The 63006-nt window shown below is 36.6% G+C and overlaps 1 protein-coding gene across 5 annotated transcripts; it reads left to right on the top strand.

Moving 5' to 3' along the window:
- Positions 1–8621: 8621 nt before the first annotated feature.
- On the top strand, positions 8622–62521 carry LOC111750867 (killer cell lectin-like receptor subfamily F member 1). Of its 5 annotated transcripts, XM_023549097.2 has the most exons (6): positions 28465–37152; positions 39293–39424; positions 44826–44980; positions 45945–46057; positions 48307–48459; positions 50245–62521. In XM_023549097.2, exons 1-5 carry the CDS (start codon positions 37014–37016, stop codon positions 48446–48448), a joined length of 681 nt encoding a protein of 226 aa, XP_023404865.2. In that variant the 5' UTR covers positions 28465–37013; the 3' UTR covers positions 48449–48459; positions 50245–62521. The 5 variants fall into 5 exon arrangements, with proteins under 5 accessions (XP_064140715.1, XP_023404865.2, XP_023404864.2 ...); XM_064284645.1 differs by lacking the exon at positions 28465–37152 and adding an exon at positions 8622–10433 and having other exon boundaries at positions 48307–62521; XM_023549096.2 differs by having other exon boundaries at positions 28466–37152; positions 48307–62521.
- The last annotated feature ends 485 nt before the right edge of the window (positions 62522–63006 follow it).

Here is a 63006-nt window from a genome sequence, read left to right as displayed (position 1 = left end):
GTGCCGTTCTTCTCTGGTTCTGGAGGTGTGAGTAGGCTGTGTGGCTGGGTCCTTCTTCCTGGGGAAACTGCAGCCGAATGCTAGTACCAGCCTGCCACAGCCACTCCAGGGATTTGTGCCTGAGGGCTCCCTGTGGTTCAGGTCCAGTAACTCCTCTCCACTTCTGAACTGCCTCTTCCTTCTGCTGCTCCTCAGTTCGTTTTCTAACCTTGCCTTTGTTGTTTAGGGCTCCTAGCTTGGTAAAAATATACTAGTTTCACTTGTTTGTTCGGGTCTTTGTTTTAAGGGGGCTTGCCGGAAGCGTCTGTCTATTCCACCATCTTGGTCCCGCCTCTCCACAAATAAAATTTTATTGTGATAATTCAAAAATGATTGCAGCAGTATATAGACAGGGAACTACCAGAAATTTCAAGCTGGATTCAGAAGAGGATGTGGAAGGAGGGATATAATTGCTGATATCAGATGGATCTTGGCTGAAAGCAGAGAATACCAAAAAGATGTTTACCTGTGTTTTATTGACTATGCAAAGGCATTCGACTTTGTGAATCATAACAAGTTATGGATAACGTTGCAAAGAATGAGAATTCCAGAACCTTAATTGTGCTCATGTGGACCGGTATATATACCAAGAGGCAGTCATTCAAACAGGACAAGGGGATACTACATGATCTAAAATCATGAAAGATGTGCATCAGGGTTTATCTTTCTACCATGCTAATTCAATCTGTATGCTGAGGAAATAATACCAGAAGCTGGACTATATGAAGAAGAATGCAGCAACAGAATTGGAAGAAAACTCATTATCAACGTGCAATATGCAAATGATAAAACCTTGCTTGCGAAAGTGAAAAGGTCCTGAAGCACTTTGATGAAAATCAACGACTGTGGACTTCAATATGGATTACACGTCAACATAAAGAAAACAAAAATCCAGAAAAATGGACCAATAAGCAACATCATGATAGATGGAGAAAAGATTGAAGTTGTCAAAGGATTGTATTTCACTTGGATCCACAATCAGCACCCATGGAAGCGGCAGTCAAAAAGTCAAACAATGTATTGTATTGGGCCAATCTGCTGCAAAATATGCCTTTAAGGCGTTAAAAAGCAAAAATATCACTTTGAGAGCTGAGGTGCACCTGTTCTAAGCCATGGAATTTTCAATCACCTCATATGCATGGGAAAACTGGGCAATGAATAAGGAAGACTGAAGATTTGATGTCTTTGAATTACGGTGTTGGCGAAGAATATTGAATATAGCATAGACTGCTAGAACAATGAAGAAATCTGTCTTGGAAAAAGTACAGCTGCTAGAATGCTTCTTAGAAGCAAGGATGGAGAGATTATGCCTCATGTACTTTGGACATGTTGTTAGGAGGGACCAGTCCCTGGAGAAAGACATTATGCTTGGTAAATAGAAGATCAGTGAAAAAGAGAAAGATCATCCATGAGATGAACTGACCCAGTGGCTACAACGATGGGGTCAAACATAGCAACAATTCTGAGGATGGCACAAGACTGGGCAGTGTTTTGTTCTGTTGTACATAGAGTCACTACAGGTTGGCATCGTTTTGACAGCACCTAACAACAACAACAAGGGAATTTTTTAACCTTAAATGCATATATTAGTAAAGAAAAAAGGATGAAAATCTGTGAACAAAGTGTCTGTCTCAAAAAGCAAGATGAAGAACAGAAAACTAAAGCACCAAAAATAGGAAAGGAGATTTTAAACATAAGATCAGGAATTAAGGAAATATAAAAAGACTTATACTAGAGAGAAACAGCCAAACCAAAGACTGATTCTTCGAAAAGATGAATGAAATGCAAAAACCACTAATCTACTAAAGCTAAATATAAACATACCTTAATGACACAGAATTTCCACTCTTAGGCATACACTTAAGAGGAATATGCACATATGTTCTCCAAAAGACTTGTACATGCATGTACATAGCAGCTTTATTCATAACAGCCAGAAAGTAGAAACAATCCCAGTGTCCATTAATAGTAATGAATCAATAAATCTACTCAACAATTAAAATGAACAAACTACTAATACTCAAAAAAAAATGTGGATAAATCTCACAGATGTTGTGTCGAGGGAAATAATCCAGACTCAAAAGATAATGTATTGTATAATTACATTTATATAAAGTTCAAGAAAGACAAAAGTAATTCATGATGTTAGATGTCAAGATAGTGATTCTATTTGGGGGATAATGACTATGACAGGGTGTGAATATGATTTGTAGGGTACTGGTATTGTTTTATCTCTTGATCTGGATACTTGTTACAATGTGGGCTAAGCTTTTGAAAGTTTAGGCAGGTAAATGGGATAAGTATTGCTTAATCCAATCGACTCTGAGTTAATTTAGGCCTGAGTTGCGGTTTTGTAAGCCTCTATCTACTGGTTTTTATTATCTACTTGTGCACTTATGATTTGAGCACATATTTTTATGTTACATTTTCATAAAAAGTGTCCTTACAAAATGTTCTAAAAGAGAAAGAGATAAATCTGACAAGATGCTGCTGCTGGTGAAGAGTCTCCTGGATCCTGGAATATTCCAGAAGGAGTACATTTTCCAGCCAGAGGTTATACAGGGAACGCACAGTGTTCACGTCCATTTTTAATAGCATTGTGTCCTGTAGCATCAACTTCCTGAAATATCTGGAAATGTTTCAGTTTTTAATTGGGATTTTAGCCATATTAGCAACTGCACCAGCACAAAATCTCCAATTTCCAGCGCAGAGGAGAAAGATTTATCTTTGATTCCTTCTCGCAACAAGGGCCATGTTTAGGCGAGGAGGATAGAGAATGAGAAATGCAGCTGTAGAGGAAGTTGAGCCTGTTCATCTATATTCTTAGTTTAACCATTACTTTTTTTCTATAAGAGTCATTTCCTGACCCCTTAGGCTAAATTAAAGAGGCCTGGAGGCGAAATGATTAAGCCCATGGCTGCTAAGTTCAGGGGTTCAAATCCACCAGCTGCTGCAAGGAAGAAAGAGTGGCAGTCTGCTTTTGTAGTGATTACAGCCTTGGAAACTCTATGAGGCAGTTCTACTCTGTCCTTCAGGGCTGCTATGAATCAGAATCAACATGAGAAAAGTGGCTTTGGTTTTGGTTAGACTAGATCAGATTGCTCAATTTCTGTGTTTTCATAACTGCGTCTTAAAAATGTGTATTATACGTCAATAATAAAACGAGAGCTCTCAGGCATTCTCAGACCTAACATACCGTTCAGAAACTAGGTAAAGACAATGTGTGTACTTCTTTTGAAAGGGAAATATTTTTAAATGAGAGTAAACTTTTGGGAACGGATTTTGAATGAAATTTCTATTGTTTTTTCTAGCCTAACATTCACTTCCTCTGAGAGCCACCTCCTTCCATTCAAAAAATTCTTTTTTTTTTTAATTTTATTGTGTTTTAGGTGAAAGTTTATAGCACAAATTAGTTTTTCATTCAAAAATTAATACACGAATTATTTTGTGACATTGGTCGCAATCACTGCAATGTGTTGGCACTTTCCTCCCTTCCACCCCGGGTTCCCCGTGTCAATTTGTCCAGGTTTCCTGTCCCTTCCTGCTTTTTTGTTTTGCCTCTGGGCAGGAGTTGCCTATTTGGTCTTGTATACTTGATTGAACTAAGAGGCACATTCCTCACGTGTGTTACTGTTTGTTTTACAGGACTGTTTAATCTTTGGCTGAAAAGTGGGCTTTGGGAGTGTCTTCAGTTCTGAGTTAGCAGGGTGTTCTGGGGTCATTGTCTTGGAAGTTCCTCCAGTCTCTGTCAGACCAGTAAGTCTGGTCTTTTTTTGTGAATTTGAATTTTGTTCTACAATTTTTCTTTGACTCTGTCCTGGACCCTCTATTGTGATCCCTGTCAGAGGGGTTGGAGGTGGTAGCAAGGTATCATCTATTTCTTCTGGGCTCAGTCTGGTGGATACTGTGATTCATGTTGTCTTTTAGTCCTTTGGGTTAATGTTTTCCTTGTGTCTCTGATTTTCTTAATTTTTTTTGCTCTGGACAGGATGGGACCAAGAGATGTATCTTAGATGGCCGCTTGCAAGCTTTTAAGACCCCAGATGCTACTCACCAAAGTAGGATGCGGAACAGTTTCTTTATGAATTGTGTTATGCCAGCTGACCTTCCCAGACCATGGTCCCCCCTGCTTAGCCCCCGCAACTTGGTCCCTCAAGGTGTTTGAATGTGTCCAGAAAGCTCCCATGACTTTGTCTTGATCAAGTTGTGTGGACTTCCCATATATTGTGTGTTGTCTTTCCCTTCACCAGAGTTGAGACTTGTCTATCTAGTTAGTGATTTCCCCTCTCCATCCCTTCCCTCCCTCGTAACCATCAAAGTTTGTTTTTTTCTGTGTGTAAACCATTCCTTGGGTTTTTATTGTAGTGGCCTCATACCATATTTGTCCTTTTACGATTAACTTATTTCACTCAGCATAATGCCCTCCAGATTCGCCCATGTTGTATGATGATTTGCGGATTCATCATTGTTCTTTACTGTTTTGTAGTGTTCCATTTTGTGTATGTATCCTAATTTGTACATCCATTCATCTGGTAATGAGCAAGTACGTCGTTTCCATCTTTTTGCCATTGTGAATAGTGCTTCAATTAACATAGGTGTACATACATCTATTCCTGTGACAGCTCTTATTCCTCTAGGGTATATTCTTAAGAGTGGGATTGCTGGATCATATGGTATTTCTGAGATGTTTCAACAGATGCAGCGCTGGAGGTGCTCACTCGTCTGTGCCAAGAAATATGGAAGACAGCTTCCTGGCCAATTGACTGGAAGAGATCCATATTTATGCCTATTCCCAAGAAAGGTGATCCAACCGAATATGGAAATTATAGAACAATATCATTAATATCACACTCAAGCAAAATTTTGCTGAAGATCAGTCAAAAACGGCTGCAGCAGTATATCAACAGGGAACTGCCAGAAATTCAGGCTGGTTTCAGAAGAGGATGTGGAACCAGGGATATCATTGCTGATGTCAGGTGGATCCTGGCTGAAAGCAGAGACTACCAGAAGGATGTTTACCTGTGTTTTATTGACTATGCAAAGGCATTCGATTGTGTGGATCATAACAAACTATGGATAACATTGCAAAGAATGGGAATTCCAGAACACTTAATTGTGCCCATGAGGAACCTGTACATAGATCAAGAGGCAGTTGTTCAGGTAGAACAAGGGGGTACTGATTGACTTAAAGTCAGGAAGGGTGTGCATTAGGGTTGTATTCTTTCACCATACCTATTCAATCTGTATGCTGAGCAAATAATCTGAGAAGCTGGATTATATGAAGAAGAACAGGGCATCAGGATTGGAGGAAGACTCATTAACAATCTGTGTTATGCAGTTGACACAAACTTGCTTGCTGAAAGCGAAAGGACTTGAAGCACTTACTAATGAAGATCAAAGACCACAGCCTTCAGTACGGATTGCACCTCAATATAAAGAAAATAAAAATCCTCACAACTGGACCAAGGAGCAACATCATGATAAATGGAGAAAAGATTGAAGTTGTCAAGGATTTCATTTTACTTGGATTCACAATCAACAGCCATGGAAGCAGCAGTCAAGAAATCAAAAGACACACTACCTTGGGCAAATCTGCTGCAAAGGACCTGTTTAAAGTCTTGAAGAGCAAAGATGTCACCTTGAAGACTAAGGTGCACCTGACCCAAGCCGTGATATTTTCAACCCCATCATATGCATGTGAAAGCTGGACAATGAATAAGGAAGACCAAAGAAGAATGGATGCTTTTGGAATGTGGCGTTGGTGAAGAATATACCATGGACTGCCAAAAGAATGAAGAAATCTGTCTCAGAAGAAGAACAACCAGAACATTCCTTAGAAGCAAGGATGGCGAGGCTGTGTTTTACATACTTTGGACATGTTGTCAGAAGGGATCAGTCCCTGGAGAAGGACATCATGCTAGGCAAAGTACAGCGTCAGTGGAAAAGAGCAAGACCCTCATCAAGGTGGACTGACACAGTGGCTGCAACAATGAGCTGAAGCATAATAACGATTGTGAGGATGATGCAGGACTAGGTAGTGTTTCGTTCTGTTGTGCATAGGGTCGCTATGAGTCAAAACTGACTCGATAGCACCTAACAACAACAACAACATGGTATTTCTATTTCTAGTTTTTTAAGAAGGTGCCATATTGTTTTCTATAGTGCTTGTGCCATTTTACATTCTTACCAGCAGAGTGTAAGAGTTCCAGTCTCCCTGCAGTCTCTGCTACATTTATTATTTTCTGTTTTTTTGATTAGTACCAGTATTGACAGGGTGAGATGGAATCTCATTGTAGTTTTGATTTGCATTTCTCTGTTGGCTAATGATCAAGAGCATTTCCTCCTGTGTCTGCTAGCCACCTGGATATCTTCTTTGCTGAAGTTTCTGTTCATATCCTTTGCCCATTTATTAATTGGGGAGTTTGTCTTTTTGTTGTTGAGGTGTTGCAGTATTTAGTAGATTTTATATATTAGACCCTTGTCAGATATTTTGTAGCCAAAAAATTCTTTCCCAGTCTATAGATTCTCTTCTTACTCTTTTGTTGAGGTCTTTTGATGAGCATAAATGTTTTATTTTTAGGAGCTCCCAGTTATCAAGTTTATCTTCTAGTTTTTGTGCATTGTTAGGTATGGTTTGTATTGTATTTTTGCCATATATTAAGGCCCCTAGCATTTTCCCTTGTTTTTTAGGTCTATAATATTTATCATTTTAGGCTTTATATTTCGGTCTTTGATCCATTTTGAGTTGGTTTTTCTGCATGGTATGAGGTATAGATCCTGTTTCATTTTTACTACAGATGGACATCCAATTATCCAGCACCGTTTGTTAAAGAGACTGTCTTTCCCCTCCTTAATGGACTTTGTCCCTTTGTCAAATATTAGCTGCCCGTAGGTGGATGATTTATGTCTGGCTTCTCAATTCTGTTCTATTTGTCTATTTGTCTATTTTACCAGCACCAGGCTGTTTTGACTACCGTGGCTGTATAGTAGGTTCTAACCTCAGGTGGTGTGAGGCCTCCCACTTTGTTCTTCTTCAGTAATGCTTTACTTCTCTGCGACCTCTTTCCTTTCCATACAAAGTTGGTGATTAGCTTCTTCATCTTGTTAAAGAATGCTGTTGGAATTTGGATTGGAATTACATTATATCTGTAGATTGATTTGGGTAGCAACTTAGGCTGGGTTCTCTAGAGATACAAAACCAGTAAAACGTACAAATATATAGAGAGAGATGTATATCAAGGAAATGGCTCATGTGGTTGTAGAGGCTGGAAAATCCCAAGTCTGTGGGTGAGGCTGGAGGCTTCTCCTGACTTAGGTAGCTGCAGGGACTGGAGAACCCACGATCAGCAGGTCAGACAGCAGACCTCTGTCTCACAGGCAGAGGAAAACGATGAATCCCAAGACTGGCAGGCAAGACAGCAGGTAAGCTGCTAGCTCAAGTCCCAAGAACTGGAGGTAAGACATACAGAAGCCAGCTGCAGGATCCTCGTGGGTGAGCAAAAGCCTATGAGTCTTATCAGAAAGTCCTACTTTATTGAATGCAGGCCACACTGGTAAGGAAACTTCCTTTCAACTGATTGGCTACCTACAGCAGATCCCAACATGGAGGTGATTGCATTGTATCAGATATCATCATGGAAGTGATTACATCATTATATGACTGTCAAATTGCATCATAACTGCCAAACCACTGAAAATCATGGCCCAGCTAAGTTGACACACAACTTAACCATCACAAGTAGTGTTGACATTTGCACAATGTTGAGTCTCCCTATGCAGGAGCATGGTGTGTTTTTCCATTTATTTAGATCTCTTTTGGTTTCCTGCAGTAGTGTTTTGTGTAGGTCTTTTATGCCCCTATTGAGATTTATTCCTAAGTATTTTATCTTTTGGGAGACTATTGCAAATGGTGTTGAGGAATTGATCTGATTTTTTATTTTATGTTGATCTTGTATCCTACTTTGCTGTACAATTCTGTTATTTCCAGTAGCTTTCCTGTGAATTCTTTGGGGGTTTTCTATGTATAGGATTACATCATCTGCGAATATGGGTAGTTTTACCTCTTCTTCACCAATTTGGATGCACTTTATTTCTTTTTCTTACCTTATTGCTCTAGCTAGGACTTTCAGCAAGAAGTTGAACAACAGTGGTGGTAAAGGGCATCCTTGTCTGGTTCCTGTTCTCAAGGGAAATGCTTTCATTCTGTCTCTATTAAGAATAATGTTGGCTGTTGATTTTGTATAAATACCCTTTATTATGTCAAGGAATTTCCCTTCTACTTCTATTTTGCTGAAGGTTTTTATCAGGAATGGTTGTTGGACTTCATCAAATGTCTTTTCTGTGTCAATTGAGATGATCATTTGATTCTTTTTTTTTTAATGTGGCAAATTATGTTGATTGATTTTCTAATGTTGAATCATCCTTGCATACCTGGTATGAATCCTGTTTGGTCACAATGTATGATTCTTTTGATATGCTGTTGAATTTTATTGGCTAGAATTTTGTTGAGAATTTTTGTGTCTATATTCATGAGGGATACTGGTCTGTAGTTTTTTTTTTTTTTTTTTTTTTTTTGTGATTTCTTTACCAGCCTTTGGTATTAGGGTTATGCTGGCTTCATAGAATGAATTTGGGAGTATTCCTTTCTTTTCTATGCTCTGAAATAGTTTGAGTAGTACCAGTATGAGCTCTTGTTTGAATGTTTGGTAGAATTCTTCAGTGAGGTTGTTTGGACCAGGGCTTTCTGTGCTGTTGTTGTTGTCAGGGTTTTTTTTTTTTTTTTTTTCTAATTACCCCTTCAATCTGTTCTTTTGCTATGGGTCTGTTTAGTTTCTCTACCTCAGTTTGTGTTAGTTTAGGTAGGTAGTGTGTTTCTGGAAATTTGTCCATTTCCTCTAGGCTTTCAAATTTGTTGGAATACAATTGTTTATAGTATTCTGTTTTGATCCTTTTTATTTCAGTTGTTCCTATTGTGATATCACCCATCTTATGTCTTATTCAGTTATTTGCTTCCTCTCTTGCTTTTTTTTTTTCTGTCAATTCATCCAGTGGTTTGTTATTTTGTTGATCCTTTCAAAGAACCAACTTCTGGTTGATTCTTTCTATTGTTTTCCTGTTCTCTATTTCATTTGTTTCTGCTCTAATCTTTATTATTTCCTTTCTTCTGGTGACTGCGGACTCCTTTTGCTGTTCTCTTTCAATTTGTTTGAGATATAGTGTTGACGTTTGATTTTAGCCCTTTCTCTTTTTTTGATGTGTGTGTTTATTGCTATAAGTTGTCTTCTAAGTACTGCTTTTGTTGTGTCCCAAAGGTTTTGGTAAGATGTGTTTTCGTTCTCATTTGATTCTATTAAATTTTTGATTCCAGTCTTCATTTCTTCTATTACTCAGTGGTTTTTAAGCAAGGTGTTGTTCAGTTTCCATGTATTTGATTTGTTTCCCTTCCTATTCCTGTTATTGATCTCTACTTTTACGGCATTGTGATTAGAAAAAAATGCTTTGTATTATTTTGATGTTTTGGATTTTGTTGAGGTTTATTTTGTGGTCTAAAATGTAATCTTTTCTGGAGAATGTTCCATGTGTATTGGAAAAGAATGTATACTTTGCTGATCTTGGGTGAAGTATTCTGTATTTGCCTGTGAGGTAAAGTTGGTTGGTTGTGGTGTTTGTATCTTCTGTATACTTACTGAGTTTCTTTTTAGATGTTGTCCTTCACCACAAGTAGTGTGCTGAAGTCTGTTACTATTATTTTGGAACTGCCTATTTCTCTTTTTAATGCTTTTAGAATTTGTTTTATGTACTTTGGAGCCCCGTCATTGGGTGGGTATATATTTACTATGGTTATGTCCTCCTTGTGTATTGACCCTTTAATCATTATATAGTGTTCTTCCTTATCCCTTATGGTATGTTTTGCTTTAAAGTCTATTTTATCAGAGATTACTATTGACACTCCTTCAAATTCTTATTTGTGTAGCTTAAGTTAGCCAGAATCAGTTTATGTGGCAACCACAGTGCCATTGCTGAAGTAGATTCAATTTATTTTCTCTAAATTCTTACATGAGTCCTTGGGAGACACTAGTGGTTAAGAGCAAAAAACAGTCTTTTTTGTTTTTTTGGCAGGATGTAGTGTTCTTGAAAGAATTTATGCTTCAAAGTGCCTCTCTTTTACTATTGGTCACATTCTATTTAAAAGGTCGAGGCTTTCAGTTATTGAGAATGTGTTAATCTGCTGTGTTGTCAGTTCTTGTTCTTGTCTTTATTTTTAATCTTTTTGCCAAATCATTTGACAAATTAGAGACTGTGGTTTAGATTACTAATTGAAACTAGAGGCAAAATGCATGATATCAAAAATATGGAGAAAGACTTTGTACCAACTGAAATGTTGGCAAACCCAGGTAAGAAGGTGGACTGATGGAGTGAGTAGGGGAATTGGAGTGGGTGGGTGATGGTAGTCATGGGCTCCAGACTCTGTATAAGGGAAATGGTTAACATGTAAAGAGTTTTCAAAGATAAGGAGTGCTAGAGACCATAAATTCATTTATAATTTGTGTAAAATATACAGATACTTAAATACCCCATCCTAAAAACTAAGGAAACTGAAATCATTAGAGAAAGGCATAAGAGAATGGGATCAGGTTAATTTTTTATTGAGAATAAAAATGATTATTTAAGTGAAAGGAACCATAAAATTTGTCATATAGATGAAAGATATTATTAAATACAGTAGAAAACCTGTCATAGATGTTCCCAGGGGGGAAAACATTAAAATAGTAAAGTAATTGAAAGACATTTACAAATCAAAAAAATTAAACAGAGGTCCAAGTAAAAACTTAGTAGGGCATTCAAATGGGATTATGTTACACTGAATGAACTGTAAAAAGAAATATATATGTTATATTTATGTAGTATATATTATATAAATATATAATGTAAATACATAAATATATATACACATATGCACACATACATATATATGTGTATAAATATATACATATGTATGTGTATATATTTGAAGCTGTATATTTTAAAAACACTTGTATTGAGGCCTTATATGATGATTTAGTAAGTGAAAAAAATCATTTTGTCCTAGTTGGGGAAAATGGAGATGCCATAGTTCAAGACTTATTAGTTTTTTTTTTTTTTAATGATAAGTAGTAATCAATTTAGAAAGAAATAGTTTCAAAATAAAGAAAAGCTGACCTCTTTGGTTAAATGGCTATTTCTTTATTCATGTGGTATTTTGAGCATTTTTGAAACAGCTGTTTTTAAGTACTTGTCAGATTTTTCCAAAATTTGTGTCATTTGAACTTTGTCTTCTATTGATTGTCTTTTCCCACGCAAGTTGAAATTCTCATGGTTCTTCCTATAACCGGTAATTTTGTATTATATTCTCGACATTTTGATTAATATTTTGTTACAAGACTCTGGATCTTGTTTACATTTATGAAGTATATTGATATATGTATATATGTGCGTATATATAAAACCCCAACCCAGTGCTGTCAAGTCAATTCCGACTCATAGCGACCCTACAAGACAGAGTAGAACTGCCCCATAGAATTTCCAAGAAGCACCTGGTGGATTCGAACCGCCGACCCTTTGGTTAGCAGCCGTAGCACTTAAGCACTATGCCACCAGGGTTTCCATATGTGTGTGTGTATATATATATATAAAAACCCGCTGCTGTCGAGTTGATTCCGACTCATAGCAACCTATAGGACAGAGTAGAACTGCCCCACAGAGTTTCCAAGGAGCACCTGGTGGATTCAAACTGCCGACCTTTTGGTTAGCAGCCGTGGCACTTAACCGCTAAGCCACCAGGGTTTCCATACATATATACACACACACACACACACACACACACACATATGCACAGGCTTTCTGTGGGCTATGGTTTCAATGTCAGTTCAGTTTTCAAAGCCTTTATAGTGCTGTTTGGATTTTTTCTTGCCTATGCCCCAGTTATTTATGCCCCAGTTAGTAGTCAGTCTAGTATCTTAGCAGTGATCTGTTTGTTAGATCGGTTCTCAAAATCTTTGGTTTGCTAATTAGGATCAGATTTGTGTATGCAGGATGAGGTTTGGGGAAGTCCAGAAGTTTATGAAAATTTTAAGTATTCTATCTTAATCTCTGGACTGCCGTAATAAAATACCACAAATTGGGTGGCTTTAAAGAACAGTAATTTATTTACTCACAGTTCTGGAGGCTAGAAGTCCAAATCGGGATATTTACCAAGTGGATTTCTTCTGAGGATTTTCAGAAAGGAACTATTTCATGCCTCTTTCCTAGGTTCTAGTGGCTACCAGCAATCCTCGGCTTTCCTTTGCTACTTGTAGATATATCTTCACATGATGTTTTCCTCTTGTGTGAGATTTTCTGTGTCTGTTCTCTTCCTCTATAAAACGCCACTCAGAAGGGATTAACGCCAGAATCCACTCTACTCTGGTATGACTTAACTGATAATACCTCAAAGAAAGACCTTATTTCCCCAAACAAGGTCACATTCACAGGTATGTGGTTAGGACTTCAACATGTCTTTTGGGGAGACACAGTCAATACCTGAAGTTAGGACTTCAACATACCTTTTGGGGAGACACAGTCCGTTTTCAAAGTTTCTCTTTCGTTACCACATCCCCAGTACTTTCAGGTTCTCAGAGGTTACCCTTTTCCATCCTCCAGCCAGAAACTTGGGGCTCTAGTTATCTTGCTTTGTCATACACTTCTGCAATTGTGGCTGCATCTGGGGGCCCAAATGGCAAGAGGAAAGAGAGAGAGAAAGATAAAAATAGCAAGGGGATTGGCTTCACCCTCTTGAATCCTCAGCTGCACTGCATGTACAGGAAGGTTCACCTCGCCCAGTATTTTGGCTATCATGTGCTCCTATAGCTGTCACTGACACTGCCATCTTGTGATTGCCTGGGGAGTTGGGGCACAGGAGAATGGAGAAAAAAAGAGACAGAGAGCAAGAGAGTGAGAGAGAACAGGGTATTTCCATAATCTCTCCTTGTGTTAGGATTTTCTCTGGTGCATATCAGACCAGAGCTATGATACAACTCAGGAAACTGGATGCAGTTTGTCAATCAGGAAGGCTTCCAATAAGGACAGCTTCTCTCTGGCATGGTAGCAGCCCCTTCTGGGCTGTACAAGAGCCCTTCTTGGCTGTGCAGTGCTCTCTCCCCCCACTGGCTGTGCACACCCAATCTTGGCTGTGCTCACCTCCTCATGCCGGTGCACATTCCCTTTTGGCTATGTATGCCTCTCTCCCTTCAGCTTCCCTGCCTTCAGCCTTTCCACTGCGTAAGCAGGTTGTAACTAGTGTAACAGTTTGCTCAGCTGCTACTGCCCTACCAACTACTTTCTGACATCACCGCAGGCTTTGCTGCAGAGGGACTGCTCTGCTGCAGGCCCCTCTCCAGCCTTTTGGCCTTTTGCTGTCTTCAGTGTTACAGCTCTTGACTCGTATTACAGCTCTTTTAGGAGTTTCCTCCTTCTCTCTCTTTCCAACTCTGTGGGTTTGGATGTCCATATGTTACAAGCAAACACCTTATAATTTCAAGGCATAGCCCTCTCTTCAGGAGGATGTACCAACCAATCCTCTCCATGGAATGCAAGTCACTCAATCCTATTGGGTAGATTTTCCAGCCACTATTAAAATCAGCCAATTCCTGCAAGATACATAAAATAGACCAACCATAGGGCAGACTGGGCCCAACCAATCATTTTTGGAAGAACTATAAGCCCAGGGTCAGAAAGGCCATATATAAGAGAGACCCATTTCACATCAAGAGGGAATGTTGGAGAAAATTAGGCCTCTTTACCCAAGAACTTGTCTAGAACATGTGTGAACTGCTGGCAAGAAGAGGGTTCAGAGGATGTCTACAACTTTGGTTTTAATAACATAAAATATTTTGAGTTTTAACATAAATACAGAAAATCATGCAAAACAAATCTATATTTTAATGAATTATTCTAAATGCCCTTGTAGCCATTATCTTAGTCAGAAGAAAGATTCTTGCCATCTATCTCAGAAACCCTTCAAATATTCTTTCCCATTCACTATCTCCTCCTCCCAAGAAAAACACTAATTTGACATTTATGATCATTGCTTTCTCAATTCAGTTTTGTGCTAAAAAAAAGATTTTCATAAGTCTCTTTTAATCTGTGTATTACCACTTGATCTCAATTTTTAAAGTTTCTTTTAATTTTTTTGGAGAATAGAGATCATTTTTCTGTAGGGTTCCATCAGTCTGAATTTTGTTGGTTTCATTTCTCCAGTTTAATTTGACATGATTCTCTTCTCTCTATATTATCTGAAAATTGGTAGGTATATCTGGAGGTTTAATCAGATTCATATTTAATTTTTTTCTTTTTTTTGCCAAGGCTACTTCATGGGTTGTGTGTGTTCAAGATCAATTTTAACTTCTGTCAAAGGTTAGAATCTGGACATAGAATAGTAAATTTATAAAATAATAGGAATGAAAAAGTTGGAAACAAAGAAAAAGAATGCTAGTTGGAAAATACGGCCTTGGTGATGGAAATGAAAATATGGCCTTGGTGATGGAAATGATGCCAGAGATCACATGATAGAATTTTGCAAGACCCATGACTTTTTCATTGCAAATACCTTTTTTCACCAAAATAAACAGCAACTAAACATGTGAACTTCACTAGATAAAATACACAAGAATCAAATTGAATACATCTGTGGAAATAGACAAGAGAAAAGCTCAATATCATCAGTCAGAAAAAGACCAAAGGCCGACTGTGGAACAGACTAGCAATTGCTCGTACACAAGTTCAAGACGAAGCTGAAGAAAATTAGAAAAAGCCCAGAAGAGCCAAAGTATGACCTTGAGTATATTCAACAATTTACAGACTGTCTCAAGAATAGATTTGACACATTGAACACTAATGACCTAAGACCAGATGAGTTGTGGAAAGACATCAAGAACATCATACATGAAGAAAGCAATAATAATAATAATAAAAAAAATAGAAAGCAATAGGTCATTAAAAAGACAGGAGAGAAAGAAAAGACCAAAGTTGATGTCAGAAGAGACTCTGACACTTGCTCTTGAATGTAGAGCAGCTAAAGTGAAAGGAAGAAATGATGAAGTAAAAGAGCTTAACAGCAGACTTCCAAGGGTGGCTGGAGAAGACAAAGTATTATAAAGACGTGTAAATACCTAGAGTTTGAAAACTAAAAAGGAAGAACATGTTCGGCATTTCTCAAGATGGAAGAACTGAAGAAGAAATTCAAGTTTCAAGTTACAATATTGAAGGATTCTACAGGGAAAATATTAAAGATGCAGGAAGCATCAAAAGAAGATGGAAAGAATGCACAGAGTCACTGTACCAAAAAGAATTGGTTGATGTTCAACCCGAGGAGGTAGCATATAATCAAGAACCAATGATACTGAAGGAAGAATTCCAAGCTGCACTGAAGACATTGGCAAAAAAACAAAGCTTCAGGAATTGACGGAATACCAATTGAGATGTTCCAACAAAACAATGCAACACTAGAAGTGCTCACTCTTCTATACCAAGAAATTTGGAAGACAGCTACTCGGTCAACTGACTGGAAGAGATCCATATTTGTGCCTATTCCAAAGAAAGGTGATTCAATAGAATGCAGAAATTATTGAACAATATCATTAATATCAAACACAAGTAAAATTTTGCTGAAGATAATTCAAAAGCAGTTGCAGCAGTACATCAACAGGAACTGCCAGGAATTCAGTCTGGATTCAGAAGAGGACGTGGAACAAGGAATGTCACTGATAATATCAAATGGATCCTGGCTGAAAGCAGAGGATACCAGAGAGATTTTTACCTGTGTTTTATTGACTATGCTAAGGCATTCAACTGTGAGGATCATAATAAATTATGGATAACATTATGAAGAATGAGAATTCCAGAACACTTAATCGTGCTCATGTGGAACCTGTACGTAGACCAAAAAGTAAAAGACATGGATGATTGATTGAAAAACTCAAATATTCATCCACTGGGAGTGCTAGAAGGGCACAATAAAGAAAATAGCGAAGAGGTACTGATTCAAGAATTTACAAGGTGGGTTTAAAGCTGTCATTTGCCTTAAACCAGGGGTTTCTTTGACCAGTATGGATGACACCATATTAGGAGAATGGGGGATATTTTTTTTATGATCTTCAGGAGACTATTTAGGAAAAGAAAAAAGGAAAGAAAAAGGAAAACAAACAAACAAAAAAAAACACGTGCACCTAATGGTTGGTCTGAGTTGCTGCTGTAAAACTATTATTGTGTGCAAACTGAAACATGGTGAAATCATGACTTCTATGTGCAGAAAGTAGAAATGATAGAATGTTAATTCACCAGCTTCATCTTATGAAATGTGGGTTCTCAAAAGAAATATAGCTCCTATAGCTTTACCTGTTTCAAAACACATGCAGTTTTATTTTTGTGTTTTATTGCAATGGCAGAAAAAGATTGAAGCTCTAGCAAAGTTCTTGAGCAATACCTGGAGAACTCTGAGATGTTGCCTCATTAACATTTGTAAACAGCACACATCCCCAAAAGATTAAAAAACAAACAAAAGAAAAAGCAGTTCAAATCACATTTAAATTGAGAATGGATTTTCAATACTATGTAAATTGGTATGCCTGGAATATCTGTGTCACCACTGAGTTTAGGTGCCGTGGAAGACTAAACCCGTTGCTATCCAGTTGATTACAACTCATGGTGACTGCATGTATTATAGAGTATAACTGTTCCATAAGGTTTTCTTTGCTGAAATTATTTTGGAAGCAGGTCACCAGTCTTTCTTCTGAGGTGCTGCTGGCTAGGTTCAAACCCAGGGACTTTATGGAAGGCTAGATGTTCTTTGTCCTTCAAGTCGTAATTAAAATATATTCTTCTCAGAAAGGCATTCTTCCTAATTTAGACCAGTCACTCTCTCCCTATGCCAGGTATCATTTAATGAGTCTCAGCTCCACTCCACCCTTTCATTACTTGCTGTGTGTTAATGGGCTGGACAATTTAAGCATTTTTTCTTTGCAGTGAGCCAATGTTAAACTTAAGAGGGCACTGGAGGGACATTGCAGGAGGAAGGATCTCCTCCTGGTTCTGATGTTTTTGTTTTGTTTTCTCTTTTTGCTCCTGCTACACTACTAGCAAACAATGAAATTAACAAGCAAATTGGCACTAAACCATCAATATACCTGTGGTAACAATCAGAAACAAAAGCAAAACTATTCTGAGTGACACTTCCACAATGTAGTGGAAAATTCACACTGAAGCTTGAGCTCATATTAGAAAACTAAAGAGCACCATCTGGGGAATTAAGTGATGGAACAAATAATGGGTGGGGTTAGAATCAAAAGAACCCAAGATAATGTAACAACCCAAATAGTAGCTTAAGAAGCAAAGAAAATCACAAAGAAAGAACAAGACTGTGGAGAAAAAAGGCAGATTTAAAAAATAAGCAAGCACGACTGTTAGAAACAAAAAGCATTAATTTGTTAATGAATTAGAAAAACAACTAATTAAACACAACTGAAGGGAAAATCAACTTACTGGAACTTAAAGCTGAGTATATAAAGGAATAAAAAGTTACATAAATAATAAAAAGACCTCGATGATAGAATGAGAAGATTCAAGAAAATGTCTAGAAAGAAGTCCAGAAGAAATCAATAAAAACAAGAGAGAGGCAATGTTTGAGGTGTCAGTGGCCAATAATTTTCCAGAATTCTTAAGAATGGCTAATGAAAATGTAAATTTGCTACAATTAGAAGAATAATCGATCAATATCTAATAAAGTTGAAGATACTGTTTGCCAGCAATCTCACTTCTTGTTTTTTACTGGAAAGAAACTCTTAGCCAGGAAAATAAGCATTTGTGCAGGAATGTATCTTGCAGTATTGTTTGTAAAAGGTGAAAAATAGAAATCTATTAACTGTACCGCTCACATATGCTGATACATTGTGAATATGCATTTAAATGCTACACAATTATTAAAACATTGGATTAATTACACCTTATTTCAGGAAAAAGACCTTGTTAATTCTGTTGAAAACAAAGTATGTAATAAATAAGTAATGGCACAAATTCTTAATTTTTATCGGGTTCTGTTGAAACAATGTGTTCAGAATAAAGCTAAAAAAAAAGCAAACCTGTTGCCATGGAATTGATTCCGATTCATAGTGACCCTATAGAATAGAGTAGAACTGCCCCATAGGATTTCCAAGGAGTGACTAGTGGATTCTAACTGCTGACCTTTTGGTTAGCAGCTGAGCTCCTAATCACTGTGCCGCCAGGCTCCAGAATAAAGCTAATACGTACTATGCTGAGGAGTCTCCCATTCAGACACTAATTCAAAATCAGTTAAGTGATTGTTATACACAACTGTAATGGGCTTGATTATTTGATTAGTTCACAGATTGTAGTTGATTAGAAGCATTGTTGTTGTTTTATGTCATCAAGTTGGTTCTGCCTCATGGCGACTGTCTTAATTATCTAGTGCTGCTACAACAGAAATACCACAAATGGATGACTTTAACAACTAGAAATCTATTCTTTCACAGCCTAGGGGGTCAGAAATCCAATTCAGGGTTGCAGCTCTACGAAACGTTTTCTCCCTCTGTTGGCTTTGGAGGAAGGTCCTTGTCTCCTTTCAACATCTGTGGGCCTGGCATTCCTTGGAGATCTCCACGTGTCTTGGCATCAATCTTCCCCTGGGTGTAGGAGGTTCTCAGAGCAGGAACCTCTTCCACTATTTCTTTCTTGATGGTATGAGGTTCCCATGTCCCTCTGCTTGCTTCTGTCTCCTTTTATCTCTTGTAAGATAAAAGGTGACACAGGCCACATCCCATAGGAACTCCCGTTACATTGAACCAGGGTTGTGACTTGAGCAAGTGTGTTGTATCCCACCCTAAGCCTCTTTAGTATAACCTAATCTTGCCTCATTCACCACAGGAAGAAACTAGGATTCACAACACACATGACAATTACATAAGATCACAAAATAGAGGACAACCATACAATACTGGGAATCATGGCCTAGCCAAGTCAGCACATATATTTGGGGGATGCAGTTCAATTCATGACAGCAACCCCATGTATAACAGAAAGAAACATTGTCAGTCCTGAGCCATCTCATCTCCATGATCTTTGATGTCCTTGAGTCCATTACTGTGGCCATTGTGTCAATTCATTTCATCGGCGATTTCTCTTGTTTTTTGATGATCCTCTACTTTACCAAACATGTTTTCCTTTTCTAGTGATTGGTCTTTCCTGATGATGTGTCCAACATAAGTAAGTTGAAGCCTCATCATCCTCTCTTTTAAGGAGGTTTCTGGCTACATTTCCTTCAATACTGATTTGTTCATTCTTTTGGGAGTCCATGGTATATTCAATATTCTTTGCCAACACCACAGTTAGGGATGAAAATACGCAGAGACGAGAAGTAAGAGACTGAGCAGCAAGGGATAACAGCTAGGAGATAAAAACAAGGAGTAAAAAGCAGATGTGTTTACACAAAAAGCTTGCCACTTTGAGTTCCTTAATTTTGAAGTGCCTAGTCCTATTATTTCTCCATTTTTCTTGAAATCTTCATTATATCACCTTGTTGCCGTCAAGTTAGACAGAGTAGAACTGCCCCACTGAGTCTCCACGGAGAGCCTGGTGGATTCGAACTGCTGAACTTTTGGTTAGCAGCCGTAGTACTTAACCACTACATCACCAGAGTTTCCCATTATATCATATTATGGTTTAAAAGTCCATGTTCCAAATGAGTTATGAACACAATTTTCATTTTGTTCCATATGACCTGTTTAAGAAACTAGGTTTAAGAAAGTAGGCTGAGGAGAATGAAATAATGTGTGGAGCCAATAATCATAATAGTGACGAAAGATAAAGGTGTAAAAGTCATAGTGGTTACCCCGACAGTTCGAACACAAAAGCATGTTAGGAAGGTGAACTTCAGAACTGGGAGGCTATATTCATACTTACATACCCTAAATTGTAGTGATTTTCTTAGAGCAATGTCTATAAATTAAACCTGAGTTTATTTCTTTTATATTCATTTAAATTCATATTTACATTCTTCAGAATAAACATCTTTAGTTGACAGGGCAGCACAAATGTTCTTGTTAGCTGTCCCTATGGTTTAAACCTATAAAATGACAAAGAAGAAATAGATTTAGGGTTGGAGTCCCTCTGTTTCTGATAGGCTTTTGACTATGATATTTCCCTTCCTTTCTTTAATGTCATTCTTTTTTTTTTCTTTTTAATATGATTTATATTTTGAATAATTTTACATTTACTGAAAAATTATGAAGATAGAATGGAAAGTTCCCATATATTTTGCACCCAATTTCTCCTATTATTAACATCTTACATTAGCATGGTGCATTGTTATAATTCATGAACCAATATTGACACATTTGGACTAAATAAAGTCTATACTTTACTCAGATTTTCTTAGTTTTCACCTAGTGTTCTTTTTCTGTCCCAGGATTCTATTCAGGATACCACATTACATTTAGTTATCATATCCCCTTACATTGGCTATGACAGTTTGTCACTCCTTTGTTTTGAAGCATAGATTTTTCCAGAGGTATAGATATACAGGAAAATTATACAAATCAGAATAAGAACACACTTTACCACTTGCTTCGGTAGTTTTAGGCTTCACATGATCATGTTTCAGACTGTCCAAGTTCTTGGTTACATTTCCTTGAATTTCACTTATGAAGAATGTCTTAACAAATAAAGAACTAGTAGTGACAAAGTTAAAGATAAACAAATTCTAAGTGCCCAGTGTATTGGTCGTGGGTCATTTACAAAATGAAATTTAAGTATTTTATACACAAGCCACAAACACACACACATACATATACACTCAGTTTCTGGACATTTTCATTAGAGAGTTGGTAATTGTGATAGTTAATGTTATATGTCAACCTGGCTAGGCCATGATTCTGTCTTATGTAATTATCCTCCATTTTGTGACATAATGTTTCACCTCCATAATGTGATCTGGTGTGATCAGCCAATCAGTTGTAAGGGTAGTTCCCCCGGTGGTATGGTCCATATATATATACGGACACTCCGGAAAATCTTGCTTGCTTGCTCTGGATTCTGTTTCCAGCTCGTCATCATCTGATCTCTTGTTCTTGGGACTTGAGCCAGCAGCCTATCTCTTGACCTGCTGAGTTTGGAATTCACCAGCTTGGCAGACCTGTGAGCCAGTAGCCTGCTGTCTGACCTGCTAATTCTGGGTTCATCAAGCCTTAAAGCCAAGTAAGTCAGGAGAAACCTCCAGCCAATACCTGACCCACAGACTTTAGGACTTACCAGCCTCCATAATGTGGGCCATTTCCTTGAGATAGATCTCTCTCTCACTCTCTCTAGATATGCATATATACACCTCACAGGTTTTGCTCTTCTAGAGAACCCAGCCTAAGACAATAACTTTCAGAATAGTTATCTCTAATGGAGAAAATACTGAAGCTGCTAAGGATTTCAATTTACTTGGATCCATAATCAATGCAAATGGAAGCAGCAGTCAAAAAATCAAAGGACGTATTGCACTGGGCAAATCTACTGCAACAGATCTCTTTAAAATGTTAAAAAGCAAAGACGTCACTTTGAGGACTAAGGTGTGCCTGACTCAGGCCATGGTATTTTCAGTCACCTCATGTGCATGTGGAAAGTGGGCAATGAATAAGGAAAATGGAAGAAGAATTGATGTTTTTGATTTCTGGTGTTGGTGGAGAATATTGAATATACCATGGACTTCCAGACGAACAAACAAACCTGTCTTGGAAGAAGTACAGCCAGAAAGTTCCTGAGAAGCGAGGTTTGTGAGACTTCATCTACATTGTACATATTATCAGTAGGGCTCAGTCCCTGGAGAAGGATGTCATGCTTGGTAAAATAGAGGGTCAGCAAAAAAGAGGAAGACCCTCAATGAAATGGATTGACACAGTGGCTGCCACAATGGGCTCAAACATAATAGTGATTTTAAGGATGGTGCAGGACTGGACAGTGTTTTGTTCTGTTGTTCATAGGGTTGCTATGAGTCGGAAATGACTCAACGTCACCTAACAACAACACATGCACTATGTCTCAAAGGAGCTTAGAGAATCAATTAAGTATTGTGTCAAAGCAGCTTTAACTTTAATATGTTATACAGAAGGTTTTCATTTTCTAAACTTTCATTTTGTAATCACTTCAGTTATAATATTATGTAGGCAATTTATAATAAAAGCAATAACCAATTAAAAATTGGTTCACCCTCCCTTCCCATACTGCACTAGCCTCTATCTCTGCCATGACATGAAGGTCTGTGAGCTGTTTCACACTGGCTGTCAGGTGCTTGCACTTGATAATAGAGGGCAAACACAATGTTTTATACAAATTGAAATTACTTGCAAAATATTTAGGATTTCATGAGAAACATGAAGGTGATAGAGATTTGCTGAAATCACAGATAAAGTTGTTACTGCAATTTCGCTAGTTAGACCTGTCTGCCGCAAACAACACTTTCTTGAGACAGGGGTGAGGTGGGTAGCGAGAGCTTTATTATATATTGATATATGGAGACAGAGGGGAATGATATCCTCCTAAACCTGTCTGTCTCAAGAAACTGGAGGCCAGCTGGGGTTTTATAGGGAAAAGAGGACATGGGTTTTAGGAACTTGTGAAATGTCCATTCTTTTTCAGTGTAGTTTCAGTGGTCACATCTCAAACATATTGATCTTTTCCTGCCATTATCCCACAGCCCAGGAACTGGCGCCATCCTCAAGAGCATTGACCTGTTTGACAGGTTTAGATCAATATCACTTGTTTTTCCGTGGTCCTAGGGAAAACATTGGTTAACTTTTAACTTTTAGAGGAGGTAACAGCAAAATCATACTTGGAGACGGAAACGCGCTAGGGAAGGGGTAAAAAATGGTGCAGGCACTGTTCAAGATATGGCTGAGCAGCCTGTTTCAAAGTGACTGACGATGGAAGAACATCAGATTTAGACTAGTGATTCAGAAGTTGAAAATCAACGGATATGCTAAGAAGATTCGTAGGTGCTTCAATGGAGAATGAATTGAGGAATGCAGTTTTAAGAGACTCTCTTGGAAAATGGAAACCCTGGTGGTGGCAGTTCAAATCCACCAGGCACTCCTTGGAAACTCTATGGGGCAGTCCTACTCTGTCTTATGAGGCCACTATGAGTTGGAATGTACTCGATGGCAATGGGTTTTTGGTTTTGGTCTTGGTAAAACTAAAATCTGTGGTGTTTTTTGCAAAAATTATACTTTATATGATCATGTTAAAAAAGAATCAAACATGAGGTATACTTCACTACCCTACTGCCATAAACTTGTGTTGAAAAATTGTGCCCTCACAAAAACCTCAACACTTGATTCTTTTTTTGATCTAAAGAATTAATGCATATACACAATTGTAGCTTAAAATTTAAGTAAAAGATAAACTTAATTTCAAAACTAGTTTGCTTTATTTTTCAAGATGTTGTTGTTAGCCACCATGAGTTAGCTCTGACTCATGGAGACCCTATGTCTAACAGAACAAAATGTTACCTGGCCCTGCACCATCTTCATTACTATTGGCATGTTTGAGTCCAGTTGAATAATATTCTGTTCTCATCCATGTGGTTTTCATTGGCTAATTTTCAGGAGCAGATTGCCAGGCCCATTCTTCTTGCTCTGTCTTAGTCTGGAAGCTGCTCTGAAACCTGTCCACCACGGGTGACCCTGCTGGTATTTGAAATATCTGTGGCATAGCTTTCCAGCATGACAGCAACGCAGAAGCCACCACAATATGACAAAGAGACAAACTCCCCTCCTTCAACTTTTATTTTGAAATGCTAGTTTTTCTAGGTAGTTTTATTTAAATGACTTCTTTCTCTGGTACCTATTATATAACGAGGATCTTCTGTAAACATTTAAGGTGATTTAAAAACAAAATAAGAAATTGAATTTGGAAATCGCTAAAACAATTTGACGTGATTAGGTACATACCTTCTTCTTTCTGCCTTTGCTGATATCAGCTGGGCTTCCTTCCCAAAATTACCACTATTTTGACTTTGATAAAAATGTCCTTGGTTTTTAAAAAATTTTTCTTTATTTTTGACCACAAATATAAATTGCTTTTTAAAAACTTTATTTTTTAACTTTATGTATACTGTATATCTAGTCCTTAGTAACTTTCTCTTTTATTCAGTATTTTGTTTGTGAGATTCAACTTCTTGTCACATGTAGCTGTGCAGATGACTAGTTCTAATTTCTACAACAGTACTTTAGCGTTCTTCTTTTGACGGATAGCATGAGGTATTTCCTGTTTGGGAGGTCATGTGAGACAGAAGGAATTTTTAAAATAAGTAATCCTGAATAAACATGAAATTCAGGATTCTGAGAAGTGCTGAACTGAGCACGTGATGTGCTATACTGCTGTTGTTTTCTTGTTGGATGGTTTAAGCTGAAGAGCTCAGATTTTGAGATATGTGCTAATTTCACACCATGGTATGTCTGTGGTCAACCAAATTAAGATGTAGTCCATTTGGGGCAGGAACCAAGGGCTTCCATTTAGATGGAAGAAAACATCCTCTTCTCTTTGAAATCTGGGTATTTTGGAGAATACCACAAGGCGTGGAAATGCCTGTAGTTATTACAGTGGTTGGGGGTGCAGGAGGAGTAGGGAAGCTGCAGGGGCAGATTGGTATCATTCTAGGATGGCTCTGGGTGTTGTTGGGTGCTGTCAAGTCAATTTCAAAGCACAACAACCACATGTGACAGAGTGGAGCGGCCCCATAGGGTTTTCAAGGCTGTAATTGTTACAGGAGCAGATTGCCACATCTTTCTCCCTGGAATGGACTGATGGGTTCAAACTGCCGACCCTTCAGTTAGCAACTGATGCTTAATCACTAGGCCATCAGGGCTCCTTTAGGATGGATCTAAAAACCCATTGCCATCCAGTAGATCCTGACTCATAGTGATCTCATAGGACAGAGTAGAATTGCCTCACAGGGTTTCCAAGGCTGTAATCTTTACAGGAACAGACTGCCACATCTTTCTCTGGCTGAGCCGCTGGTGGGTTCCAACCACCAACATTTTGGTTACCAGCTCAGTGTTTAACCATTGTGCCACCAGAAAGCCATTGCTGTTGAGTTGATTCTGACTCATAGTGACCCTGTAGGACAAAGTAGAACAGCCCCATGGGGTTTCCAATCTGTAATCTTTACAGAAGCAAACTGCCACATCTTTCTCCCATGAAGTGACTGGTGGGTTGAAGCTGCCCATCTTTCAGTTAGCAGCCCAGAGCTTAACCACTGCACCTCCAGGGCTCCCTCTGTGTCACCAGAAGAAACAGAAAAACCTGTCATTGTCCAGTGGATTCCAACTCATTGCAACCCTATAGGACAGAATAGAACTTGCCCCATTGAGTTTCCAAGGAGCGGCTGTTGAATTTGAACTGCAGACCCTTTGGTTAGCAGCCGAGCTCTTACCCATTAAGCCACCAGAGCCCTGTATAATTGGTTGAAAATGTCTTGTGGTGTGATTCTCTTCTATCACCCCAGAAACTTTAATAAATTTAATCAAATTTTCGGCCTGTTTTCTGCTGTGTCTTAGGGAATTTAGCAGTAGTGCTTTTATAATGCCTGAGCATAAACTGTATATGAAAATGTAGAAACAACTGGAAGAAGTCAATTGATGAAAGGTTAAAATAAAAAGGGCTTATTCAAATGCAGGCTACCCATCTAATTTAGAACCACCCTGGCTGAAGCCGTCAATAACTAGTAATAGTTACTATAGTAATATTGTATGCTAGGGGTGGGTTAGGAAGAGCACTGGATGCAGAATCAGGACTGTTGTGGTTGGAAAATGCCTTGTTTTAAGTTTTGAAAAATGGGTGAGTAGAAATTTGAACTGGGCTTTCATTTAGGAAAAAGTAGGTGCTACTGTTGTCAGGTTTAATTTTTTAATCTAATTTATCCTCCTTTTTAACCAGCTAGCTGGGTGAGCCGTTAATATCTGGAAATCTCTTTTTATTTATTTATCTTTTAATTCTCTTTTTCAAATCGGGTGGCTAGTTTAGATCAGTGGTCATCAAATTTTCATGTGCTTCAAAATAACTTGGAGAGCTTTTTGTTTAAAATACATAGCCTCAGATTGTATTCTAAAAATCTATCAAATTAAAATCTTTTGGTTTGGGGACCAAGAATTTGCTCTTTTAAAAAGCTCTGATTTATCTTTAATTTCAGCTCCAAAGTTTCAAGTTTGGTTCATTTCATTATCTCCTTGGACACTCAAATTCTGCGATTAAGTTAGCAGTTTTATCAGCATAACACTATACCTATCTCTACATTGTTTCAATATATCGTCATATTTCACTTTCTGAAGGATCTCAGGGTTAATAACTCAAGGTTTTATATAAACAGATTATTGCCAGAGTAATTATGAAGCATGACCTGTCAAATATGTTTTTAGTTCAATTATTAAAGGTTTATTTTTAATTGTGCTTTCTTCAGAATAACAAAGCAAAGGGCTTTTTACAACATATGAGGGGTCACAGTGACCAAATCCTGTTCAGCTTGTGGCTAAGCCTTATTCTTCTCTAACAAACCAAAAATACCAAACCCACTGCCATCAAGTCGATTTCGACTCACAGTTACGTAGGAATAACACCAGCTTACGTGTGAACAAAAGATGCTATCTCTTCTTTTCACAGAAATTGTACTTGATTTTCTGACCTGTACTTCCTATCTTTAACACTCCAGAAATCTGCTCTTTCATTCAGAATAGTACTGTTTCAATAATGATCATGTATTCACTTTCATAAATTCATTCAGAATATTTGATAATGACCAGAGAACATATCTGAAATTATTTGCACTTAGTTGCTCAGAAAAATGTAAATTAATAGTTCAAGTAATAATTCCTGACCTGGGATTTAGAGATTAGTAATTCTTTTCCTCACATTTTAAGACATGAACGGAATGTCTAAAAATATATCGAGAGTTTGAGTGTGCATTTTAAGTGGAAAAAAAAGCATATATGCACATATTTCTGTCCCTTCTTTTACATTTACTCACAGCAGATTAATAATTAAAATCAGTCATTCTTTCTATGCTAGTGATGACGTGAATTGGTTTTCATCAGGGAAGACAGACAACAAATACATATATTCATTTTAATTTATTGTGCCTTAAGTGAAAGATTACAAATCAAGTCAGTCTCTCATACAAAAACTTACATACGCCTTGCTATGGACTACTGGCTGCTCTCCCCCTAATGAGACTGCACCCTCCTCCTCTCCACTCTGTATTCCCCGTGTCCATTCAGCCAGCTCCTGTCCCACTCTGCCTTCTCATCTCGCCTCAAGATAGGAACTGCCCACATAGTCCCATGTGTCTACCTGAGCCAAGAAACTCACTCTTCACTGTATCATTTTCTGTCTTATAGTAAGTCTGGTCTTTTTTGTGAGTTAGAATTTTATTCTACATTCTTCTCCAGCTCTGTCCAGGTCCCTCTATTGTGATCTCTGTCAGAGCAGTCAGCAGTGGTAGCCGAGCACCATTTAGTCACGCTTGACTCAGGCTGGTGGAGGCTATGATAGTTGTGGTCCATTAGTCCCTTCGGACTAATCTTTATCTTTGTGTCTTTGTTTTTCTTCATTCTCCCTTGCTCCAGATGGTGTGGGACCAATGGAGTATCTTAGATGGCCGCTCATAAGCTTTTAAGACCCCAGATGCTACTCACCAAAGTAGAATGTAGAACATTTTCTTTATAAACTGTTATGCCAATTAAGCTGGATGTTCCCCATGTGTGGGACTTTATTTATTTAAATGTATTTGTTGTGCTTTAGATGAAAATGGAAACCCTGGTGGCATAGTGGTAAAGTGCTACAGCTGCTAACCAATGGGTCGGCAGTTCAAATCCTCCAGGTGCTCCTTGGAAACTCTATGGGACGGTTCTACTCTGTCCCATAGGGTCGCTATGAGTAGGAATCGACTCGACAGCACTGGGTTTGGTTTTTGGTTGGTTAGGTGAAAGTTTACAAATCAAGTCAGTCTCTCATACAAAAGCCATACCCACCCCGCCATGCACTCCCAGCTGCTCTCCCCTTAATGAGACAGCACATTCCTCCTCACTATCCTGTATTCCCTGTGTCCGTTCAACCAGCTCCTGTTCCCCTCCTCCTTCTCATCTCTCCACTAGTTAGGATTCACCAGCATAGTCTTACGTGTCTACTTGAGCCACAAAGTTCACTCCTTGCCAGCATCATTGTTTATTTTATAGCCCAGGCCAATCCCTATCTATAGAGTTGGTTAGGAATGGTTCCAATCTTAGGCTATCAAAGGGCCTGGGGACTATGACCATCAGGGTCTCTCTAGTCTCAGTCAGACCATTAAGCCTGTTTTTTTTTTTTTTTTTAAATGAGAATTTAAGATCTGCATCCCACTGTTCTCTTGCTCCATCAGGGATTCTCTGTTATGTTCCCTGTCAGGGTAATGATCAGTGGTAGCCAGGCACCATCTAGTTCTTCGGGCCTCAGGATGATGCAGTCTCTGGTTTATGTGGCCCTGTCTGTCTCTTTGGGCTCATATTTACCTCGTGTCTTTGGTGTTCTTCATTCTCCTTTGCTCCAAGTAGGTTGAGACCAATTTATGTATCTTAGATGGCTGCTTGCTAGCATTTAAGACCCCAGATGCCTCTCACCAAAGTGGAATGCAGACCGTTTCCTTAATACATTTTGTTATGCCAATTGAACTAGATATCCCCTGAAACCATTGTCCTCAGACCCCTGTCCCTGCTACTCTGGCCTTAGAAGCTTGTGGCTGTACTGAGGAAATGTTTTTCTTTTGGTTTAGTCCAGTTGTACTGACTATCCCTGTGGTATGTGTTGCCCTTCCCTCCCCCTAAAATTTTTTTTGTCTACTGTCTAGTTAGCGCATATTCCTCTCCCTCTCTTCCCACCCTCGTAACCATCAAAGGATATTTTCTTCTGTGTTTAAACTTTATCTGGAGTTCTTATAATAGTGGTCTCATACAATATTTGTCCTTTTGCAATTGACTAATTTCACTCAGCATAAAGGCTTCCAGATTCCTCCATGTTATGACATGTTTCACAGATTCATTGTTGTTCTTAATCATTGCATAGTATTCCATTGTGTGAATATACCATAATTTATTTATCTATTCATCTGTTGATGGGCACCTTGGTTGCTTCCAACTTTTTGCTATTGTAGGCAACATGCAATGAACATAGGTGTGCATATATCTGTTCATGTGAAGGCTTTTATTTCTTTAGGGTATATTCCAAGGAGTGGAATTGCTAGGCCGTATGGTAGTTCTATTTCTAGCTTTTTAAGGATGCACAAATTGATTTCCACAGTGGCTATACCCTTTTACATTCCCACCAGCAGTGTGTAAATATTCCAGTCCCTCCACAGCCTCTCCAACATTTATTATTTTGTGTTTTTTGGATTAATGCCAGCCTTATTGGGGTGAGATGGAATCTCATTGTAGTTTTGATTTGCATTTCTCTAACAGTGAATGATCGTGAGCATTTCCTCATGTATCTGTTAGCAGGCTGAATATTTTCTTTAGTCAAGTGCCTGATCATATCCTTTGCACATTTTTTAATTGGATTGTCTTTTTGTTGTTGAGTTTCTGCAGTATTAAATAGATTTTAGAGATCAGATGCTGATGGGATTTGTCATAGCCAAAAACTTCTTCCCAGTTTGTAGGTAATCTTTTTACTCTTTGATGAAGTCTTTTGATGAACATAAGTGTTTGATTTTTAGGAGCTCCTGGTTATCTAGGTTCCCTTCTGGTGTTTGTGCATTGTTAGTAATGTTTCGTATCCTGTTTATGCCATGTATTAGGGCTCCTAGTGTTGTCCCTATTTTTTCTTCCTTGATCTTTATCATTTTAGATTTTATATTTAGGTCTTTGATCTATTTTGAGTTAGTTTTTGTACATGGTGTGAGGTATGGGTCTTGTTTCATTTTTTTTGCAGATAGATATCCAGTTACGCCAGCACTATTTGTTAAAGAGACTGTCTTTTCACCCATTTAACTGACTTTAGGCCTTTGTCAAATATCACCTGCTCAGATCTGGATGGCTTTGTCTGGATTCTCAATTCTGTTCTATTGGTCTATGTATCTGTTGTTGTACCATTACCAGGCTGTTTTGACTACTGTGGCAGTATAATATGTTCTAAAATTAGGTGGTGTGAGGCCTCCCTCTTTGTTCTTCTTTTTCAGTAATGCTTTACTTACCCGGGGCCTCTTCCCCTTCTATATGAAGTTGGTGATTTGTTTTTCTATCTCGTTAAAAATTGTCACTGGCATTTGGATCAGGATTGCATTGTATCTGTAGATCGCTTTGAGTAGAATAGGCATTTTAGAATGTTGGGTCTTCCTATCCACAAGCAAGGTATTTTTTCCACTTATGTAGGTCTCTTTTGTTTTCTTGCAGTACTGTCTTATAGTTTTCTTTGTATAGGTCTTTTACATCTCTAGTTAGATTTATTCCTAAGTGTTTTATCTTCTTAGGGACTACCTTAAATGGTATTGACATGGTGATTTCCTCTCCGGCATTCTCTTTGTTGGTGTTGAGGAATACCACTGATTCATGTATGTTTATCTTGTATCCTGATAGACTGCTAAACTCTTCTATTAGTTTTAGTAGTTTTCATGGGGATTCTTTAGATTTTTCTCTGTAAGATTATGTCATCTGCAAACAGAGATACCTTTACTTCCTCTTTGCCAGTTTGGGTGCCTTTTATTTCATTATCTAGCCTAATAGCTCTGGCTAGGACCTCCAGCACAATAAGAGTGGTGATAAAGGACACCCTTGTCTGGTTCCTGTTCTCAAGGGGAATGCTTTCAGTCTCTCTCTGTTTAGGATGAAGTTTGCAGATAACAAATATTTTTAATAATTTTGTGATAAATAGAGCATTTAATTGTTTCACCTGACTTATTTATAAGGGGTTAAAAACTGGTTTAAAATATAAACAGGCTTAAAACTATCCCACCTTCTGGTTAAAATAATAATAACAAAAACTCTATAGATAAATGAATAGAATAGAATTCAATACTGTTGAATTTCCCAGGTCTCAAAGGCTAGATAAACTATTATGGAAAAGAACAAATGGAGTTTTTACTTCTCTAGAAATTATAGTATCTAATCCAATATCAGTGATCCTCTTGATAAATTTGTATTTGCTCACCACATTTTTAATTAACTTAGGTGACTGTGCTGTTGGCAGCATAGGCATTCTACAGAAGCCACCAGCAACAAGTGCTCATTTATGCTTTAGAAATGTTCTGTAAAATCTTACTCAGGTTATTTTTTCTTATGCTCTCTATGTCACTTCTTTATTCTCAAGGGCAACAGATTATTCCCTCCTATGTCTGTTTTCTCCTCCCCTGACCAGTTCCTTTTCCTCATTACAAGTAGAGATAGGTCTCTTTCACACACTGCTATGTCCTCAAAAAGTACTTGTTATTAGTTTTGTATTGATACCTATTTCTTTTTTGACCTTTTAGATTTGTGCACAGTGACAAGAGTTTCTGATATTTTAACTGCAATTTAGATTCTGCTTCTGACCAAGATGAAGCAACATGTGAAACAACTAAAAAAAAAAAAAAAAAAAGACTATATATAGTAGGTAATACAAAAAAACCAAATGTACTGCCGTTGAGTCGATTCCGACTCAGCAATCCTATATGACAAAGTAGAACTTCCCCATAGAGGTTCCAAGGAACACATGGCAGATTTGAGCTGCTGACCTCTTGGTTAACAGCCATAGCACTTAACCACTTCGCCACCAGGGTTTCCAATAGGTAATAAGTATTATGTAATAATATAACATATATAACATATACACCTTTGTCTCACTTATTGAATACTTCATTATCCAACATTTCACATTTACGACAATAGTGAAAAATCTATTATCTTACTATTTTGTGCATTAACAATGTACATCTGGCAGTAACAAACACTGAGGTGCAAGGTGAAAGTAATGCTGGCTGTGATGGTTAACGTTACATGTCAGCTTGCACTGGGCCATGAGCCTCTGTGGTTTGGCAGTTAAGTAATGATGCAATCTGCCAGTTATTATTAATGATGTAAAATGGCAGCTATGTAACAATGTAATCTGGCAGTGATCTGATGTGGTCACCTTCCGTTTTCACGTATTGCCAATTTCACATAATGACCCAGTCTTTGGAACCTAACTATGTCAAAAAGTGGGGAGGGCGTACATGCATATATATACAAAAATAGCTTTCAAGAATACTGGACCTCAGGCAGTGAATGATAATGATCTCTGAGACTCTGAGATAAAAATAAAGTGTTCCTTACTAGTGATCACCAACTTACTGACTTGAAAAAGTTTCCAGGTTATAGTACGGGGTTTGGAAGCCCATACAGAACCCATCTCAGCAGTCTCCAGGGGTTGAGAGGACTTAATCTAGAGAATGGGTAAGCCAAGTGTGGTAGAGTTGACAGGGCAGAGTATTGGAAAGCAGAGAGCTGTTTTTAATATTCATATTTATTAATAATATCCCTGATGCATCTCTTCATGTGCTTATTACTCATTTATATATGTTTTTTGGTGAAATATCTAATTGCACACTTTATCATTTATTTAATTATGTTCCTTGTCTTCTTATTATCTTATTGTTGAGTTGTAAATGTTTTTTATATAATCTGAATATAAGTCTCCCACTAAGAATAAAATTTGCAAATATTTTTTCCCAACCTGTGGTTTGTACTAACTGGCATTTATGAAATACTTCACCCAACATCTGCAGAGTTCACATTCCTTTCAAATGCACACAGAACACCTACCAAGATAGATTATACTCTGGGCCATAAGGCAGGAGAAGTCTTAATAGATGTAAAATTATTCAAGTAATAAAAAATATTGTTTGATCACAATGGAAATAAACTAGAAATCAATAACTGAAATCTACCTATGAAATTATCAAGTATTTGGAAACTAAATAACACACTTCTAAATACTTCATGGGTCAAAGAAGAAAGCAAAAACAAAAAAATATACAAAGAATTTGGAATGAATGAAAGTGCAACATACACAAATTTGCAATCAATAACAAGAAAACAACTCAAAAAGTCAGAATATTTGAATAGACACTTCACCAAGCAGATGTATGAAAGGCAAATAAGCACATGAAAAGATGCTTATTATCATTGGTTATTTGGGGGATGAAAATTACAACCACAATGAGATGCTAGCACACAAGTATTAGAATGCTTGAACTTAAAAAGACTGATCACACTAAGTGTTGACAAGAATGTGTAGCTATCGGGACTTTCACACGCTGTTGATGGGAATGGAAAATAGTATAACCACTTTGGAAAACAACTTTATTTATAGATTCAAACAAATCCCACCAAGCTATTTCGTAGGTATGACAAAGTGATTCTAAGTCTATATGGAAAGGCAAAAAAATGGTCAACAAAATGTTGAAGAACAAAGTTGAAGGACTCACACTTCCTAATTTCAGGACTTACAATCAAGACGGTTTAGTATTGGTAAAACAACAGACACATAGGTCAGTGGAGCAGAACAGAAGTCCCAGAAATAGACCCATGTTATTATAGCCAACTGATTTTTGACAAAGGCAATTTAATAGAGAAAGGATATTATTGTTAAAGAAATGGTGCTGGAAGAATTAGATGTTCATATGCAAAAAAAAAAAAAAAAGATGGTAGACTCACCAGATCTTAAAACTTTCACAAAACTTAAAAGGATCATAGAACTAAATGTTAACTCAAAGCTAACAAACGTCTAGAAGAAAACATAGAATAAACTGTACATAACCTTGATTCAGTGATAGTTTTTAGATAAATCACCAAAAGCATGACCCATGAAAGAAAAGCAAACAAAAAAAGATTGGTTGGACTTATTTAAATTAAAAACTCTTTTTCTGTGAAAGACACTTTTAAGAAAATGATAAGACAAACCACAAACTGGAAAAAAGATTTATGAAACACATATCTGATTAAAGGCTTGTTTTTAGCCAAAATATACAAGAACTCTTAAAACACAACAATGAAAACACAACCCAATAAAATAGTAGGCAAAAGATCTGAATAGACACCTCACCAAAGAAGATATACAGATAGAAAATTGCCATATTAAAAGATGTTCAACATGATATGCCATTAAAGAAACACGGATTAAAACAACAATGAGATAACAGTAGATACACAGTATAATGCCAAACCCCCCCAAACTGACAATACCAATTTCTGGTAAGGATAGGGAGCAATAGGAACATTGCTGGCAGGAATGCAAAATGGTATAACCACTTTGGAAGACAGTTTTGCAGTTCTTACAAAGCTAAACATAGTCTATCATGTGATTCAGGAATCACACTCCTAGGGATTTACCCAACTGAATGGAAAACATATACATGCAAAGAAACCTGCACCTGAATCTTTATAGTAGTTTTATTCATAATTTTACAAAACTGGAAGCAATCAAAAAGTCCTTTAATAGGCAAATGGATAACTCTGGTACAGCCATACAATGTAATACCATTCAGTGATTTAAAAAAAAAAAAGTGATCAAGCCAAGGGTATGGAGAAATCTCACAGGGATCCTGCTAAGTGAAAGAAGCCAGTCTGAGAAGGCTCTATATGATTCCATTAACATGACTTTCTGGATAAGGCAAGACTATAGACGTGGCAAGCACATCAGTGGTTTCTAGGGTTTGGATGTGGGATAGGGTTGAATAGGTGAAGCACAGGGCATCTTTTAGAGTTGTGAAAATGTCTTGCATGACACCATAATGATGGATACGCGACATTATGTCATTGTCAAAATCCATAAAACTTTAAGACAGAAAGAGTGAGCTTTAATGTATACAAATTAAAAACAATCATTTTGGAGGCTAGGGAATCCCAGGATGGAATGCAGAATGTGGCAAAATGATCTAACCGTGTTACAAATGTATGACATGACCTCATTTGAAGGGGTTGAGGAAAAACTTCCTGACATAAGCAACTTTGAAAATGGAACCTGTAAGACTAAACACTAGATGGACTTTACATAAACACTGCACTCTAGTAGATAAAGTAGTTTCCCACATAGAATGGGTTATATAATTATGAAACCACTATAAATGTGTACTGGAATTAAACAATGAAGTAAATGGATAGTGAATGATACCTGCCACCTTTCTCACTGTTGGAGTAAGAGATTAAAGACATGCAAGAGAAGAGACTAGAAAGATCCAGGTAGTAATGCATTAGAGTTGGAGACATTAGTATAAATCCATGTTTAGCTTAATATCTATACAAGCAATTAAATACAGAAATATTTATAAATATGTGTGTATTATGCATGGGTTAGTATAAAAAAAATACACACATATATTTCCTTACTCTGTCATCTGAGAAAGCCTAGAAGCAAAGACACCCATGTAGCAATGCTCACACTTAGCTCCAAGATCTTGGTTTCAAGTACCTTTCTCCACAATGAACCAGGGCTCTTTGGAGAAATGGCTGATTTAGGGACTGTGGTAGCAAATACATAATAAGAGCCTGGGGCATATTTTTATGCAAAAAAGTAAGGAAATGCTAACAAAACAAAACAAAAACAAGCAAACAAATAAATGAACAAAAAGAAAATACACTGTACAGGGTAGATGTCAAAGAGGTACAGGAGTCAACTGAAAGAGCTCCCAATGGCCAAAATTGGAACAATTTAAGCAACCAATTATATACAGTAGCACTGGATTATGGGACATGGTTCAGTGGTAGAATTTTCCCCTTCCATGTGGGAGACCTGGGTTCAATTCTGGTCAATGCACCTCAAGCCCAACCAACATCCATTTGCCAGGGGATGTTTAAATGTTGCTCTGAAACTGAAAAAGTCTTAGCAGAGCTTCCAGACAAAGATGGGCTAGCAAGAAAGGCCTGGTAACCTACTTCTGAAAAATCAACCAATGAAAACCCTGTGGATCTCAATGGTCTGATCTTCTTGTGTATGGGGTTGCCATGCGACTTGATGGCAGTTAACAATAACAACCACAGTATTGTGTTATAATCTGAAGTATAAAATAAATTTCCTTATGCTTGTTTTTTTTTTTTCTGGTTTTTGTACTGATATAAATAATTGAATAAATAAATGGGACAGTAGACAAATCTGTGCAGAGTTACTCTGCCCTCAAGGAGGTGGAATATAATACCTCACTTCTTAAATTTTGGCTGTACATATTGACTTCCTTTAAAAGAGTACATTATGGAAGAGGGGGAAAAATTTTACAGTAGATAAGCCTGACAAACACTATCTCAGCCAAGGGATCAAGGTTAACTTCAATAATGATAAATCGTATTAGTAGTAGGCACCCTTGATATGATGTGATAAGAATGGAACTTTATCTTTCTGGTATTCTCCCAAAAACCCATAACTCAAATATAATCATGAGAAAAACAGTAGACTATCCCAGGTCAGGAACAGTCTACAAAATACCTGAGTAATACTCCTGAAAACTGCCAAGGTAAACAAAGCAAAGGAAAGTTTGAGAAACAGTCACAGCCAAGAGTATTGGAGACAGCAAGACTAAACATATTATAGTTTTCTGAGATGGGATCCTTGAATAGAAAGCTGTTATTAGGTAACAACTAAGGACATAAAAAGTCTGAATAAAATACAGACTTTTTAAAACAATAATGTATGAATATTATTTCATTTATTTTGGAAAATATGCTATACTAATGTGAGATGTTAATAAGGGAAACCGGGTGTGTGGTATATGGGAACTCTGTACTATTTTCACAGTATTTCTGCAAATTTAAAAGTATTCTAAAAGAAAGGATTTCTTAAAAAAAAATTAAGTTCACTTCTTCAACCATATCCTCTGTGGTTCTACAGCTATAGGCTTTGATTCAACACCCCAGTTTGTAGACACTAACTTTGCTTTTTGCCTTGTGATGTCTCTCTGTCCATCTCATTCAGTGATGGTTTATTTTGTTTATGGGATGGTTGGACAGATGCAAAACACAGAGCAACTGATGATGCAGAAGCCCAGGAAACATCCCTATCGCTGCCAGCACAAGTGGACATGCAAAGGTCGGGATCCACAAATCCCCCAGTTAAGGCTGCAGGTTAGCTGCCTAAAATTTTCTGTAAGGATTTTTAGTCCTAGCTTTTCAGTAAGAATTTATAAGTAATGTTGGTTGAACCAGAGTTTATTCATAAAGGTTGTTACATCTTTTGAAAGAACATATTTACGTAGATGGTACATACTAGACTGTGCACTCATCTCTGTAAGCCTTTTATACCCAGGCCTATTCTTGGCACATAGTACTATGTTTATAAATATTGTTAAATTAAATGTAATGGAGCTAATTTGACTTGACTCCAGTTGAAGATTACAAAAGTGTTGTAGTACTTGTTTTATTAAAGGAACATGCATAAAGATTAGCATCTGTGTTTTGTTTCAGGAATCTATATAAATATACTTTCATTTCAAATAACATTTGAGAAGATGGTTACAAGAGTCAGTCTTGCTTATCTATCTACTCTAGACACTCATTTTTACTTTCATTCACTTATTTTGGTACTAGTTATATTTTTCCTTTCTAGGGTTCAATTCCATTGTGTATTACTCATATAATTCAGTTAATACGTAAGCGAATGTAAGGTTTTAACTAACCAGTATGATCAACTAATACCCATGCAGTCACTTGTATGAATTGTAGATTTGTAACAAAGATGTTAACATAAAGAAGAATTATTTAATAAATAGTAAATGAAGCATATTGACCTCTTAGAATCAGTGGAGTCCTGGTGGCACATCGGAAGAGCTACCGCTGCAAACCAAAAGGTTGGCAGTTCACATTCACCAGCTGCTGCTTGGAAACTCTATGGGGCGGTTCTACTTTGTCCTACAAGGTCGTTAGGAGTTGCAATTGACTCGACGGCCCCAAGTTTGGCTTTTTGGTTATTCAGAATCAATAGATCCAATTTTTAAAAAATAACACGCGCACATCACAAGGTAATTTAAATAGATATTGTGGATTCCTTCCTCCCAGTTTGAGTCAGTGTGGAAAAAAAGACAGCGTGTACGCTCAGAATTTTCCATTTTGGTTTATAGTGCATTTTCAAGTTTATTTTAAACATCTCAAGGTTTCAAGACAGACAAATTAATCCTTGCAGATTACCCTGAGTGTCCAAAGTGGCACCAGACTACTCTGAAACTGACCAGAGCTGCTCTAGTTATACTCGTGGCCACAGTGACAGGATTAATGATTTGGGGTGATTAAATTCAAAGCAAATGTTCGTATATAGAGATTAACATATTTCTTTTGGTGTTTACTTTTATTTCTTTAACTTCTTTAAATTTCTTTTTCATTCTGATTTTTTTTCATTATTATTTCAATTGTTTAACATTAAAAGATTCAGTCAATGATTACATTAAGAATTAGTAGTTTTTCCTTGCACACAGGAGGCAAGAGGCTTGTTAATTTTTAAGGTCTATTCTATTCATAATTTTCACTAACTGGTAAATAGTGTGGGTTTGGCAGTCACAACTTTATAACCTAAAAGTTTCATATTTTTGTGAAAGCATTTAGTTTCAAGAAAGTTGATTCGATCATTTTAATACAACTTTTGATCATTAGAAGTACCTGGTAGTTGATATTTTAAAGTTTTACATAATGTATCTGCTGCCGGAAAATACAAGTCCAAATTAAATTTAATATTTATTCCTAAAATGAATTCTCTTTCTTTATAAGTTATGGAGAATTATATTTGTTATTGCTTCTATTTTTCTATTTTATGTTAGGAAGTGTGATAAACAGTTTATATATATTTAAGTCGTACAACAATCTTGTACATTTGTTAGGCATTTCTGCCTTTTGTATATGTGGGAACTGAGAAGCAGAGAAGCTAATAGTTAAGATCACAGAATTCTAATCTGCCAGGCTAAACACATGAAAATTAAAATGCATTTTAATTTTATTTACTTTGTTTATATTGTTCATTTTGACTTACTTTTTCTCAAGAGGAAATCTCCTGGGTCTCTATGTTTATTTGTCCTTTGTCAAATTAGAGAGGTGAAATGCTGTGTACAACCTTCTACTTGACCAGTAGTTTATGTATTCTCTTGTGTTGTCAATTGAATGAATGGCTAAATCTTTTAAAAGGTACAAACTGGTATTAGTAACAACATAATTAGCGTTACTACTTTTCTTCATTTTTTTCTTAGTAAGCCATCTGAGAAGATATTCTTTCAGTGATAACTGCAATGAGGAAGTGTTTGGTATTGAACATGGAAGCAAATACCGCAATTGTACACATATTCCTCCCAGGAAATTCCAGGACAATACAAACTCCACAGGTATGGTTTTATATTATTACATTTTGCAGGAGATTTTATTTCAATTCTTACCTATAATTCTGGGTTCTTTTAATCTGTTTAAATCTGCTTAGACTGTGTTTCGCACCCTTAGTGGTTGCTAGTTGTCATCTAGTTGACTCATGGTGTCCCTAAGTGTACTAGGGTAGAACTGTGCTCCGTAGGATTTTTAATGGCTTATTTTTCAGAAGTAAGTCACCAGGTCTTTCTTCCAAGTTACTTCTGGCAGGACTGGAACCTCCAAATTTCCATTAGCAGTGAAATGTGTTATTCATCTGCACCACTGAAGGACTCCTTGCTAAAACTCTTCTTAAATACAGCTGTCTCCAATAGCCAACTTGCCACTATTTCAAGATTTGTAATTTCCTTGCTAGGTAACCACAAAAATACCTGAAAAGCTCTTCTCATTTTTGAAATTCCAAATTTATTAACTTACTATATTAGGAATGTCCTAAGTGCTTAGGTCATGGGTGAGATGACACAGAATTTAAGAAAAATTCCCTGCCCGCAGGAATCTCATGGTCAATGTGTGAGACAGTCAACAGATTCAAATGGCTCTGCCCTGTGCAGCGTCATCTGATAAAACTGTTTTCTGGCAGGAGCCTAGAGTAGCTTCTTGCTTTGGAACTTCAGTATTTCTAAAAGTAAAAGAAGTATAGGGGATGGAGTGTGGGTATAGGATGATACGTTAATAGTTACTTGATTCCATATTCCCGAAATATCAATTTTTTTGAATGAAAAGTAATTTAGATAGGACATATTATACCAAACCCACAAATGTATAAAGGATTAGAATGTAATTTTCACATGAATACTTAAAATGAAACAGATTTTTCAGGAAATTGTGCCTGGGAAATAAGTTTATTCTCTTCTGCTGTTGGAGAAGATTTGGTGGACTGTGAGATGCGTTGGCCTAGATTGGTTTTGTTCATATGATTGCCTTTTACCGTACCACCCAATGCTGTACCCATTTTTATCTGCATAGATGTCACTTTGTATGCTACAGTGATTGCTGTTTTTGTAGTTATTATTATAAAATGTGACTAAAACATTTAAATCATTTCTAAAAAATAACAATGTTGCCGAAAGATTGAATTGTAAGGCATTTGAAGATCAACGTGAGTCAAGATGAAAGAAATCACTAATTACTAATTTAGTCAGGCTGTATGAAGCTCCTCCAATTCATTCTGCACATTGAGGCCAGTAGACTCCAAAACGCAAATCAGTGGCCAGAGCACCCCCTTGCTTATAACTCTTCAATGACCTTCCGTGGTCCTTAGAATAATCTATGTTCTCTTACATGATCTACAAGACCCTTTGAACTTTAATTTCCTGCAATAGCAGCCTCATTTTTCCTAACTCAGCTCTCTCCTTTGTATTGTATTCTTCAGTTAAACTCATCTTTATAGTTAATAAAATGGAGCACATTCGCTCAGCTTTGAGTGTTTATTCATGCTGATCCTGCTCTTTTGAATATTTACATCTCATTGCATTTCCCTGTCTTCTGAACTCTTCCAGCATGCATGCATATTTGAGAATTGGAAGGGTTCAAAGGATAGGTAAGTGCAATTAGACGTACATATTCATGTGTTGTCTGAAATATACATATATATATTTATGTATATGTATATTTCAGACTACACACCCTTTTTTTTCCACATAGCAAAGTGTCGAAGGCCTCTTTAAGTTAAAATTGATCTGCATCCTCTTTTGAAATGGAAACACATGATTTCCTTGAACGACTATACCATAATTTAATTCCCAATTTATATGAAAATTAATTATTTTCATTTTTTTTGCCTTTATGTATCAAAATGGAGCCCTGGTGGTACAGTAGTGAAAAGTCCAGCAGCTAAGTGAAAGGTCAGCAGCTCGACTCCATCAACCTCTCCTTAGAAACCCTGTGGGGTGGTTCTACTCTGTCCTATGGGGTCGCTATGAGTTGGAATTGACTCGATGACATCGAGTTTGGACTGATATCAAAATAATTCTGATAAATTTACTTGGCATGAATTTTTGACAATGTTCTATGATTCCTTAACGTTGGATTGCTGCCAAAAGTTTTGAATGTTTTAAATTTTGATTCATGTTATCAAACTGTTCTACCACATAGCTGTATGTAGATGTTCTTTTTTCCCCACAGTGGAATTATACTTTTTAAATATTTGCTAATATAACATGGTAAAAATTACATATTAGATATATCATTGGTATATTGTATTACTAGGGAGATTAAATATAAAACCATTTACTTATTGAATATTTGTATTTCTTCTTCTGAACACTGTCTCACCATCATACTTGCTCCATTTTGTTATATGATGCTGTTTATTTTTTATTTACTCATAAGTACTCATTGTACAATAAGCAGACTCATCCTTTCTTAAGTTACAACTATCATCTACGTATGAAATCTATCGACAATGATAATTTGTACAATGTAAATACTATGAATTGTATTAAAATATAGTATTTCTGGTCTGTATGTTGTTTGGATAATTAATAAATGTGTTCTATTTAGGTTTGATGTTTATAAGGTAGTCTATATACTAAAATATATGCAAACCACAACTAATATACATAGATTTATGATGGGTTTAATAATTTACAAACAATATAATTATATAAAATATATTTCCACGTTAAATTTTTAATAATTAAATTAAAAAATCCACATTAATTTTTATACCACTCCTGTAAAGCAGAAAGAGGGTGATCCAGACAGGGAACAGGGGTATAGAAAAAAGTGCATAACTTGCCCTGATCATAGGAAAAAGTGAACTGTCGGCTTAAGGCTTTATTCTTCATATCATGTCTCTTAAATAAGTCTTAAATAGGTCAGTATTTCCCCCACTGAGAACATTACTATGTTATTCTCTGTATGTGTATGTTTCTGGGCTTATCTAAACACTTGGAGGCCTTCCTTCAATGTTGGTCACAGCACTGTGGCACTCAAGAAGTATTTGTTGAATATTTCTATTATATCCTTGGCATATCAACAATGGTCTCCAATACTCTAAATAAGTGCATTTTTCGATGCAATAATTTCTTTTCATTTTACTGCACTGATAAAGGCCTAAGGAGCCCTGGTGGCTTGGCTGCTAACCAAAAGTCAGCGGTTGGAAGCCACCAGCTGTTTTGTGGGAGAAACATGTGGCAGTCTGCTTCCGTAAAGATTACAGCCTTGGAAACTTTATGGTGGCATATCTACTCTGTCCAACAGAGTCACTATGAGTCAGAATCAACTCTACAGCAATGAGTTTGGATAAAGGCCTGAGTTTCTTTATTGCTGTGGTATGTGACTTTCAGGCAAATGAGGAAATTGTGAAGTAAATAATTCTTGCCCTATTTTAGAGGTCAGATGATACCACAGCAAATGGCATATCAAGGTAAATTTCTGGATAAGCATGCGAGCCTTAAAGTCGTTTAATTCTGTCAATAACTTATGATACCAAATTTCAGCAAACCCAAAGAATACGGTTGCTCTTACAAAAATTTGACCGCATCTGTGGCCTGAGGTGTATTGAGCATTTTTTCTCGCCAAGGCAATTAAAACACAGTTCATTAACACACTACTTCGATGCCCACACTAATTGTCTTTACTTTAAAAATAAAATGCCCCAGGAAGAGGTTTTCGGAGAATCAGGTATTTTGCTAATTCAAAAGTGAAACGTTTTCTGTTGTATTTCCTCAGATATTATGCTTCCTCATACACTCAAAGATTCTCCTAGGCTTTAACGTTAATAACTAACTTTTGAATACAGTGTTTTATAGTTTACATTTTCACGTACATTTTGTTTAATATAAAGATATCAACTAACTTTTATCAAATTCTCTGATGATTTAAAAAAATATTATGCAATATTTGTATGTACAAAAATTTAAAAAGAATATAATACTTGAGTACCCACTACTTAGTTATAAAAAATTATTAGTTCAGCCAAAGTGTTTTTGTAGCCATTTCTGAACATAGGTTTCTTTTAGTACATATTTTAAGTTTTTCTTTTTTGTAGAGATAAGTCTGATGGTCATTGAGGCCATAGATATTGGGATCACAGTGAATAATTAGTTTAAAAAAGTTATTTATAAAGTACAGGCGAAAAATACCTTCTACAGTGTAAACCTCTTGCCATCGGAGTCGATTCCAACTCATAGATGACCCTATAGGACAGAGTAGAACTGCACCATACAGTTTCCAAGGAGCACCTGGTGGATTCAAACTGCCGACCTTTTGGATAACAGCTGTAGCTCTCAACCACTATACCACCAGGGTAAAGTGACTTTGAAAAGCATATTTTTTCCTCAGTGGTTTTTCTCCTGGTGTCTTTTAGTCTCTGTTTTCAAAGATAGCCCTTACTTCCTTAGATCTTTAAATTGTTCAAAACCTACCTGATGATTCCTCTTAGAATTTTTTGAGGCGGTTCCCTGCTGTAAAGAAGAAACTTCCATTTATTGTATTTATTAAAAACAGACTCCTCTGTTTAGGTGGATTTTGAGTGCTAAAATTGTCACACTCAAACTTCACCCTCTGGTCATTGCAAAATCAAAAACAAAACAAAGACAACCAATAAGCTAGTTATTTCAGTTCATCCTGTGGTTGCTCCTAACAAACAAACAATTGCTGTGGTGTCGATTCTGATACATGGTGACTCCACGAGTAGAACTGTAATCCAGACAGTTTTCAGTGGCTGAGTTTTTGGAAGTAGATTGCCATGCTTTCCTTCTGAGGTGCCTCTGGGTAGACTTGCACCTTCAATCATTTGGTTACTAGCTGAGTGCCTTAAGCCCTACATCCTGACAAAGAGCATCTGACAACCACAACAGGAGCCAGATTTCTGAGATTGCTGAGAATTTACTGTTTTAGTTCTTTAAAAGCCCACCACTTTTTCTCTCTTATATAGTCTACCTAAATGTATTAATTAATGTTATTATTATTTTAGGCTTTTTTATGCCCCACCACTTATTTATTTATTTATTTTTACCACTTACTAGTTATACAACCCTGAGTAAGCTAACTAACTTTTACTTTAGTTTCCTTATTTATACTTAGCTTTATTTAACATTAACATCAATATCTTTATTTACAAAATCAGGGAAATGAAGTTAATAATTTTATATATCTTGTAAGTTTCCTGTGTGGAAAAACATTTAATGTATTTATGTGCATAAAGAATTCAGGAAATGATTACACAAAGTACTCAATAAATAATAACCATGAGTAGCTTTGGCATTTATCACTTCTAAAAATTATTCCTCAGTGGAGGGGGAGTTCATTTCTTAAAAGTGGGGCAAATTTACTTTTAAGGAAATCGTTTACAAAATTAGCTGTAAGACTTATTTTTTATATTGAAACATTTTTCTCATTCCTATTTTTCCATTTCAGTAAACCCTAAGCTAAACATATGTCCCAATGACTGGCTACAGAAAAATGGCAAATGCTATAAATTTTTCAAAAACTTTGAATCATGGATCAATAGCCAAGAATCCTGTTTAGTAAAGAAATCACATCTCTTGATGATCCAAGACAAGGCTGAACTGGTGAGATCTCATTTGTCTTGAAAATTACCCCTTTCAATATAAAAAAGTTATATTTTATTATAAAAGAATTATAGCTCTGATAATTACAACCATTTATTGAATTCCTACCATATGCCAAACACTGTGCTAGGCATTTTACAAATGTTATTGTATACTTTAGTGCTCACGATAACCTTATGAGGTAGGTAAACCAAACCAAGCCCATTGCCGTCAAGTCTATTCCGACTCATAACGACCCTATAGGACAGAGCAGAACTGCCCCGTAGTGTTTCCAAGGTGCCGCTGGTGGATGTGAACTGCTGATCATTTGGTTGGTAGCCTGAGCCCTTAATCATTGCACCGTTTCCAGACGAGGAATCTGCAGACCTTGACAGGTTGCATACCTTGCCTATTTCATTCTACAAGTAAATGGCAAAATTGGGGTCACTAACGTCATTGCCTGCCATCCTTTCATGTAATCTCTTGGAGAGAATGATAGGAGCTTTTTGAGGTACCCATCCAAAGTATTACTAATTTCTGGCAACACCCCTAGTGACTTGGGTAGGGAAGACGAGACACTTTGGTTTCGGTGTAGCTTCACCGTAGGCAGCAGTTTTCTTCAGGGCTGCATATTGCTAGAGAGAGACAATTCATGGATAATTGTTGCTCCCTTGGACAAGCTTACTCACTTTCAGTTTTTGCTTCACACTCCCCTTGCACTCCTTCCTCCGTTGCTGTTTATATCACCAGCCCATGATTTCCATTAATCAGCACCTGTCTTCACATAATGTATGTAAGAGTCACGTACTTAGAAAACCTTCCTACTTTGATTTCCTGCCCTGAATACGCAGAAAACCTCTTCAGTCTTAAGCTCTTCCTGACTAGGAAGATAAGAATCAAGATCTTTTAAAATCTGTACTAAAATCAGAAGAGGATATTTTAATAGGTTTAACCCAGTTAATGTCCTCTGGATCTCCTTTCACAGGATTTCATACAGAGTAATAGACAAGATGGAATTTACTTTTGGATTGGATTGAACATTGCATACCCACCAAAGACATGGACCTGGCTAGATGGCAATCCATTAAATCTACAGTTGTGAGTGTTTGGGGTTTGAATAACACTCGGGACTACCTGAAACTCCAGGTAACCAATTGGTTCCTTAGGTGAAAATCTTTCATCTTTGGTAATGCAAGAATGATCAGGAATTTGCCTTAGAGAAACAGAGACTCCTGAGCTAATTTCTTTTTATATTTGGGTTTTCATTTAGTTTCCCTATAATGCCAGGGATATAAATGGAAAATTGTGGCCAATATAAAATTCTTTAAATCTGGATTCTTATGCAGTGTTCTTGAAGGTTTGTAGAATAATCCTTATTTTGATTAGTAGAAGGGCTTCAATGACTGGAAAATATTAAAGGAGAAGTTACAAATAATACAATGGCCAATTTTTACTGTTTTTAATTTCTGTCTCCCTAATAAACGATATCTGTATCTACCTTTCTGGTTAAAATCCATGGGTAGAGAGGGCTGAAGTCATGCATAAATTCCCCAAAACATAGGCAGAAAGTTCAGGGACTTCAGAGGGAGTCCTTCTCCTCTCAGATCAAGGTTTCTGCTGTCATCCAAAGTTAATCGGACTTCCTGAAAAATTAGAATGTTGAGTTGTCTCGAAAAGAGATGTGAAATTGAGATGACTAGGAAGGTTATGTGTCCTGAATGATAGCAGTGGGCCCATAGGCTTGCTGAAGGATAGTAAAAAATGCCCCGAAACAGGAAGCCGCTCAAGAAGTGAATATTCTAAACCCGCTGCAGTCAAGTTGATTCCAACTCATGGTGACACCATGTATTAGAGAGTAGAACTACTCCATAGGGTTTTCATGGCTGTATTCTTTATGGAAACAGATTGCCATCAGGTCTTTCCTTTCATTAGTGCTGCATGGGTTTGAACTGCCAACTTTTGGGTTAGTAGTCAAACTGTTTGTGCTACCCAGGGACCAAGATGAACATTCTATCCTGAGACTACGTAGAATATATCTCTCTTTAAAATCTGTACTCTACACCCACCCATGATGTCTTTATACATCACATATACTAAAATTAATTTTAAAATTTTAGTTTTATTTCTAATAGAACTCCTTTATCATATTGTTAAGTGGCCTTCTGACAACCCACACACAAACTTGCTTAGAATGATTAATTTACTGAACTGTTTATCCCTCTATCTATCTATCATCTATCTATCTATCTATCTATCTATCTATCTATCTATCTATCTATCTATCTATCTATCTATCTATCATCTATCTATCTATCTATCTATCTATCTATCTATCTATCTATCTATCTATCTATCATCTCTCTCTCTCTCTCTCTATCATCTATCTATCTATTTATATTTGAGATGGTAAAATTGCTTTGTGGCTTATTTGTCTAAGATAGGAAAATTTGTTTTAAACAGCATGGAAAAATAGAATTAGAAGGAAGTTTCCTCCTTTCTGTGTTGAGAATGAGGGTTTTGGGTACACCCACATATACACGCACCCACAGAAACTCTTATTACGGTGTCCCTGTAAGCTGAAAAAAGAGAAGTCTTCTCTTCTACCCCTCATTCTCACTCTGACATTAACTTTCCCACTTCAGCCCTGTCTGGGAGTTACTGTTACCATCTTAGCAGATGTATCCTTTCTTTGAAACCTTTGTAGAATCAAGGGGGTTTAACACAGAAAAACTGCGAAGGAAGTTTCTTAAACTGTGTGACATTTGAGATTTGGGTCTGGGAGAAGTAAATGTTAATACTTTGATTTACTTCTTAGAGAAATTTTGTTTACTATTTTTTGAAAACCATATATTTTTGAGTGCATCAATTTTCCTAAATTTTAAAATGATGAATACTGATACTGTCTGCTTAAAACTTAGTATCATGCAATTGCTGCAGATACTCAAAAAGCTTGAATCAGGAATATTTAAAGTTACAATATAAATTTTTCCCCTAAAATGGCTGAATTGTTTTTTGAGATTTTTATTTTTCATACAATCATGTGGAATTTGGAAACCACTGTCACATTCATGTTCTTATTAATGTCAAGGCACTATTTCAAGGTATAAATGACTACTTTTGGTTAAGGAGCCATTTAAAGTAATTTCTTCAATTTAAGGAAGACACCATTTTTTAATGTAGATTTTTTGTTCCAGTATTACAAAGTCTTAGGTCTCTGGCTTGGAGGGTATACCCTTCCCAAGAAGAGAGAAGACCCACAAAATATATACTGTTGTATTTTTGGCAGAGAATCTGGGAAAGAGTCCTATGCTTTTATGAAATTTATTAACATGTTGTCTTCTTTACAGATTTCAAGTCACAGGCCAGGGTGAAGAGAACGCTTGCACTCGCATAACAAAGAAGGGCATTTTTTTTTCTGAAAAGTGTTCAACTCCAACTTACTGGATTTGTCAAGAAGTCATTTCTTCATCCACAGAGGATAACCTCTGAGTTGATCACTGGTATTCTTCCCATTACAAAAAGTTCATAAATATTTTTATTTATAAGTTCTCTTTATGTTTCTGCAGTGGATACTGATGGTGATAATCACGATAATGGTGCAGACCGGTGCCACTATGAATCTAGGAAACCAGCCTCAACTGAGCTGTTAGCTCTATCTAGTCACTCACAGTGTACTTCCATAATTACCTCTCCTTGTTGATAGTGACTATTTCAGACAGAATCTACACTTCTTTCTTCTCCATACTTCAGTACCTACACCTTTTCTTAACCATTAGCAGAGGATCTTGTCTTTTACTTTAAGAAAAAGTAGAAGCCATCAGAGGATAAATTCCTGAATTTTCTACCACCAAGTCTACACTTTCTCCTGCATCTTACTTACTGTTTTCCTTTCCTTCTATTACAAATAAAGGGGGTACCCCTATCCTTTCCGAATAAACTCTCCAAATCTGTAATCAGGATTGCATCCTTTTTATTTTCTCAAGGATAATACTTTCTTGATTATCTCCTCTCTGATCTGTTTCTTCCTGTGCTTCATCTTCTATCAGCAGTTAGCAATGTTCGACTTGACCTCAGCTGAGACACACACACCCCCACACCCACAAAGGCTTTCCATTGACCACATTTAGCTTCTAGTTTCTACTCAATTTCTTATACACATTTTTTTTAAGTCAAACTTCCTAAAAATTGAAAATTGCTTATACTTATTTTTTTTTTTTTACTTTCTACCTCCCAATCCAAGTTCCTTTGAAATCTGGCTTCTGCTTTTTCTACTTGAACTCTAAAATGTTCTCAGCAAAGTCACCAATGAGTTCCTTCTGGCCAAATACAGTGGAGACTTTCTGAGTTTTAACTTGACCTGTCAGCATGGTTCCTTAGTATTGCCCTATCCTTTCTTTTGGAAATGTTCTCTTACCTTAGCATTTCTGCAATATGTTCTCTTGATCTATGTGCCTTTCCAGCCACTTCTCCTCAGTCTTTGGTGCAGTCTCTGCTTACTTTTTGAATCCCTCAAACACTGATATTCCCCAGAGTTTTGCCTGGGTTTTCTCTCATACACAGTTCTTGGGTGACCTCATCTGTTCCATGCCTTCAATTACCATGAATTTATCAATAACTTCCGAACCCATGTTTCCAGCCCAGACCTTATTATAGCTGATTGCACATTGGGCATGTCTATTTGGACACCTTAAGGTCCCTCAAACTTCACAAGTTAAATATTAACCTCATTAACTCAGAGAACAGCTGCAACATGCCCACACTAGTCCAAGCCAGAGTCCTTGGTATCAACCATGACTTACTCCTTTTCTTCACTCTCAATTTTCAAACACTCATTTATTTCCTGTCAATTTTGCCTCGTAAGTATTTCTGGAATGTATCTACATATCTTCATACTGACCCTATCACCTTGGATTGCTATAACAGTCTTTTTGTCTGCCTCTACTTTTGTTCCTCCAAATCCATTTTCTATATCTTGGTCATTGTGACCCTCTAAATCTCAAATTGGATATCATTACTCACAATGTCATTTCCACAGCAGTTTCCCAATGCTTCAACCCTTTATCCTTCCTTACCAGACCCTTGCTGTCTTGGTGCCTCTTAATTTCTCCCCCCACCTCCATGCTTGTACTTATGATGCAGCCTCATTAAACGTTTTTCATTTTTCTAGACATGTCATACTTTCTCTTGCCTCTAATCTATAATATACAATTATGTATTGCTTGCCTTAGTTTAACAAACATTCCTGCCACTCCTACTTATCTTTATAACTCTTACTTGTTTTTCAGGTCACCAGTTAAATGCCGTTTTAGGGAAAATACTCCCATGACCAATCTCCACTTGTCATGGATTGAATTATGTCCCCAACCCCAAAATGTGTGTATTAACTTGGTTAGGCCATGATTCCCAGTATTCTGTGGTTGTCTTCCATTTTGTGATTGTAATTTTATGTTAAAGAGGATTAGGGTGGGATTGTAACACCATCTTTACCCAGGTGACATCCCTGATCCAAAGTAAAGGGAGTTTCCCTGGGGTGTGGCCTGCACCACCTTTTATCTCTCAAAAAATAAAAGGAAAGGAAAGCAAGCAGAGTGTTGGGGACCTCATACCATCAAGAAAGCAGCGCCAGGAACTGAGCACATCCTTTGGACCCAGGGTCCCTGAGCCTGAGAAGCTCCTTGACCACGGGAAGATTGAGGGCAAAGACTTTCTCCCAGAGCTAACAGAGAAAGCCTTCAAGCTGATGCCTTGAATTTGGACTTTTAGCCTACTTTACTGTGAGGAAATAAATTTCTCTTTGTTAAAGCCATCCACTTGTGGTATTTCTGTTATGGCAGCACTAGATGACTAAGACACCACTCCAGACTAAATTAGGTGAATTTATGGTGTATTTTCAGAGCTTCCTATTCTTACTTATTTCTAACATTTTGCTCATTATTTTTGCTTATTGTTTGTTTAACTTGTATTTCTGAATGCACTGTAATCTCTCTAAGGTCAATAATGTTCATCAGCATATGAGACATAATGTCTGATGCATAATTCAGGATAAATAAAATTTGTTGCATTATTGAGTACATTTATAAGATGTTTTGTGATTTTCCCAAAGTTAGTTATGCAGAGATTTGTCTAATCTGGATAATCTTAATCTGCATGTAGAGAAATAAACCAGTGTGTGTATGTATGTGTATATACATATGTATTTTTTATTTTTTAGTAAAGGCACAAGTTTCTTTTTAGCCCAGCAAGATTTGAAACAGAGAGAGGCTGGATTAATGTTTGTTGATTAAATGTAAATTTTCCAATGGTAAATTTATTTGTAAGTCCTTTGATCCACTGAGAATAAAATTAAAAGATCATACATGAATTAAAGAAAGAAAGAAAAAAAAACATTTGTTTCAAATCCACATGTATGAACAGAAAGAATTATAGCTTTCAGGGGATGAAATACAAAACCTTAAACATATGTTTAAAAAATTATGTACAAAGAACATATAACTATGTTTAAAGTACAATGAATAAGAAAAATATGTACTATTAATGTGGACATTTGAAAGATGTAGAAAAAACAATATGGGAGGAAGTTACAACTAAAGGGAAAGGAGTGAAAAAATGATGGAAGATTAAGAGATATGAATATCTCTTTAATATTCAGAGCCAAGTTATCAATGCTCTTTGAAACATTGAATTTGATTTAAACATTTAAATAATTAAGAATTAAAAAAAATCAAACAGTTTGGATGCATTTCTTTCTTTTTTTAATTCACAGATTACTTTTGAAATAATATGTCTCATTAAATTCTAGAATTTGTGTACACATAAAGACATATCTTACCTCTGACCCTCTGATATGGGAATTCTAAAAAGTACTGTGAATTTAATTAGCTATGTCTAAAAATTCTAATAAGAATCAAACTTTGTCTTTTTTGTTTGCTTTATATATATGCATATATACGTATGTTTGCTATATATATGTATATATGCATGTGTATATATGTTAGATTGTCTTGTTTACAACAACTAAAGTTATTTTTGGACCACCCAGTATTCCAAATCAATTTTTAAAAATTACATAGTTATCCCAGTTGGTGGGAGGGAAGTATATTAAATAACGTAAACCTGAAAGACTTCTGGTGAAAAATACTTAAGAATAAATGGGACAGTTAAAATTTATTTCATTTCAAGGATTCCTATCCTTAATCTTTAGACTTCTTTTGAAATTTGTTTGTGTTTGTATTTTTGTGTATATTTGAAATTGGTTAAAAATTACTGCTTCATTAGATAAGGGCTTTGATGGGACCAGTTATGACTTCTCACTTACACTCCTGTTTCACGTTCATACTAACCGCCCCACCCCGGCCGCTGCCACCAAGAAAGGGAACGTGGCTTACATTAGAGTTCTTGTCCCTGAAATTATGTTTATTATCTCACTTCCTGTTCCCATTGCTTCCTAGCCACTGTTTTCATTTTTGGAAAATTTTTATATACATGAACTATTTTCCACCTCTCTGATACATTTCCAAAAGAGACCTATATTGGGTACTTGTTACGGATGGAATTGTGTCCCCCAGAAATGTGTGTCAACTTGGCTAGACCATGATTCCCAGTATTGTGTGGTTGTCTACCATTTTGTCATCTGATGTGATTTTCCTATGTGTTGTAAATTTTACCTCTATGATGTTAACGAGATGGGATTAATGGCAGGTATGTTAATGAGGCAGGACTCAATCTATAGGATTAAGTTGCATTTTGAGGTGGGAAAGAAAGAAGAGAGCAGAGGGGAGAGGGACCTCATACCACCAAGAATGAAGAACCAGGAGGAGATCTCATCCTTTAGAACAAATGTCCCTGCTCTGAGAAGCTCCTATACCAGGGAAAGATTGATGACAAGGATCTTACCCCAGTGCCAATAGAGAGAGAAAGGTTTCCCCTGGAGCTGGCACCCTGAATTCAGACTTCTGGCCTCCTAGGCTGTGAGAAAATAAATTTCTCTTTATTGAAGTTATCCACTTGTGGTACTTCTGTTATAGCAGCACTAGATAACTAAGATAGTAGTACAGAAGACTGGAAATAAGAAAACATACCGCTCCCAACTCTCTTCTCTCTGACATTATGTTAATGTGTTATTGAATGCTGCCCTGCAAAATATTGATGTGCTGATTTGTTGATCAGTAAGATGAGCATGCTTGAACTCCTTGGCTAAGGGGCACAAGCTCTCCCTACTGGTCTTCATTACTGTTCTATAGGCTCCCTTTAAGCCGCCACCATGATTTTCCCACTGATTTTTTTTATCATTATTATTCCAGCTAATAGTTTGACTATTTTCCAAAAGACAAACTTGATATTATTTTAATAAAGTACACACTGGGTGTCTTTTAGTCATCTAGTGCTGCCATAACAGAAATACCACAAGTGGATGGGTTTCACAAAGAGAAATTTATCCTCTCACAGTCTAGTAGGTTACAAGTCCAAATTCAGGGCGTTGGCTGCAGGGGAAAGCTTTCTCTCTTTGTAGGCTCTGAAGAAAGGTCTTTGTCATCAATCTTACCCTGCCCAAGAAGCTTCTCAGACTTCCAAAGGATGCACTGCTCCTAGTGCAGCTTTCTTGGTAGTATGAGGTCCCCAACTCTCTCTTGCTTCCCCTTCCTGTTATCTCTTGAGAGACAAAAGGTGATGCAGGATGCACCCCAGGGAAACTCTACCTTGGCTCAGGAAGGTGACCTGAGAAAGGGTGGTGTGACAATTCCACCCTAATCCTTTCTACATAAAATTACAATCTCAAAATGGAAGACAATCACACAATACTGGGAATCATGGCCTAGTCAAGTTGACCCTTATTTTTTGGGGACACAATTCAATACATGACAACTGGCAATATTCTGAGGTTTTTCTTCCTAGGAAGCTCCTACTTATCTTTTCTTATCAATTTAAAAGTCATTTCTCTATGAAAATTTTGCTGAATACTTCTATCTCAAATTCTGGACATTTTCTTTCTTGTGCTACCACTGAAACTTTCCATACAGTTTAGGTATTTGTTTTTACTCTTTTTACAATGTTTGGTAATTCAATGTTGAAGATTCATCTATCCAGGTCCTCTGATTTTTCTAAACTAATTGTAGATTTAATGCTAAAACCATTGTCACTACTTTTTGTACTCTAGTTTTCAATAAAAAGTTTCATTAACTCCTGACACAGGAGAACACTGGCAACATACTAATACAATACAATATGATTTTAAAGACCTTAAGGACAAAGTCTTTAGTTTTCTAAGACCTCATACAGTGATCAGTTTTAATCAGAAAAGAAATTTTCTCTTTTATTCTCTTCCCGCCTTGGCATTTATTTGACTGTGAACAGTAATTACCCCTATTTACGATGAGATTAAAATAACCAAATGAGCATTTTAGAGCGAATGCATGGAAATACAGGGAGGAAAAGAAATTAAAAATGATGCTGAGGAGGAGTGGAAAGATGGAAAATTTGGTACGGTATATAACAGAAGACATAAGAATAAGAGTTCACTAAGGTATGTTCCTAAATTCTTACTAGTTTCATTCTCCAATAGCTGTTCTCCCATTATAACTATTTTAATTTCTATCAATGAGTATACATTCTGAATTCATAGGATGTATTTTTTTTTAGTATATTACATACTTCACAATAACTATAAGAAAATGATTATATTTTTACAAAAAGAGATTGTTAACCCCGAGCAAACATAAAGAAGATATTCTCTGAGAAAGTAGACATTCTAACATACAACCTAACTTGTTGGTTCCTCAAATAGAAAGATGTTTAAACAGCAAAGTTTAAACCACGCTCTCATCCACCTGCCCCCTCCCCCAATGTAACCAATTCATATTGTCTATTATGCAATAGATCCCTGGCATTCACAATTAGAACATAGCCAGTTTGGACTGTTTACTTGCAATCTTGAAAGCCCCGCATTTGATGGTTTGATGGGAATGTTTATTTTTAATTTTTGTGAGGTTGATGAGTGAAAGAGACTCACTTAACTAGTAAATCAACACATTTAAACACTATTCTTATGTTTGAATTTTATGACATACATTAGTGAATCTCAAAAAGTAATGTAGAGTTTGCAAAACTAAAAGAAAATTAACAATATTGATAAAATGAGCAAAAAGACAGTGCAAAAAATGTTAGAAAGTTAGAGTTCTTAGAAAAATAAGTAATTTTAAATGACATTAGTCTAAATTCAGAGAATTAACTATCTTAAACGTGTCATTTAAATTTTTCATTCATAGCTTAATTCATTATATATCAGAAATTTTATTCTATAAAGAGATTTGGAAACTTTAAAATATGTTGGGGTGTATACACTATGAGTTGGAACCAACTAACAACAACAACAACATACTTCTCAAATGCCAAAAGCCTAATAGATTTATAAAAAATGCAGTTAGAGACTTGGAGTGAAATATTAGTGAAAATTTCTAAGCATGAATTTCATGTACTTTTATATTAACATATTTCTTTCAAGGGAATAAAAACTACATTTTATGTGAAATATCTTCTACCTGTGGTGCCTTAACTTCTTGGTGGGCCTGTGTCTAGTTTTCTGCAAATCCATCTTCTAACCAAATGGCTACCAGCACTGCTAATCCCGACTTTGTGTAGACAGGCACATTCTCCAAATCTCATTATGTCAAACCTGAAACAAAACACAGAAAGAAGGCCAAAGAATGAACAGGCACTGGAAGGATAGGAGAAAAAGTTTCCTTTGCTATAGTCTCTTACTCTAACCCAATATCATGAGGCTAGAATATAAAGCGAACTGAATTCACGTACTTCCCCTGGCCTATAAGGTAACTTTATAAACTCAAAAACTTATTACCTATATGGCCAAGAAGTGTAAGATTTATTGTCAAACATATTTCAAATCTATATTATAAAATATTTTAGTTTTTCAGTATCTCTAGACCTCAACGTTATCATGTATAAAATAGAGATAAATATATCCACTTCTCAGTTTTTTTTGTGGACATCAAACAATAGAATGACCATGAAGCATTGTGTTTGGCATATTATAGGTATTGAGTACTTTGTAATACAGTTTCTACTCTGAGCTCATTCCAGACTATACTACAAAGGAAGCTTCTAGGAGAATGGTTATGTATGGATCTCTCCATGGTAGGAAGGGGCTCTGAGCCTAGCTCTAGGTGTGTAAATGATATACCCAGGACTTACCAACCACTGTATACTGTTCCATCTATTCACTTCCAAGCCTCTCCTCATTGTCTGCTCAGTCCAATCCAATATTCAGAATGGTCAGAATATCGTTTCAGGAAATCCTTTAATAAAGTATATTTACAGACTGAAAAAAAAAAGGAGTCCTGGTGGTACAGTGGTTAAAGTATTCACATGCTAATCAAAAAATTGAGAGTTTAAACCCACCAGCCTCTCTGCTGGAAAAAGATGTGGCAGTCTGCTTCTGTAAACCTCGGAAACTTTATGGGGCAGTTCTACTCTGTCCTATAGGGTCTCTAAGAGTCGAAATCAACTTGTGGAAATGAGTACAGGCTGAATACAAAATACCTCATCCTCTAGGATTTTCCTTTCATCCTATTCAGTATACTGTTTATGGAAATACAGACTTTCCTGTTTGGAAATGATCTGAGAGGGCACACTGTCCTTGTCTGGTTCATGGGTTGTGTTATTTCTGTGACAATTTCGGTAGTAAATTGCATTGAGTAGCTGTCCCTCTTTTTCTATTCTGCAATAGTTTTTATAAATCAGAAATTTTCTGTTCTGTGAAGGGTTGGTCAAATTTGCTAGTAGATCTCTCTAGGTTTGGTGACTTTTAGGATGGGTGAATTTTTGGTTAATAATAAAATGTGTTGAATAGTTATTGGTTCTTTCAGGTTCTTCATAATTCATTCTGATATGTTATAGTTAAGACACTTATCCATTTCTTACAAGTTTTCAATTTAGTGGAATAAAATTCTTTCAGTTTTGAAAAACTAGTTATATGCATTCAAGTTAATGTGGTTGTTAGTTGTCATTGAGTTGATTCCGATTCATGGTGACCCCAAGTGTTACAGAGTAAAACTGGGCTCCATAGTGTTTTCACCAGGCATGTCTTCCGAGACACATCTAAGTGGGTCTTTTCTGTACCATTCCTAACCCCAGGGTGTACGCTCCATATCAGCTATAACTTCTGGAATGGTAACTACAGGTCAAAAGTATTACCTTACCAGTTCTTTCATGGTGTTGAATACTGCAAGAGTTGCTGCATGAGAGGCACCGAAGTTCTGACTGGATGCCCAAGTTGTTGTATTTTCAGAAAAATAGAAGCACTTTCTTTGGTAACCAATCCAGTCATCCAGGCATGAAATGTGTTCAGTGAAAGATCTGTTTTTTCCAACTAAAATAATTTAATAGCATATTAAGAGCTGAGGGGGTGGAGGGCCTTTTATTTTCTTCTGAGACATAGAATTAATTTTAAACATTTAACTTTTTAGATGACCTTGTCATTGCAAGGCACACAACCAGAGAGATCAAATGTTTTCCATCATGAGCTTAATTTTTATTCTATCAACATAGCCATCTACTAGAAGTAGAGTAGAAAAATATACCAACATTTATATAAAAGTGTATGGTTTACAGCAAGTTAGTTCACAGGCTACCTACTCTTTCTGTTTTACCAATCCATGGTGAGATAAGGGACTTGTGGCAGAAAGTAAATGAACTATATCATCAAATGTGCTGTTCATCTGATAAATTTTTAAAGCAGAACTTTCTTGATGAAGGAAGCAGTATGATGACTTACATTTTGCCACAGATCCTTACCTTGTAAAAACTATGGTTAATACTAGTTTGAAGGGAAACTTTGTATATATTAACTCATTTTTATCCTCACAACAGTGCCATGTGATATTTAGTACAGATATTATTCTCATTTACAGAAGTAACATATGCTTGTTCCATGTACAAATGTCAGGATTAAATACGGTTAGAAATTACCCCCTGATACTTCTGCTACGGTAAGCATACAAAGGTGAAATACCCTATGTTCACAAAGATGAAATATCTCTATAGGAGAGCTAGCATGAACGTATTTAAGAATTGGGAAACTCACCTGCTAAAATCACAGCCAGTCTAGTTATAAGAATCACCAGAAAGGAGATTAGGATGGTCATTTTAGAGACACAAAACTTCTTTTTATTTGTTTTTGCAGGTTCTTGTGACTCTGTAGTAAGGCTGGAAGAGATAGTGTCACCTATTAAAAATAAAACAAAACAGTTCTTCATTACTAATAAGTCACTTAAAAAATGTTCAGAATGTAGGATCAATATTTTTTAAAAAAACCTGATGTTATTTCTGTACACTGGCAATGTCGATTGAAATTAAAAGCAATACCATTCATAATAGCATAAAATATTAAATACTTATGAATAAACCTGACAAAAGGTATGCAAGATACAAGGCTTTTAGACTGAAAACTACAAATCATTTCTGAGAGAAATTAAAGATGTAGGTAAATAGATTGTTCTCATGAGCCAGAAGACACAATATTATTAAGACATTAGCTCTAGCCAAATTCATCACAATCCCAAGAAAAATCAATATATATATGTATATTTGTGGTAGAAATTGGAAATAGAAAACTCATATGAAAATGCAAAGACCTAATACAGCCAAAACAAATTGGAAAAATAAAAAACAAAGTTGGAGGACCAGTGCTTTCTGATTTCAAGACTTATTATGCCTATAACAATCAATACAGTATGGTACTGATGTAAAGATAGACAAATAGAGTTCAGAAAGATACCCACAAATGTATGAATACCTGATTTTTGGCAAAGATGCAAAAGGATCATATCAGTAAGCAGTGCTGGAGAAATTGGATAGCCATATGCAAAAAAATGACCTCCTGGCCATACCTCACCCTACACACAAAAATTAATTCAAAATGGATGATAGACATAAATATAAAACCTAAAACTACAAAATTTCTAGAAGAGAACATAGAAATGAGTTGTGATCTTGGGTGAGGCAATGATATTTTCAATTCAACACAAAAGGCACAACCCATTAAAAAATGATAAATTGTACTTCCTCAAAATTAATAACTTCTGCTCTTCAAAAGACAGTGTTAACAAAATGAAAAGACAAGCCAGGGACTGGGAGAAAAATATTTACAAGTCATATCCAGAGTATATAAAGAACTCTCAATCTTGAACAAGGAAACACACAACTCAGTAAAAATATGGCTGCAAAAGTTGAACAGACGCTTCACGGAAGAAGACATACAGATGTCAAATAAACACAGAAGATGCTCTTCATTGGTAGTCATTAGGAAAACATAAAAATTTAGAAACTACTACATACCTATTAGAATTAATAAAATGAAAATGTCTGATCCTTTCAAGTGCCAGTAAGGATGTGGGAGAACTAGAACTCTCAGATACTGTGGGTGGAAATGTAAAATGGTGCAACTACTTTGGAAATAGTTTGGAGGTTTCTTAAAAAGCCACCTGTACACCTATAATATGATTCATCCAGTCTAACCACAAGTATTTTCCTAAGAGAAATGGAACATATGTACATACAGAGACTTGTACATAAATTTGTATGGCAGCTTTATTTGTAATAGTCCCGAGCTAAAAACAATCAAATGTCCATCGATGGATGAAGGAATAAATAAACTGTGGTTCTTCTCTACAATGGATACTCAGCTATTAAAACAGGAATGAACTATTGATCTCACAACAACATGGATGCATCTTAAAATCATTACGCTGAATAAAAAGCAGTCATACAAAAATGAATATATACTGTATGATTCCATTTATATAAAATTCCAGAAAATGTCAACTGACCTATAGTGACAGAAAGCTGATCTGAGGTTATCTCAGGGAGGGTGTGCTGAAAGGGGCAGGAGGAAGTGATTGCAATGGGGCACAAGGATACTTTTGGCACAGAAGGGTATTTTGTTACCTTGATTGTGGTGATGGTTTCATGAGTGTATTGGAAAAAAAAAAAAAAAAAAACCCAAAAACCAAACTCACTGCCGTGTAGTCAATTCTGACTCATAGCGACTCTATAGGATGAAATAGAACTGCCCCTAGGGTGTTTCTAAGGCAAGGCTGTAATCTTTATTGGAGCAGACTGCCATATCTTTCTCCTGAAGGGAGGCTGGTGGGTTTGAACTGCTAAAATTTTGGTTAACAGCCAAGCACTTTAACCACTGTGCCACCTTTCGTGGGTGTATACATATGTCAAAACTTATTAAACTGTACACTTTAAATATGTGTATTTTGTTGTATGCCAATTTTACCTAAATAGAGCTGTAAAAATTTGTACAAAAATCATTTGTCCTTTACTCACATAGTTTGGATCTGTTTATAAGATGCTGTGTATGGAATGCTAAACATAATTTGACGTTGATAGAAGAGATGGAAATCATTGAGATGCCTCCTCTTTTAGATGGGTTAGTATTCAGAACGGAGAGCGGAGAGGCACCAAAAGTAACTTGCTTTCCTTCACAAATAGCATATATAGCCTGTCATACTCGTCCTTCTTGCCTGGAGACAAGGACTCTTCTGCATATTTGAGCATTATCTCCTTTCCTGTCTCTTGTCAAGTGAAAAATGCAGACTGGGAGTAGTGAACACACTGGATTCAGGATCCCTGCCCACTACTCGAATTTTGCTTCAGCAGTGTATAGGAAGACAATCTAAAATGAAAATACAACGTTAACGTAAAAAAAATATGACAAATATTTCTCAGAAGTCTGACTAATCACGTAACTCCTTTCCTTTTGACACATACCAGTAAAAAAAAAAAAAAAGACTTGTTGAGTTGATTCCAACTCATGGTGACCCAGTGAGTTACTGAGTAGAACTTTGCTCCGTAGGGTTTTCAGTGGTTGATTTTTTCAGGAGATTGCCAGGCCTCTTATTTGAGGAGCTTCTGGGTGGAAATGAACCACCACCCAAAATTCATTATATTCCACTAGAGTTCAAGTGGCCACTGGAGGTGATTATAGACTCTGAAGTAATTGGGAGGTGAGGTTCAGTGGTTTATGAAGTCAATAGATTGGGTCCCCACACCATCATCCTGACTTACCAAAATTTTTAGTTAATTTTGACCTTTATGAGTTCCATCCAAAGATCGAAATCTAGATGATTTCATCATAAAGTAACAATTTAGACCTCAGTGAAAAGCTCATAAATTTATTGTAATAAAGATATTTCTGGAAGAATAATATCTAGTGTCTATTGTGTGCTTGCAATATATTAGGTCTAGGTCAGAGTTTTTAACTTACATGATTTCATTTAAACATACAATAATATTGTCAAGTAGGAGCTGTTATTATGTCTAATTTACAGACATGGCAACAAGACACAGAGGGATTAAATAACGTTCTTAAAGTAACACAGCCAATAAATGGCGGAGTGTGGCTATTAGCTGGCTCTGTTCACTTAACCACTCTGCTATACTCTACTGCTTCTCTCTGGTCAGGCTCATGACATCAGTGTTCTCAAGAGCAGAACTTCCACTTCCAGAAACATGAAAACAAGCCTCATGTTCCACAAAAATGTGTTGTGTTATTGACATTGTGCCACGATGATTACAATTAGTAATATCATTTGATATAGGTAATAATAAACACAAGGAAGCCTACATTTCAAAGTGACCTGCATAAGAAATAAACAGGAAAAAAAAAAAAGTAATGGGTTGACTTTTTTAAGCTGTGTTATAAGGTACTCGGTTTTCTCTACTTAGGTATTTTGAAATTTTTTAAAATATTAGTTCCTATCTCCACAACACTGTTTTTAGGAGTCGAACAGGTTGTGTGTGTGTGTGTGTGTGTGTGTATGTGTGTGTGAAAAAAGAGAGAGAGAGGGAGAGAAAGCTATGACTATATTTTTCAGACCTTTACCAATAGTACAAATTGCTCCAATGCCTAATAAAACTTTATATGCTATTCTAAAAAACACAATTTTTGCTTTTATACCAGTTAGCTATTACCACATTAATGCTATATTACAAACTATACCCAAGACTCTGGCTAACAACAGCATTTCACTCACCAGTCTTTGTGCTGGCTTGGAAAAAAATCAAGCTGGCGGCTATGTGGCTCCACCTCTAGCTATGAGTCTGGCTGTGCTTGTCTCCTTGCAAGCATGTTTTACTGAGGAGCAGAATATGTAGGCTAACCTGGAACCACTTCTCACGGAGACATCAGAGATGTAACAGAGTAAGCGGGATCACTCAGGTTCTTTTCAAGTCACTATTTATATCCCATTGGCTTAAGCGTACATTGTGGCTGATCACCAAGTCAAGGAACAGGAAAGTACACTTCTGGTGAGGGGAATTGCAAAATTGCATGGCAAAAGACTTGAATACAAGAGCGGAAATTGGGGCCATTAATTATCATACCTCAGGTTGCTGTAGTAATTCTTAAGAGCTCCTAGCCAAAACTCTGCTTTGCTCATTTTTTTAATCAGTCTCTTAGATATGTTTATCTATCTATCATCTATCTCTCTATCTATTATCTATCTACCTATTTACCTATCAGCTACCTATCATCTACCTACCTACCTACCTACCTATCTCTCTCTGTCTATCATCTATCTATCTAGCTACCTATTTACCTATCTACCTATCATCTACCTACCTACCTATCATCTATCTACCTACCTATCATCTATCTATCTATCTATCTATCTATCTATCTATCTATCTATCTATCTATCTATCTATCTATCTATCTATCATCTATCTATCTATCTATCTATCTGTCTAATCTATCTATCTATCATCTGTCTATCTATCTATCTATCTATCATCTATCTATCTAGCTACCTATTTACCTATCATCTACCTACCTACCTATCATCTATCTATCTATCTATCTATCATCTATCTATCTACCTATCTATTATCTACCTACCTACCTACCTATCAATCGATCGATTTATCGATTGATCTACCTATCGATCTATCTACCTATGATCTATCGATCTATCGATCCATCGATCTATCATCCATCGTTCCCTCTTTCTGTCTATCATTCTATC

The sequence above is a fragment of the Loxodonta africana genome, chromosome 4, assembly GCF_030014295.1.
Source record: "Loxodonta africana isolate mLoxAfr1 chromosome 4, mLoxAfr1.hap2, whole genome shotgun sequence".
Lineage (NCBI taxonomy): Eukaryota > Metazoa > Chordata > Mammalia > Proboscidea > Elephantidae > Loxodonta > Loxodonta africana.
Note: the sequence above shows the minus strand (reverse complement) of the source record. Positions and strands in the feature narration are given on the sequence as shown.

What these genes read in the sequence shown, in the direction of transcription:
- LOC111750867 (XM_023549097.2), top strand. Translation starts at nt 37,014, where the DNA reads ATGTCTCTCTGTCCATCTCATTCAGTGATGGTTTATTTTGTTTATGGG. An exon ending in GGACAATACAAACTCCACAG is followed by an intron (nt 39,425 to 44,825) that starts GTATGGTTTTAT and finishes TTTCCATTTCAG; the next exon opens with TAAACCCTAAGCTAAACATA. An exon ending in AATCCATTAAATCTACAGTT is followed by an intron (nt 46,058 to 48,306) that starts GTGAGTGTTTGG and finishes TCTTCTTTACAG; the next exon opens with ATTTCAAGTCACAGGCCAGG.